Here is a 65,360-nt window from a genome sequence, read left to right on the forward strand (position 1 = left end):
GGATCCATGGTCAATCCACCGGGCGGAGATGATATAGCCCCGGAAAGGCAAGAACTCCTGCTCAAGCACACACTTCTCCAACTTGGCATAGAGGGAGTTTGCCCGCAGGCGATAGAAAACTTTGCAAACATCTCTCCGGTGGGAGTCAATATCTGGAGAGTAGATGAGAATATCATCCAGATAGACTACAACCGAGGTGGTAAGCATATCCCGGAAGATATCGTTCACAAAGTCTTGGAAGACGGCCGGGGCATTACAGAGGCCGAAGGGCATCACCAGGTATTCATAGTGCCCATCCCTGGTGTTAAATGCCGTCTTCCATTCGTCCCCATCACGGATGCGAATCAGGTTGTAAGCCCCCCGCAGATCAAGTTTGGAAAACACCCTCGCTCCCCGTAGCCTATCAAACAGCTCTGATATCAAGGGCAGAGGATACTTATTCTTAACGGTGATGGCGTTAAGACCCCTGTAATCAAGGCAAGGACGTAGTTCCCCACTCCTCTTCTGGACGAAGAAGAATCCCTCCCCGCTGGTGACACTGACTTACTAATGATTCTTGCCAGATTCTCCTTGATGTATTGAGACATGGCCTCTGTCTCCGGGAGAGATAGGGGATAGACTCGACCCCGGGGAGGCTCAGCACCAGGCAAGAGGTCAATAGGACAGTCATAGGGGCGATGCGTTGGAAGGGTCTCCGTCGCCTTTTTGGAGAACACGTCCGCATACTGTCGATAGTGTTTGGGGAGCGAGGAGAGATCTGCGGGAACCTCGGTGGAGGCAACCTGAACGCACTCCCTCAGACATCTACCCTCACATGATTTACTCCACCCAATAATCCTCCCTGAGGACCACTCTATATGGGGGGAGTGGTACCACAACCATGGGACCCCTAGAAGTACCTGGTCAATACCCTCGGGCATGACGAGGAGGGATATCGTCTCCTGATGAGATGGAGCCACTGAGAGTAACAAGGGGGCGGTCTGGTGGGTTATCTGTGAGGGTAGAGTGGCGCCGTTCACCACTCTGACGGTGACTGGTGTAGACATCATAACCAGGGGTGTAGCGTGCCGTTGAGCGAAGGCTGACGACATAAAATTGCCCTCTGCCCCAGAATCCACGCAAACCTCCACCGCCAGAGTGGAAGAATCAAACTCAAGTGTCCCCTTAAAGGACAGCTTGGAGGAAAATGCCGCTGATTCTAGTGCGCCACCTCCTACGGCCACTAGGCGCGAGCGTTCTCCCAGCTGCTGTGGGCACCGGTTGGCAAGGTGACCGGACTGCCGGCAAACATGACAGCTCACAGGAGCTCGAGCGGACCGGGGCCTGGATCCCTCACGGGAAGCCTCCTGACGCTCGGACGCCCGATCAGAAGATTCCAGAGGTTTAGCAAAACTAGGTGCCAACCTAAACCTCTGCCTACACTGGGCCTGCTCCAACCTTCGCTCGGCGAAGCGAAGATCAATACGGGTGGAGACAGTGATAAGCTCCTCCAGTGAAGCGGGAATCTCCCTGGTGGCCAGAGCGTCCTTCACATGGCCTGCCAAACCTCTCCAGAATGCCGGAATAAGGACCTTATCTGGCCACTCTAACTCTGAGGCCAGCGTCCGGAACTGGATGGCAAAGTGACTGACCATGGACGAGTCCTGTGATAATGCCAGCAGCCGAAGCGCGGTGTCATGGGTGACTCGTGGTCCCAGGAAGACCTGCTTCAGAGTGTACAAGAACCGCGAGACACTCTGCACCACATGATCACCACGCTCCCACAGCGGTGTGGTCCACTCCAGAGCCCTGCCCGACAAGAGGGAAATAATAAATCCCACTTTAGCCCACTCAGAGGGGAATCGTGCGGCCAGCAGCTCCAGCTGTATAAAGCACTGGCTTACGAAACCCCTACAAGAAGCACTATCACCCGAGAACTTCTCGGGCAGCGGGAGGCGGGACAAAGTCGGGGCAGGGATGGCTGTGGTCACACGGGAGACAGCCTCTGTGGCTGCCTGAACAGCGACCGCAGTAACATCTGCAGCTGAGGTTGAACACTTGAGAGCCGCCAACCTGCCCTGCAGCTGCCGGATGTACTGCAGCAGTCGCTGTTCATCCGCCATTACTAGCCAGACCCTGGCACTAGGATACTGTTAGGGCTGGCGGAACGCACCAAATAATAAAGATGGCAATAAGGTGCGTTCGCAGCCCGGGGGTCCACCGTGCAGGTAACCTGCTGCTCAGTAATGGCGGATGCTATATGGCGGTATACTATAAAAACACACGTGGGTTATCGTCACCCGGTGTGTACGGGGGCGGACTCTGTTGCTTCACAGAGCCGCACTACCGCTGAACATAAACGCCGGAGCCTGTTTGTGCTCACAGAGTTCGGCTAAAGAGCGCACAGTGTATGGCCACAGAATGCTACCCCAAGGACACGGGGTTAGAGTCCCTCTAGGCCCACTGAGCGTGCGGCGTCGCTGCCACGAGTGCCACTAAAGACGCTGGCAGTTGAGTGTGGAGCACGTGCACTGAGGCGTGCTGGATCACTGGTGGGGACCAATGTCTGACTCAAACCCTGAGCTACCTACACCTAAGCCTGGGCGCTAGCAGGCTAGGCTGCACAACAAATGCGTACCAAGGGTAGGGGTTTCATAATGAGTCAGTCACCAGAGACATTCATACGTGCATATATCTCTCACACCTTATAGTCTGTAAATACAGTCTATCCTAGCACATGGGCAAGCGGCCATGCGAACCTTTTATAGCCACGGGCGTCCGGGACCTTCCTGGCTTCTTGGATGGGCCAATCCGAACACGAGCAGGACCTGAGCACGTGACCTTCGATCTCCAATGGGAGATCACTCCACGGGCATGCTCAGTGGCCCGACATGAGGACTTAGTCCCTGGAGAATCTCGCTGCTGAGCAGCCTGCATTGTCATAGCTGTGCCAGAGGTGGCAGCAGCAAGCAAACCCATGGAGTTGACCTGGGCAGAGCGCCGGAACCGACGAATCTGCTGAGCAGGCTCCAATGCAGCCGAAAGAGAATGGGAAACCGCTGGGTGCAAGGCTCTGGATTCCAGCTGTGCAGTGGCAGGAACCCGACGCCTAACAGATATATGGCTCCTACACTACATGGGGCTGCTACTGAGGCAGAGATATATGGCTCCTATGTGACGCCCCTGAGGATTCAGTTGCCACAGAGGTACTGCACCTCCTCCTGAGGTGTGGTACCCCACCATCCAGGTAGGTTGGAGGCTCCTGACCAAGCTCCAACACCTGCATCCCACACAACTCAGTAGTTCAGCAAAGCCACATTGTGGCTCCCTTCTTGGAGTGTAGCAGAGCACCTTTGGTGGCTCCCTGCTTGGAACACGAAACGTGCTGGGAGGTGGGTGGTGTTAGAATACTTAAAAGAGCGGGAAGGTTTAGGATTTCAGGTCAGTCATTCAGTCGGTGATTGGAGAGGAGTGAGGAGAGAAGATCCCTGGGAGAGTGATGGAGGAAAGAGGTGCTGCAGCAGACCTCAGTGACCTGGATCTGCTGGCACGGGAAAGAAAAGAAGGAGAAAGACATTGACCAGAAACCTGATCTTCCATAAGAAGGAGAGATTAGTACGGAACGAAGGAGTAAAAGGGAACCCTGCCTAGAAGTTCTAAGCGCAAGGCCGGGGCCCGGTCCCCAACGTTGTATGGATACTAATGGTCAAACAGCAGACACCGGTGGAATAGTGAGCTGTAAATGCACTACTCCCATCTAAGACTTGGGGGCACAACAGCAACTTGGATAGTGAGCTGGGACTCAGGAGTAAAGAGTCCGCGAAGCAGGCTACAGCTGTCTGCCGTACAAGTATGGTTCTTGGGAACATCTGTCAGGAGGAACTCCAGTGTAACTCAGTACTAGGAGTACTTCACACCAAAGGTGCTATAAGAGGAGATGTTCAGAAAGGCACATGTTGGCGGAGTGTTGGAAGGGAGCATTCCATCTGACCTGGAGGTTGACTGAGTCCCTGACCCGGAGGACACGGCACGGAGGCAGGCAACTGTGTGTACTACAGACTGTGAGTAAAGCTTTGGAACTACATGCCCTGGTGTCCTCCACTTATTCCTGCGCTAACATACCCTATACCACTACATCGGGGTACCAGCTTCTACACCGCCTGTGCCTCTTCTCTACCCTTACATCTACACTGACCTGGGACTACAGCTCCATCTGTGGGGAGCTACACCATCTTGGCTGCAACACACCACCAGTCCCAGAGGATCTGCATGCAGCGTCGGCTCAACACCTCACTTGCCGAACACCACAGGTGGTGTCACGAACTATTTCATTAACTACATTCCACCATTCAATCTCCCCTAATACTTGGGTGCCCAGGGCCACGGACCGGGTCACCGCTGCTGTGACACATCCCGCTGACACCGGCCCGGTAGCGAGCACCCCACAGCCCTGGGAGGGCGACCCACCTACACCACATGGGGCTGCTACTGAGGCAGAGATATAAGGCTCCTACACTACATGGGGCTGCTACTGAGGCAGGATATATGGCCCCTACATTACATGGGGCTGTTACTGAGGAAGAGATATATGGCTCCTACACTACATGGGGCTGCTACTGAGGCAGAGATATATGGCTCCTACATTACATGGGGCTGTTACTGAGGAAGAGATATATGGCTCCTACACTACATGGGGCTGCTACTGAGGAGGTATATATGGCCCATACACTATATGGGGCTGCTACTGAGGCAGGATATATGGCCCATACACTACATGGGGCTGCTATTGAGGCAGAGATATATGGCCCCTACACTACATGGGGCTGCTACTGAGGCAGAGATATATGGCTCCTACACTACATGGGGCTGCTACTGAGGCAGAGATATATGGCTCCTACATTACATGGGGCTGTTACTGAGGCAGAGATATATGGCCCCTACACTACATGGGGTTGCTACTGAGGCAGAGATATATGGCTCCTACACTACATGGGGCTGCTACTGAGGCAGAGATATGGTCTTACTCTGGATAAATCTGTTATTTCACAGTTGACTCCGCTCAAAAAAAAGTGAGATCGTGAACTTTTATCTTGAATTTCCTCGGGTTATCGTCATCCTGCTGATTTTTATAAGAAATGCGAGTGGTTTTGCTTAGGAAACCGATGACATGACTTCCTGTCTAAACTGCACCTTCCTGTTAATGATGCTTTGATAATAAGCATCAGATAGCAATTAATTATTTTAGTCCTCGTAGAAGTCTATAATGTGTGATAGTTGGCTATGTATAACTCTGTATAAAATAGAATAGTTGTGGATTTGACCATATGATCTGACATAATTCTGAAAGAGAATGGCAAGAGACAGTGTACTGGATGTCGGTGAGAGTGCTAAGCAAGTGGGAAAAGGAAAAACTTATCACACAGAAAACTCCGCAGCAGGACCGGGCGACCTGTGGTCATTTATCTAACCAGCCTGGGTCCCGGCATAGTTTGTTGTATAATTACGCATTTGTTGGGAAGTTTATTGCTTAATGTAATGTCAGATTGAATTGTTCAGATGTTGCGCAGGCCTGTACTTTGGCCAACTTTTCTATCAAGTCCTCTAGTGCAACTGTATTATTCAACATCTTTATCAACGATTTAGATGAAGGAATTGAGGGTAAACTGATTAAATTTGCTGATGACACAAAGCTAGGTGGGATAGCTAATACTAGAGAAGAGAGAGAGAGGATTCAAAAAGATATAAATAAACTGGAGCAGTGGGCAGCAACTAACAGAATGGTTTTAAACAGGGAAAAATGCAAAGTACTACATCTGGGCAATAAAAATGAAAAAAGCATATACAGAATGGGAGGAATAGGGCTAAGCAACAGCACATGTGAAAAAGACTTGGGTATACTAATAGATCACAGACTGAATAGGAGTCAACAGTGTGATGCAGCAGCAAAAAAGGCAAATGCAATTCTAGGATGTATTAACAGAAGCATATAGTCTAGATCACGTGAAGTCATTATTGCCCTCTACTCCTCTTTGGTCAGACCTCATCTGGAATATTGTGTCCAGTTTTGGGCACCACATTTTAAAAAATACATCAACAAACTGGAGCAAGTTCAGAAAAGAGCGACCAGAACGGTGACCGGTCTGCAAACCCTGTCTTATGAGGAAAGGTTGCAGGATTTGGGAATGTTTAGTTTGCAAAAGAGAAGACTGAGAGGAGACTTAATAGCTGTCTACAAATATCTAAAGGGATGTCACATTGTAGAAGGATCATCGTTATTCTCATTTGCACAAGGAAAGACTAGAAGCAATGGGATGAAACTGAATGGGAGGAGACACAGATTAGATATTAGAAAAAACTTTTTGACAGAGTGATCAATGAGTGGAACAGGCTGCCAAGAGAAGTTGAGTTCTCCTTCAATGGAAGTCTTCAAACAGAGGCTGGACAGACTTCTGACTGGGATGATTTAGCGAATCCTGCTTTGAGCAGGGGGTTGGACCAGATGGCCCAGGAGGTCCCTTCCAACTCTATGATTCTAACTAATTCTAACTAATACACTACATGGGGCTGCTATTGAGGCAGAGCTATATGGCTCCTACACTACATGGGGCTGCTATTGAGGCAGAGCCATATGGCCCCTACACTACAATGGGCTGCTACTGAGGCAGGATACGTATATGGCCCCTACACTACATGGGGCTGCTACTGAGGCAGACCTATATGGCCCCTACACTACATGGGCTGTTACTGAGGCAGACATATATGGCTCCTACACTACATGGGGCTGCTACTGAGGCAGGATATATGGCTCCTACACTACATGGGGCTGTTACTGAGGCAGAGATATACGGCTCCTACACAACATGGGGCTGCTACTGAGGTAGAGCCATATGGCCCCCACACTACATGGGGCTGCTAGTGAGGCAGGATATATGGCTCCTACACTACATGGGGCTGCTACTAAGGCAGGATATATGGCTCTACACTACATGGGGCTGCTACTGAGGCAGGATATATGGTCCCTACACTACATGGGGCTGCTACTGAGGCACAGTCATATGGCCTCTACTCTACATGGGGCTGCTATTGATGCAGGATATATGGCTCCTACACTACATGGGGCAGCTACTGAGGCAGGATGTATGGCTCCTACACTAAATGGGGCTGCTACTGAGGCAGGATATATGGCCCCTACTCTACTTGGGGCTGCTACTGAGACAGAGATATATGGCCCCTACACTACATGGGGCTGCTACTGAGGCAGAGATATATGGCCCCTACACTACATGGGGCTGCTACTGAGGCAGAGATATATGGCTCCTACACTACATGGGGCTGCTACTGAGGAGGTATATATGGCCCATACACTATATGGGGCTGCTACTGAGGCAGGATATATGGCCCATACACTACATGGGGCTGCTATTGAGGCAGAGATATATGGCCCCTACACTACATGGGGCTGCTACTGAGGCAGAGATATATGGCTCCTACACTACATGGGGCTGCTACTGAGGCAGAGATATGTGGCTCCTACACTACATGGGGCTGCTACTGAAACAGAGATATATGGCCCCTACACTACATGGGGCTTCTACTGAGGCACAGTCATATGGCCCCTACACTACATGGGGCTGCTATTGATGCAGGATATATGGCTCCTACACTACATGGGGCTGCTACTGAGGCAGGATATATGGCCCCTACACTACATGGGGCTGCTACTGAGGAAGTATATATGGCCCATACACTACATGGGACTGCTACTGAGGCAGGATATATGGCCCCTACACTACTTGGGGCTGCTACTGAGACAGAGCCATATGGCCCCTACACTATATGGGGCTGCTACTGAGGCAGGATATATGGCCCCTACACTACATGGGGCTGCTACTGAGGCAGAGATATATGGCTCCTGCACTACACGGGGCTGCTACTGAGGCAGGATAAATGGCCCCTACACTACATGGGGCTGCTACTGAGGAAGTATATATGGCCCATACACTACATGGGACTGCTACTGAGGCAGGATATATGGCTCCTACACTACATGGGGCTGCTACTGAGGCAGAGATATGTGGCTCCTACACTACATGGGGCTGCTACTGAGGCAGAGATATATGGCCCCTACACTACATGGGGCTGCTACTGAGGCACAGTCATATGGCCCCTACACTACATGGGGCTGCTATTGATGCAGGACATATGGCTCCTACACTACATGGGGCTGCTACTGAGGCAGGATATATGGCCCCTACACTACTTGGGACTCCTACTGAGACAGAGCCATATGGCCCCTACACTGCATGGGGCTGCTACTGAGGCAGAGATATATGGCCCCTACACTACATGGGGCTGCTACTGAGGCACAGTCATATGGCCCCTACACTACATGGGGCTGCTATTGATGCAGGATATATGGCTCCTACACTACATGGGGCTGCTACTGAGGCACAGTCATATGGCCCCTACACTACATGGGGCTGCTATTGATGCAGGATATATGGCTCCTACACTACATGGGGCTGCTACTGAGGCAGGATATATGGCCCCTACACTACTTGGGGCTGCTACTGAGATAGAGCCATATGGCCCCTACACTGCATGGGGCTGCTACTGAGGCAGAGATATATGGCCCCTACACTACATGGGGCTGCTACTGAGGCAGAGATATATGGCTCCTACACTACATGGGGCTGCTACTGAGGCAGAGATATATGGCTCCTACACTACATGGGGCTGCTACTGAGGCAGAGATATATGGCCCCTACGCTACATGGGGCTGCTACTGAGGCAGGATATATGGCCCCTACACTACATGGGACTGCTACTGAGGCAGGATATATGGCTCCTACACTACATGGGGCTGCTACTGAGGCAGAGATATCTGGCTCCTACACTACATGGGGCTGCTACTGAAACAGAGATATATGGCCCCTACACTACATGGGGCTTCTACTGAGGCAGAGATATATGGCTCCTATGGGTCGCCCTCCCAGGGATGCGGGGTATTCGGTCCCGGGCCGGTGTCAGGGGAATGTGTCACAGCAGCGGTGATCCGTACCGTGGCCCTGGGCGCTCAAGTCAATGGCGATATGTGGTTAATGGAATGGCATAGTTCGTGACGCCACCTGTGGTGTTTGGCAAGCAAGATGTTAAGCCAACACTGCGTGCAGGTCCTCTGGGGCTGATGGTGTGTTGCAGCAAAGATGGTGTAGCTCCCCACAGGTGAAGCTGTAACCCCAGGGCAGTGTGAGGAATGCGGGTACCCAGATGTAGCGGTGCTGACGGTGTTAGCGCACAAATTAATGGAAGACACCAGGGCTTGCAGTTCCAAAGCTTTACTCACAGTCCGTGGCACACACTGGTGCCTGCCTCCGTGCCGTGTCCTCCGGGGCAGAGACTCAATCAACCTCCCGGGCACGTCAGGATTCTCCTCTCCAACACTCCACCAACATGTGCCTTTCCTGAACGACTCCTCTATTGCGCCTTAAGGTGTGAAGAGCTCCAGTACCGTGGTACTCTGGAGTTCCTCCTGTCAGATGCTCCTAACAACTCTACTCGTATGGCAGACAGCTTTAGCCTCTCTCGGGGACTCCCTTCTCCGGAGTCCTGGCTCTCTATTCAGTTGCACTACACTACATGGGGCTGCTAATGAGGCAGGATATATGGCTCCTACACTACATGGGGCTGCTACTGAGGCAGAGATATATGGCTCCTACACCACATGGGGCTGCTACTGAGGCAGAGATATATGGCTCCTACACTACATGGGGCTGTTACTGAGGCAGAGATATATGGCTCCTACACTACATGGGGCTGCTATTGAGGCAGGATATATGGCCCCTACACAACAATCGGCTGCTACTGAGGCAGGATACGTATATGGCCCCTACACTACATGGGGCTGCTACTGAGGCAGAGATATATGGCTCCTACACTACATGGGGCTGCTACTGAGGCAGAGCCATATGGCCCCTACACTACATGGGGCTGCTACTGAGGCAGGATATATGGCTCCTACACTACATGGAGCTGCTACGGAGGCAGAGATATATGGCTCCTACACAATGGGCTGCTACTGGGGCAGGATACGTATATGGCCCTACACTACATGGGGCTGCTACTGAGGCAGAGCCATATGGCCCCTACACTACATGGGGCTGCTACTGAGGCAGAGATATATGGCTCCTACACTACATGGGGCTGTTACTGAGGCAGAGATATATGGCTCCTACACTACATCGGGCTGTTACTGAGGCAGGATATATGGCTTCTACACTACATGGGGCTGCTACTAAGGCAGAGCCATATGGCCCCTACACTACATGGAGCTGATACTTAGGCAGGATAAATGGCCCCTACACTAAATGGGGCTGCTACTGAGGCAGGATATATGGCTCCTACACTACATGGGGCTGCTACTGAGGCAGAGATATATGGCTCCTACACTACATGGGGCTGTTACTGAGGCAGAGATATATGGCTCCTACACTACATGGGGCTGCTATTGAGGCAGGATATATGGCCCCTACACAACAATCGGCTGCTACTGAGGCAGGATACGTATATGGCCCCTACACTACATGGGGCTGCTACTGAGGCAGAGATATATGGCTCCTACACTACATGGGGCTGCTACTGAGGCAGAGCCATATGGCCCCTACACTACATGGGGCTGCTACTGAGGCAGGATATATGGCTCCTACACTACATGGAGCTGCTACGGAGGCAGAGATATATGGCTCCTACACAATGGGCTGCTACTGGGGCAGGATACGTATATGGCCCTACACTACATGGGGCTGCTACTGAGGCAGAGCCATATGGCCCCTACACTACATGGGGCTGCTACTGAGGCAGAGATATATGGCTCCTACACTACATGGGGCTGTTACTGAGGCAGAGATATATGGCTCCTACACTACATCGGGCTGTTACTGAGGCAGGATATATGGCTCCTACACTACATGGGGCTGCTACTAAGGCAGAGCCATATGGCCCCTACACTACATGGAGCTGATACTTAGGCAGGATAAATGGCCCCTACACTACATGGGGCTGCTACTGAGGCAGGATATATGGCTCCTACACTACATGGGGCTGCTACTGAGGCAGGATATATGGTCCCTACACTACATGGGGCTGCTACTGAGGCACAGTCATATGGCCCCTACACTACATGGGGCTGCTATTGATGCAGGATATATGGCTCCTACACTACATGGGGCTGCTACTGAGGCAGGATGTATGGCTCCTACACTAAATGGGTCTGCTACTGAGGCAGGATATATGGCCCCTACACTACTTGGGGCTGCTACTGAGACAGAGCCATATGGCCCCTACACTACATGGGGCTGCTACTGAGGCAGAGATATATGGCCCCTACACTACATGGGGCTGCTACTGAGGCAGAGATATATGGCTCCTACACTACATGAGGCTGCTACTGAGGAAGTATATATGGCCCATACACTACATGGGGCTGCTACTGAGGCAGTATATATGGCCCCTACACTACATGGGGCTGCTACTGAGGCAGAGATATATGGCTCCTACACTACATGGGGATGCTACTGAGGCAGAGATATATGGCTCCTACACTACATGGGGCTGCTACTAAGGCAGAGCAATATGGCCCCTACACCACATGGGGCTGCTACTGAGGCAGGATATATGGCCCCTACACTACATGGGGCTGCTACTGAGGCAGAGCCATATGGCCCCTACACTACATGTGGCTGCTACTGAGGCAGAGATATATGGCCCCTACACTACATGGGGCTGCTACTGAGGCAGAGATATATGGCTCCTACACTACATGGGGCTGCTTCTGAGGCAGAGATATATGGCCCCTACGCTACATGGGGCTGCTAAGGAGGCAGGATATATGGCCCCTACACTACATGGGACTGCTACTGAGGCAGGATGTACGGCCCCTACACTACATTGGGCTACAACTGAGGCAGAGACATATGGCCCCTACACTTCATGGGGCTGCTACTGAGGCAGGATATATGGCCCCTATACTACATGGGGCTGCTACTGAGGCAGAGATATGTGGCTCCTACACTACATGGGGCTGCTACTGAAACAGAGATATATGGCCCCTACACTACATGGGGCTGCTACTCCCTCCCAGGGATGCGGGGTATTCGGTCCCGGGCCAGTGTCAGGGGAATGTGTCACAGCAGCGGTGATCCATACCGTGGCCCTGGGCGCCCAAGTCAATGGCGATATATGGTTAATGGAATGGCATAGTTCGTGTCGCCACCTGTGGTGTTTGGCAAGCAAGATGTTAAGCCAACGCTGCGTGCAGATCCTCTGGGGCTGATGGTGTGTTGCAGCAAAGATGGTGTAGCTCCCCACAGATGAAGCTGTAACCTCTGGGCAGTGTGAGGAATGCGGGTACCCAGATGTAGGGGTGCTGACGGTGTTAGCGCACAAATGAATGGAAGACACCAGGGCTTGCAGTTCCAAAGCTTTACTCACAGTCCGTGGTACACACTGGTGCCTGCCTCCGTGCCGTGTCCTCCGGGGCAGAGACTCAATCAACGTCCCGGGCAAGTCAGGATTCTCCTCTCCAACACTCCGCCAACATGTGCCTTTCCTGAATGACTCCTCTATTGCGCCTTAAGGTGTGAAGAGCTCCAGTACCGTGGTACTCTGGAGTTCCTCCTGTCAGATGCTCCTAACAACTCTACTCGTATGGCAGACAGCTTTAGCCTCTCTCGGGGATTCCCTTCTCTGGAGTCCTGGCTCTCTATTCAGTTGCTGTTGTGCCCCAAGTCTTAGATGGGAGTAGTGCATTTACAGCCAACTACTCCACCGGTGTCTGCTGCAGAACCATAAGTGTCCATACAACCTCGGGGACCGGGCCCTAGCCTTGCGCTGAGAACCTATAGGCAGGGTTCCTCTTCCAACCCACGTCTCCTCTCTGTTCTCCTACTCCTTCATTCCGCACTGATCCTTCTCTCTCTTATGGAAGCTTAGGTTGCAGTTCTACATCTTTCTCCTTCTGTTCCTTTCCCGTGCCAACTGGCTCAGATCACTGAGGCAGCTGCAGTACTCCTTCTCCTCAGACCCGTCCTCAGACTCTCCGGACTGTCCTTCTCCTGCCTGACCTCCTGTCAGACTCCACTCCTCAGACTGATCTGATCTCTAATTCTAAACCTTCCCACTCTTTTATATGGATCTCAACTCCACCCACTTCCCAGCACATCCAGTGTTCCAAGCAGGGAACCACCAAAGGTACTCTGCTACTCTCTAAGCACTGAGGCGCAATGTGGTTGTGCAGAACTACCCTGTCGTGTGGGATGCGAGTGTTGGAGTGTGGAAAGGAGCTTTACCTAGGTGGTGGGGCACTACACCTTAGGAGAAGGTGCAGTACCTCTGTGGTGACTGTGGTGACTTAAACACAGCATGTCAGCGGGCTGCAAGACAACAAAGTTGACAGTATAGGAACATACAAAATTTTATGATGCTGACACAGCATGTCAGCGGGCTGCAAGACAACAAAGTTGACAGTATAGGAACATACAAAATTTTATGATGCTGCATAACAATTCTTATACTAAACTTCCTAGTATAGGAGGTACTTATTCTTGAACGTTACAAACAATTCTTATTTAACTATCTAAACTTCAAGTGAAAAAGTGCAATTTTTTTTCTAAGTGCCATTATCTGTGACTCACTATCACTTATCCTTTTTCTACTTTCACTGTCTCTTCTAGACGCAAGACGCTGACCGTAAGTACCTGGTCCGTCACCTGTCTACTTTCAATTCTTTATTCTTAATTCTATATCAAGACATTTCTCACTCTATCTAAAGCCATTTCTCAATTATTAATACTAAAACACATTATCAACAATAAAACATTTCAAAGATTCTTTTAAGTGCTGGACACCGCTCCCAGCCGGGATCTCTTGCAGTGTCCTTTGAGGTAACCATCATCTTCGAAAAGTGTCCATGCAAACATTATCTTCGCAAAGTGTCTTTATGTAAATCATTATCTTCGCAAAGTGTCATATATATTGGGACAGAGACAACATTTTTCTAATTTTGGTTCTAGATATTACCACAATGAATTTTAAACAAAACAATTCAGATGCAGTTGAAGTTCAGACTTTCAGCTTTCATTTGAGGGTATCCACATTAAAACTGGATGAAGGGTTTAGGAGTTTCAGCTCCTTAACATGTGTCACCCTGTTTTTAAAGGGACCATCCCTTCGTTACGTCATTCTCAATTAAGCAGATAAAAGGCCTAGAGTTGATTTGAGGTGTGGTGCTTGTATTTGGATGGTTTTGCTGTGAAGGAAACATGTGGTCAAAGGAGCTCTCCATGCAGGTGAAACAAGCCATCTTTAAGATGCAAAAACAGAAAAAACCCATCCGAGAAATTGCTACAACATTAGGAGTGGCAAAATCTACAGTTTGGTACATCCTGAGAAAGAAAGAAAGCACTGGTGAATTCATCAATGCAAAAAGACCTGGGCGCCCACGGAAGACAACAGTGGTGGATGATCGCAGAATAATCTCTATGGTGAAGAGAAACCCCTTCACAACAGCCAACCAAGTGAACAACACTCTCCAGGAGGTAGGCGTATCAATACCCAAATCTACCATGAAGAGAAGACTGCATGAAAGTAAATACAGAGGGTTCACTGCACGGTGCAAGCCACTCATAAGCATCAAGAATCAAAAGGCTAGACTGGACTTTGCTAAAAAAACATCTAAAGAAGCCAGCACAGTTCTGGAAGAACATTCTTTGGACAGATGAAACCAAGATCAATCTCTACCAGAATGATAGAAAGAGAAAAGTATGGCGAAGGCGTGGTACAGCTCATGATCCAAAGCATACCACACCATCTGCAGAGGCAGTGTGATGGCTTGGGCATGCATGGCTGCCAGTGGCACTGGGTCACTAGTGTTTATTGATGATGTGACACAGGACAGAAGCAGCCGAATGAATTCTGAGGTATTCAGAGCCATACTGTGTGCTCAGATCCAGCCGAATGCAGCCAAACTGATTGGTCGTCGTTTCATACTACAGATGGACAATGACCCAAAACATAAAGCCAAAGCAACCCAGGAGTTTATTAAAGCAAAGAAGTGGAATATTCTTGAATGGCCAAGTCATTCACCTGATCTCAATTTGAGCATGCATTTCACTTGTTAAAGACTAAACTTTAGACAGAAAGGCCCACAAACAAACAGCAATTGAAAACCACCGCAGTGAAGGCCTGGCAGAGCATAAAAAAAGGAGGAAACACATTGTCTGGTGATGTCCATGAGTTCAAGACTTCAGGCAGTCCTTGCCAACAAAGGGTTTTCAACCAAGAACTAGAAATAAACATTTAATTTACAATTATTTAATCTGTCCAATTACTTTTGGTCCCTTTAAAAATTGGGTGGCACATGTTAAGTTGCTGAAACTCCTAAACCCTTCATCCAATTTTAATGTGGATACCCTCAAATGAAAGCTGAAAGTCTGAACTTCAACTGCATCTGAATTGCTTTGTTTAAAATTCATTGTGGTAATGTCTGGAACCAAAATTAGAAAAATGTTGTCTCTCTCCAAATATATATGGACCTAACTGTATATCGCTTATACATTACATGGGGCTGCTACTGAGGCAGAGATATATGGCTCCTACATTACATGGGGTTGCTACTGAGGGCAGGCAGAGATATATGGCTCATACATTACATGGGGCTGCTACTGAGGCAGAGATATTTGGCTCCAACACTACATGGGGCTGCTACTGAGGCAGAGATTTATAGCTCATACATTACATGGGGCTGCTACTGAGGTAGAGATATATGGCTCTTACATTACATGGGGCTGCTACTGAGGGCAGGCAGGATATATGGCTCCTACATTACATGGGGCTGCTACTCAGAGCAGGCAGAGCTATATGGCTCCTACATTACATGGGGCTGTTACTGTGGCAGAGCTATATGGCTCCTACATTACATGGGGCTGTTACTGAGGCAGAGATATATGGCTCATACATTACATGGGGCTGCTATTGAGGCAGAGATATATGGCTCCTACACTACATGGGGCTGCTACTGAGGCAGGATATATGGCTCCTACACTACATGGCGCTGCTACTGAGGCAGAGATATATGGCTCCTACACCACATGGGGCTGCTACTGAGGCAGAGATATATGGCCCCTACACTGCATGGGGCTGCTACTGAGGCAGAGATATATGGCTCCTACACTACATGGGGCTGCTACTGAGGCAGCGATAATGGCCCCTACACTGCATGGGGCTGCTACTGAGGCAGAGATATATGGCTCCTACATTACATGGGGCTGCTACTCAGGGCAGGCAGAGCTATATAGCCCCTACATTACATGGGGTTGCTACTGAGGCAGAGATATATGGCTCATACTTTACATAGGGCTGCTACCGAGGCAGAGATATATAGCTCCTACACTACATGGGGCTGCTATTGAGGCAGAGATATATGGCTCCTACACTACATGGGGCTGCTACTGAGGCAGAGCCATATGGCCCCTACACTGCATGGGGCTGCTACTGAGGCAGGATATATGGCTCCTACACTACATGGGGCTGCTACTGAGGCAGAGATATATGGCTCCTACACTACATGGGGCTGCTACTGAGGGCAGGCAGAGATATATGGCTCATACATTACATGGGGCTGTTACTGAGGGCAGAGATATATGGCTCCTACACTACATGGGGCTGCTACTGAGGCAGAGATATATGGCTCCTACACTACATGGGGCTGCTACTGAGGCAGAGATATATGGCTCCTACACCACATGGGGCTGTTACTGAGGCAGAGATATATGGCCCCTACACTACATGGGGCTGCTACTGAGGCAGAGATATATGGCTCCTACACTACATGGGGCTGCTACTGAGGCAGAGATATATGGCCCCTACACTACATGGGGCTGCTACTGAGGCAGAGATATATGGCTCCTACATTACATGGGGCTGCTACTCAGGGCAGGCAGAGCTATATAGCCCCTACATTACATGGGGCTGCTACTGAGGCAGAGATATATGGCCCCTACACTACATGGGGCTGCTACTGAGGCAGAGATATATGGCTCCTACATTACATGGGGCTGCTACTCAGGGCAGGCAGAGCTATATAGCCCCTACATTACATGGGGTTGCTACTGAGGCAGAGATATATGGCTCATACTTTACATAGGGCTGCTACCGAGGCAGAGATATATAGCTCCTACACTACATGGGGCTGCTATTGAGGCAGAGCTATATATGGCTCCTACACTACATGGGGCTGCTACTGAGGCAGAGCCATATGGCCCCTACACTGCATGGGGCTGCTACTGAGGCAGGATATATGGCTCCTACACTACATGGGGCTGCTACTGAGGCAGAGATATATGGCTCCTACACTACATGGGGCTGCTACTAAGGGCAGGCAGAGATATATGGCTCATACATTACATGGGGCTGTTACTGAGGGCAGAGATATATGGCTCCTACACTACATGGGGCTGCTACTGAGGCAGAGATATATGGCCCCTACACTACATGGGGCTGCTACTGAGGCAGAGATATATGGCTCCTACACTACATGGGGCTGCTACTGAGGCAGGATATATGGCCCCTACACTACATGGGGCTGCTACTGAGGCAGAGCTATATGGCTCCTACACTACATGGGGATGCTACTGAGGCAGAGATATCTGGCTCCTACAGTACATGGGGCTGCTACTGAGGCAGAGATATATGGCTCCTACACTACATGGGGCTGCTACTGAGGCAGAGCTATATGGCTCCTACACTACATGGGGCTGCTACTGAGGCAGAGATACATAGCTCCCACACTACATGGGGCTGCTACTGAGGCAGGATATATGGCTCCTACACTACATGGGGCTGCTACTGAGGCAGGATATATGGCTCCTACACTACATGGGGCTGCTACTGAGGGCAGGCAGAGATATATGGCTCATACATTACATGGGGCTGTTACTGAGGGCAGAGATATATGGCTCCTACACTACATGGGGCTGCTACTGAGGCAGAGATATATGGCCCCTACACTACATGGGGCTGCTACTGAGGCAGAGATATATGGCTCCTACACTACATGGGGCTGCTACTGAGGCAGAGATATATGGCCCCTACACTACATGGGGCTGCTACTGAGGCAGAGATATATGGCCCCTACACTACATGGGGCTGCTACTGAGGCAGAGATATATGGCCCCTACACTACATGGGGCTGCTACTGAGGCAGAGCTATATGGCTCCTACACTACATGGGGCTGCTACTGAGGCAGAGATATCTGGCTCCTACACTACATGGGGCTGCTACTGAGGCAGAGATATATGGCTCCTACACTACATGGGGCTGCTACTGAGGCAGAGATATATGGCTCCTGCACTACATGGGGCTGCTACTGAGGCAGGATACATGGCCCCTACACTACATGGGGCTGCTACTGAGGCAGGATACATGACTCCTACACTACATGGGGCTGCTACTGAGGCAGAGATATGTGGCTCCTACACTACATGGGGCTGCTACTGAGGCAGGATACATGACTCCTACACTACATGGGGCTGCTACTGAGGAAGAGATATATGGCCCCTACACTACATGCGGCGGCTAATAAAACAGAGCGCCTGTTCCCGAATCCTGATACAACTGGCAGCCTCAAGTAACAGACACTGTGCTGACAGCCGTGCCACTAGGGGGCGAGTACGAGCACCGGGCAGCACAGCGCTCTGTGCAGCAGGAAGTGATGGCCGCTGGGCTTCCTGCTTAGAACCCTCCTCCAGGAAGTCATGAGTCTGCCTCAGTGGCTGACAAGCTGACTAAATGGGACCGTGAGCACCGCTGTGCAGCCTGCCGTGCGCTGTCCCGGGCTCTCGCTGAGCAGCTGACAGGACTCCTCTGCGCTCGGTCCTTAGTGTGACCGCCCTGCTGGACCCCGTGTCCATGAGACCTGTGCAGGTACCGTCCTGTGTGCTGTTCACTCCACGTCTCTCCACATACATGTACGGGGCTTATAAATACTGCAGTCGAGAAATGTGGGCCGTGCACCACACCGAACAAGCAGCTGCTGCCATTTTTATTCATGTCTAATGGCTTTTAAAGTGGTTTGCCATTTATTTCCATAGGTTTATTTAACTGTAAAAATATCAAATTAAGCCTCACTCCCCATTTGTGACCGCTGCAGACAATCGCTGGATCCTACATCGGCATCACTGCTGAGGCAGGAGCTGTTTAGGCCTCTTTCACACTTCAGTTTTTGTGTCAGTTAAAATCCGCCAAAAGGACGGATAGCGGATCCGTGTTAGTACTGATGACAACGGATGCCTCCCGTCCGTTTTTTTGACGGATCCGCCAAATGAAGAATGTTAAAGGAATCGCAGCCTGGAGAGAGAGAGAATTTTTTTTGTCCACCCAGACAGAATTTCGGGTTAAATGAGTGTCTGGAGAATCCGCCGGCCAAAAAACGTTGCAAGCTCCGTTTGGAAGTCTTTGAGGATGTTGAAGAACAGCAACATTTTGGCGGATCCGCACAAAAACGGATGCAACGGATGGCAATCCGTCAAGATCCGCCAATAATGGAATTCAATGGGGAAAAAACGGATCCGCAAAGAAAAATGCCGGATCCGTTTTTTTTTCCAAATCGGCGGATCTTGACTGATTGTCAAAAACGGAAGTGTGAAAGAGGCCTTAAACTTAATTACTAGTAATGACTGAACCTTCTTAGATAAGGTGTTATTGGCGTGCTTGAGTCCTCATGGCTGTCGTAACACACGCAGGGGTTGCCTGTTTGTTATGCAATCCCTGCATGTGATGTGACTTCGAACAGCCACGAGACATGCAGCCACGGGGACTCGAACATAGTATTCGAGCACGCCGAAGACACTCGGTTAGCACTCAAGCATGATCAGAAAACATCTTGTATAAGCACGATCGCTCATGACTGCTAACTAGTAACCTTCGTTTTAAATCTGTTAATAAATCAATAGTAAATAGGAAAGTAAGAAACTTGGTAATATATTTTATCAGTGAAATCTGCTTTTTTCCCCATTTCCTGAGAGATGACAGTTGGTGCTTTAATAATTCTATGGAGAGGGAATGTGGAAGGTGGATCTAGAAGGAGAGAGACAGTCTGAAAGTTCTATTGAAATGGCAGTTAACGTCCTCCACTGAAATTTGAGCCCCAACACTGTCAGGCAGCTGCTGCCGAGGCATATAAAATAATGGATGCATAAGAGGCATAGATGCTCATGAGGAGAACATAATTTTACCTCTATATAAGTCACTAGTGCGACCACACTTAGAATACTGTGTACAGTTCTGGTCTCCGGTGTATAAGAAAGACATAGCTGAACTGGAGCGGGTGCAGAGAAGAGCGACCAAGATTATTAGGGAACTGGGGGGTCTGTAATACCAAGACAGGTTATTACACTTGGGGTTATTTTATTTTTAATGATACCATTTATGTGCAGATTCGATCTTTTGATCGTCCGTTATTGCATTTTAATTCAATGTCACAGCGAGCAAAAAAACGTAATTCTGGCGTTTTGATTTTTTTTTATTGCTACGCTGTTTAGCGATCGGGTTTTTTTATTGATCGGGCTGTTCTGAATGTGGCAATACCAAATAAGTGTGTGATTTTTTTTTTTTTTTTTTTCTTTTTCTTTTTTTTTTTTTTTTTAAAAGGTTTTATTGAGCAGATCACCTATATGTAGCAGAATTACTGCATTGCTGCATTGCTATGAGCGCCGACCACCGGGTGGCGCTCAAAGCAATGCGGCATCAACAACCATAGAAGTCTCCAGGAGACCTCTGGATGTTATGCCAACGCATCGCTGATCCCTGATCACATGACGGGAGTCAGCAATGCGCGCATTTTCGGCCGTGCAGCCGGAAGTGCCGGTTAAATACCGCTGTCAGCGTTTGATAGCGGCGTTTAACGTGTTAATAGGTGCAGGTGGATCGCGATTCCACCTGCGCTTATTACGGGCACGTCAGCTGTTCAAAACGCCGGAGCCCTCATCAAAGCAAGGGAGATGTCCAATGACGGGCGTTAGGGGGTTAAGCATACTCACATACGTGGATTCTTTATTGTAAGAGCAGTGAGACTATGGAACTCTCTGCCATATGATGTTGTAATGAGTGATTCCCTACTAAAATTTAAGAAGGGACTGGATGCCTTTCCTGAAAAGTATAATATTACAGGGTATATACACTAGTCTCCTTAATATTGCGTTGATCCAGGGAGCTAGTCTGATTGCCGTATGTGGAGTTTTTCTCCTAATATGGAGCTATTAATGCCTGCCCCGTGCGGTTTTTGCTTTCCTCTGAATCAGCATGTTATAGATTGAACTCGATGGCCTTACAGTGGCTTTCCAAAGTATTCACCCAATTGTCTTTCTATTTTCTTACATTACAATCTGTGTTTAAATATTTTTGTAATAAGATTTGTGAGATGCATCAGCACTAAATAGTCAGTGTTGATGAAGTGAGAAAAATATAGGAAGAAATTAAATTTATGGGATAAAATAACTAAAAATTGTCATGTGCATATGTATTCTCCCCTTTTGAGATGAAGTCCCTAAAAAAAATTTCTGATGCAAGCAATTACCTTCATAAGTCACATGATTAGTGAAAGGAAGTCCGCCTGGAAGTGTCACATGGTCTGTCAGTATATAACCTTTAACTTTTCGGAAAGGCACAGAGGTTTCAGCACCATTAAGCAAGAGGCACTACTAACCAAATACTATGAAGACCAAGGAGATCTCCGAAGGAGTCAGGGACAAAGTTGTTGTGAAGTAGAAGTCAGGGTTGGGTAAAAATAATAATATCCCAATCTCAGATGACCCCCTCGCACCCAGGGCACCATCAAATTCATGATGATCAAAAGGAAAGAACATGGTACCACAACAAACCTGCGAAAGACAGTTGTGGAATTACACTTTTTTTGCAATTTCACAGCACTTAAAAGTTTTGTTCCCATTTTCCACTATACAATATGGTAAAACCAATGGTGTCGTTCAAAAGTACAACTCATCCTGCAAAAAAACAAGCCCTCACATGGCCATATTGACAGAAAAATAAAAAAGTTGTGGCTCTGGGAAGAAGGGGAGCAAAAAAGCAAACGTGAAAATGGGCTGCGGCGTGAATTAGTTGAGCGTTATGCAGTGATCTTTCACTGAGCGACCTATATCGCACCCATAGTCGCTGTATAGCTCCAGCCTAAACCTTTATGGTTTTATGTTTGACAAAGTCTAACCATCGACGCTGAGCCCGAGGCAGGAGCTGGTCATGCTGATGTATTCCTGTGTTGTGAACAAAGTTGCTGTGCAGCCCCAGCCTATAGCAAGTAACCATGCTCAGTGACAACCTTAAGGCTATATGCGCATGTTGCGGATTTGCTTGCAGAAATTTTTGCAAGGTTTCTGCATCTCTTGGCAGAAAACCCAGTGGAAAATCACTGCGTTTTTTATGTGTTTGATGTGTTTTTGTTGCATTTGTGATGTGGTTTTTGTATGCGTTTTTGTAAGCTAAATAAAGATATATTAATAAAAAGAAAAAAAAAAAACAATTTACCAGCTCAATTAAACGGGAGACATCGATCCCCATAAAATGATAGGACTCTATTGTTGATGTGCTTCGTCCAAGATGGGCACTATTCTATATTCTACGCCCACACACTCTTCCTCCTTCTGACATCATTTCAATTGACAAATCTGCAACCTTTTTGGCACCAAATCCACAAACCTTTTTACACCTGCATTTTTGCTGCAGATTTGACTAACTCAATGGAAGTCAAGGGGTGAAAAACGCTGCAGATCCGCAAAAAGAATTGAGATGCTGTGGAAAATGCTGCAAATAAGGATGGAAATTTCCGCATCATGTGCACAACACTTCAGGAATGTCATTGATTAACCTTGCATTAGTGATCCATTGCGTTTTTGGAGCATTTCCGTGGAAAAACGCTGCGGAAACACAACAAATCTGCATTGTGTGCACATCTCCTACTATTGAGTAGTTCTCTTACCCAGAGTAGATGGAGAACATCATGTGGTAGTAACTCTGTAATGCTGTCAGGGAGAAAGCCTCAGAAATGCGCGTCGGGGTAGATGCGCTGACCCGAGCCTCCTTGACACGTGTCTTGTATACAAGGTAACATCACGAAACAATCACTGACCTCAGGGAGACCAGTCAAAGAAAACACTGCGGCAGCCGGCAAAGGCGCTCAATCAGTGAAATCCTAGGTGCATTGCTCCCTGGGAAATACGAATATGCAAAGAGAATCCTACTCCACACTGATGAGGGGCAACACCCCGAAACAGCTGTCTGTGGATGGATACCTGGCCTTGGTATTTCCCTTGTCATATCTGTAAACTCGTAAAGAGCTGGATATTGACTTAAAGGGCCACTTAATATGGTGGTAATGGTGGTTTCTGAAAGGAGCCACTCCTTGGCTGGGTCCTTCCCTGGAGGAAGATCTGGCTAGTCCCGTGTTTGAGACTCTTAAATGAGGCTCCACGGACTTTATTTGCATATTTGTATACAAGGTAATGATACTTTGGGCTTTGCTTATATGACCTGTGAGCATGATGTCTTCCTATGGAATGGGTTAGTCTCAGACTAATTATGGGGATTAAGGGTACTTTTAGGCTATGTGCACACGTACCGGAACTCTCGCGGAAATTACCGCGAGAATTCCGGAATTCCATTCCGCGGGAAAATCTCATTTTAAATTCCCTCGATTTTCCCGCGGAAAAACTTGCATTTTGCAAGCGTAATTAGCTTGCAAAATGCTAGCGTTTTCCAAGAGATCTGTAGCATCGCTTGGAGAACTGATTGACAGGTTGGTCACACTCGTCAAACATAGTGTTTGACGAGTGTGACCAACTTTTTACTACTGAGGCTGCCTAATAGGTGAGTTAGAATGATACTGAAAAGTAATGAAAACCTTTGTGACAAGTATGAATAAAAGTAAGATTTATCCAAACTAAACGTTGTTTATTTAAACAAAGTTTTTTTGTTTTTTTTTAAACACTTTAACTATTTGGTCATTCCATTAAAAATCATTCAGAATAGCTTCCTTTTTTTCTTATTTCAAATCTGTTGAAAATATGGAATAAACCTGTTATTTGTGCATTTATTTTAACAAACTTTTTTTGAAATTTCTTGTCTTTCAGAAACTTAATGTCTGTGTTTTGGGATGGCTGAAAACCAACAAGATATTTTACACCCTTTATCAGATGATGGGTCATTTATCGAAGGTGTAAGCAACCAAGTGGTTGTTGCAGTACTCATCAGTTTAATCTTTATCGCTGCTCTCACATATTTAATGTTACGGTATGTCAGGTATCTATGCATATAGCCCAAAAAAGTTCTTATTTTTACTTTGAATATGGAAAAATCTACTACATTTGCAGAGAGAATAGTGTGTGTTTAATTTTCTGCTCTCAACATGCAAACTTAGATGTTTGTGATGTGGTTGAACAGTTTACTAGTCTGGTGATGCCATTATAGAAAGGGCCATCACTCAAAGTGGGCCATGCAATTTAGATAGCTGATCATTTAGGCAATAGCAGTTCTTCCCAATCTCTCAAAAACATTCATGCCACTGTTTGTGGCTTTTCTATATTGAGAAGTAAACATCTGTCATGTTGAAATCCAACATGTTAAACCCATCTTCTAACATATGGAGCTAGAGTTATGGCACCCCATCTACCTTGGATGGTTGACCAGTTCTGCCAAAATCAGAGTGCAGCAGACATTCATCTTAGGGCCCGTCACACATAGCGACTTACCAGCGATCCCGACAACGATGTCAACGTGTCAGGATCGCTGGTGAGTCGCTACATGATCGCTGGTGAGCTTCCAAACAGGCAGCTTCACCAGCGATCAGCACCAGCGACGCCGAGCGCGCGGTGTCGCTGTGTACTTTAGTTACCAGCGCGCTGATGCAGGGAGCTGGTAACTAGGGTACTCATTGGGTTTCTAAGGGGCGCGCGTCACTTAGAAACCCGATGTGTACCTTGGTTACCAGCTCCCTGCATCAGCGCGCTTGTAACTAAGATACACATCGGGTTTCTAAGCACCGCCCGGTGCTTAGAAACCCTGCGTTTACCTTAGTTACCAGCGCGCTGATCACTGGTCTCCCACCTGTCACACGCAGCGATGCGTGCTGGCCCGCAGGACACCAGCGATCAAAAAAATGTCCTGGCTATTCCAGGACGATCAGCGATAACCGGCAGGGGGGTCGGTCGCTGGTCAGTGTCACACACAGCGATCTCACTGGTGAGATCGCTGTTGCATCACAAAACTTGTGACTCCGCATCGATCTCGCTAGCGAGATCGCTATGTGTGACTGGGGCTTTAGGTGTATGCCCATTTTGAGGCTAGTCATATCCATAAGATAGGTGTTGGCTGCTTGAATGTGCATGGTTAATCACGAGTGATAATTCAAACAAACTGCTTTCAGACAGTCCTGGAATTTACCAACTTCATGGCAAAGCAAATTTTATACCATAACAATGGAATGGAAATGTTTTATTCTAGTGTTGCAAACGTAATGATATCTTTTCATTAAAAAAACAGAAGTGAGCAGCAAAACATTCACCCTGAAAATCAAGAACGAGTACAGGCCATTAGAGAGCAGCTACAAAATGAACAGGTATGTTATGTTTTGTATATTGTTATTCCTGTACAGTCTAAAATTAGTCAGAATGTAAACTGAAACGCAAATGTGCTGTTTTTCTTTTCTGTATTGCACCAATTTACTACTGGATGGATCTGACAGCTGTTGTGGCAGACATACCTGTTGTCTAATCGAGTAGAATGATTAGAAACCAGACAGAAATCGACAGCTTATTTTTAATTTGTATACTAGTGTAGGGTCGGTGGGCCGAGCTGGGGGGTGGTCCCTCGATATACCACGCAGTGACGTACAGACACACGATGAGGCAAGTTTCGGGTACAACAGGTCCAAGTTTATTTTCTTGCCGTCCACCTGACGGCCTCCGGAGTACACCGCACTTGAGTTCACTTTGCTTCACTTCACCTTGCTTCACTTCACCTATCTACCCCCCTGTTTCCAGGGCCGCTTCCCGCACACCGTACTTTACACCGGGGACGTACATTTACGCACCGTCCCCTCTTCCCTTTTTGACGCTCCTGTCAGATCCGTCACTGTGGCCGCCCTAGGCCCGTAAACCAACAGCACTTTTACTGAACAGTCGTCTCTCTCTCAATACAGTATGCGTTACCTCAGTGCCTCGTCTATACTGCGGTACTCTGGTGTCAGGACCATCCCCCTGACTTTCTCTCTCCTCAGTCCCCCTTGTTCGGTTTTCCTCTCAGTGCACAAACTGTCGTAGTCCTCCTGTCACTGGAGCTCCCTCTGGGGACTGGAACTTTCTGGAACCCTCCTGTCAAATTTATATAATTCCCGGTTCCCTGTAACTCCGCCCCCCATGACCAACGGTTCCCTAAGCTGATGTCAAGTCCATTGCTCACACTCCTCCCCAACCCAAGGTACTGCACGTCCACTACACTTTCTCAGCTGTTTCCCCACTGTAATAACTGACACCTGTCTAAACTGTGCAAACCTTCCTTTCTCTATTCTGACAAGTCTGTCCGTCCGTCAGGTCACCTTCCCTACACTAGTATGGGGTATAGATTGTTTTCTTGTTTATTTTGATTACTATAGAGGAGTAGCTGTAAATGACTTATCTCAAAAAGTGCATTGAATCTTGGAAAAAGAGGCATCACAATGTACAGATTTATAAACTGTAGTTTTTTGCTCCATTTACATACATTGTGTATTTACAGGAAACAACTGTACAACCTCGACATCAATTCTACTCAGATATGTCTTGCCCAGTATGCTTGCAGCAAGCTACTTTTCCAGTGGAAACGAACTGTGGACACCTTTTTTGTGGTAATTAAGTGTTATATTTTTACATTATTATTATTATTTTTTTTTGCAGTGTAATGTATTTCTTGTTGGTTAGTATACAAATAAAACATATACTAATTGTTATCACTGCATAGGTCCATGCATTGTGGCGTACTGGAGATACGGATCATGGCTTGGTGCTATCAGCTGCCCTATTTGCCGACAGACAGTAAGAACCAATGTTTTCATAGTTTAGTTTTTTTCTGCTATAATTGCTTTTGAATTCAGATCAAGATTTATAGTTTGGCCTCTTAGGAAATGTTTCCTTTACTGCTTCCAGATCAGCAAGCTAAACACCTATTCACTAAAAGTCCAATATGTTAAAGAAAAACAACTCAAAGGAGTTGTCCAGCCTTATGCTACAAGTCTGCAGTCACTCTGTGACTGCGTGCTGTGAGGGTTCTCCGGTGATAGGAATGGTGGGCCCGTGACTGCAAGTATACCAACAAGATAGGCGCAGCCTCGCTCAGTGTATGTTTATTGAGCAAGGGCGGACAAAGTCTAGTTGGAATGTGGCCGAAAGTAAGCAAATCACATACCGCATATACTCGAGTATAAGCAGAGGCACCAAATTTTGCCGTGAAAAACTGGGTCATCTTATTGACTCGAGTATAAGCCGGGTATGCATCGTCCCCTCATCCCTGTCCTGGTATGCGTGGCACCCCCGTTGCCGTCCTGGTATGCGTGGCACCCCCGTTGCCGTCCTGGTATGCGTGGCACCCCCGTTGCCGTCCTGGTATGCGTGGCTCTGCCGTTGCCGTCCTGGTATGCGTGGCTCTGCCGTTGCCGTCCTGGTATGCGTGGCTCTGCCGTTGCCGTCCTGGTATGCGTGGCTCTGCCGTTGCCGTCCTGGTATGCGTGGCTCTGCCGTTGCCGTCCTGGTATGCGTGGCTCTGCCGTTGCCGTCCTGGTGTCCGTGACTACAAAACCCCCCCCACCCGTTGCTGTCCTTGGTTTGCGTGGCTTCCCCCCTCCCGTCTTTGTATGCATGCTTCCTATTAAAAAAAAACAAACATCCTACTCACCCACCTGTGCGCCCTGCATCTCGGTGATCCCGGCGCCCTCGCAGCACCTCATTCCGGCTTCCGACAGTGCTTCCTGTGCCAAGCGATCACATGCTCCCGCTCATTAAGGTAATGAATGTTCCATCCATGCCTATGGGAGTGGAGACGCGTGCATATTCATTACCTTAATGAGCGGCGCCATGTGATTGCTCGGCACAGGAAGAGCTGCTGCGAGGGCACCAGGACCAACGAGATGCAGGGCGCTCTGGAAGGTGAGTAGGATGTCTTCTGGAAGCCGGCGGCTGCAGCTGTCACTGTGTGCGCTATAAGGCTACGTGCACACGCTGCGGTTCCGCTGCGGTTTTGGCCGCAGCAGAACTGCAGACAGTGTACATGTTATCCTATGGGATTTACATTCTGCTGTGCACATGCTGCAGATTTTTAACTGCGGAAAAGCTGCGGGTTTTGAATCCGCAGAAAGAAATGACATGTCAATTCTTTTCTGTGGATTCTGCTGCGGTTTACCATCTCCTCCGTTGTAGAGATGATAAACCGCAGGCCAATCCGCAGGTAAAACCGCAGGTCATTTTACCTGCGGTTTTATCTGCGGTTCCGCAGATAAAAAATCCACAAACCAATCCGCAGCGTGTGCACTTAGCCTAAGAGAAATGAATATTAATTTCTCTTTAGCAGTGGCATAGGTTTTAACCACACCCGAAGGCTCCTGCCTCTGTCACCCGCTGCTCCGCCGCACCCCCTCCCCCGACGGCTTTCTGGGACAACTGACTCGTGTATAAGCCTAGGGAGGGCGTTTTCATCACAAAAACTATGCTGAAAAACTGCTTATACACGAGTATATACGGTACTTCTGGTCACATGACCACCCAGCACTGGAGAATCCTCACATTACCCAATGTGAGGATTCACAAGTTTGCAGTCACATACAGTGATTACAGTCTTGTAGCCTAAGGCAAGACAAGCTCTTTAAGTTTTTGTAAAGCTGTGGTCAACATTATTGGCAACCCTGATTGCTGTGTATCATTAGAATATTTTGATACATTTAGCAAAAAAAGTTTACATGTATTCATTTAAATAAAGATGAAACAGTATATGACATGGACAAGATTAAAAGCCATTTCATACTGCCATTCTCTCAAGCTCTTAAATGTTTGCAGGGCTTCTGTTTCAAATTGCAGATTTCACCTCTCCCAAATTATTCTTACTTGGATTGGTCTCGGGACTCTTTCTGGCCAGTTTAACCCCCTATGTGACAGAGCAAATTTGATACTTAATGACACCCCTAGCCCCAAAACCCAGCCCAACCCTAACTCAGAAGAGAGCACCGTTTGACTTTTTGAGTGCAAAATTGGCTGGAATCAATTGTGGGCACCATGTCGCGTTTGGAGGGACCCCCTGTTGTACCTAAACAGTGCCCCCCCAATTCTAATTGCAACCCTAACTCCAACACCAGCCCTAACCCCAACTCTAATGGAAAAACGGAAATATATATATATTTTTTAATTTTATTATTTTTACCTAACTAAGGGGTTGATAAATGGGGGGGTTGATTTATTATTTTTTTATTTTGATCACTGTGGTAGGATCTTTCACAGTGATCAAAATTAACAAATAGGGAAAAATCTCCCATTGTTCCCGGGTGCCGGCCGGCAGATCTCGGCGGGCGCACTGTGCATGTGCCCGCCATTTTCTTCCCAGAAGAAGACGCCGAAAGCTGGGGGCATCACTGGAAGATGCAGGAGGTACCGGGGGACCCCATTTCTCTCTCCTCTGATGTGCTAGTTCATATCAGAGGTGAGAGAAATAAATAGGAAATCTGACTTTAGTTATTTTTTTGCGGTCGCTGTTATTCCATGAATAACAGTGATCGTAACACTGGGGTCGTTAAAAACCGACCCGAATCATGTTCTCCAGGGGTAGCCGAGACCCAGGAGAATTTACGACGCTGGGGGTTGCGATAACCTTATTTCTCAGCACCGTTAAGAAGCGGCACTGAAGAATAAGTACCCTTTAACTGCTGCCGTTAAAAGGCGTATCGGCGGTCGTTAAGAAGTTAAAGCTATCCCATTTTTTTTGTCCTTTTAACCATTCTAGTGTACTATTGGATCTGTGCTTTGGGTTTTTATCCTGTGGTAGAACTAATTTTGTTCTACTAAAACTTATTTTTTTTAAGATTTGAGAGCACATTTCTCTCTAACATGGTCTGAGGGTGTGGTCTGAGGATCTTCTGATTTCATTGTTCCTGTTACACGTTCAAGTCCTCAAGAAGCGGAAAATTATTCCCACAACATTATCCTTCACAATGTTTTTAACTGTAGGGAGGTGCATTTTTCTTTGTAGGCTTTATTTCATCACCCCTAAACCTAATTCTGGTATGCTTTTCTAATGAGTTTTTCTTCTTTCCATAGAACATCTTCCTACAATTATTTTTTGCATTTCTTTAAGTAGTGAGTGGAGTCCTCCTTGGCCTTTGCCCCTGGTTTGTCCAGCATTAATATGGGTTGAAACAATCACTCCAGGAATGTCTAGCTCACTAAGAAGTTCTTTTAGATGTAGTATGTGTGTTTGTCACATTTGGAACAAACGCTTGTGTCGTTCTCTTTAATTTCTTCTTCACTCAATGTCCTGGATGGTTTTGATTGATTGCTATTCATAAAACAAACATTACATTACGAACTGTTAAAGCCGTGATGTCACGGCCTTGGAATTTTTTTTTTTTTTTTTATCTTTTAGACTGCTTGTATATGGTTATAATTAAATTTGTAGTCTGCTTAGACAGCTCTCAAGTCATTGCTGTTGTGAATAACGAACATGTTACTCGACTCTACTGGCACAAGTACCAGACCTGGTTCCCTTCTTCTGTAGATACTTTATTTTGCACACTCGGGTTCTCAGACCAGCAAATCCTATGACATCATGACCTTGAGTCTTTAAGGTTGGCTTTTGCAGAGGCCAGGTGCTTGCATATAATGTAGTGTTGCTTCAGTTGCATCAAGTTGATAGGAGGCTTCGTCTACTTCAATTAGCTGAGCTTCAGCCTGGGGTCTTATTATCCATTTCTTCTACTCCTGACTTCCGCGCTACAATCAGATATTTCCAAGCTCAGTCCAGGCTACTTGGGTATTGTCCACACCAACCTCTCAGCAAGTTACCAACTTCTTGCCACTGTTCACTTCTGGTCAATGCAGTCAAGATAATCCATTTCCTCAAGAAAATCTCCAGCTTGTAATGACTTCATTGCATTTACTTTTTTGTTACCTTGCTGACAGTAACCATTGTCCTGCTGGGAAATACCAGACTGAATTCATGTTATTAACTTCCCTGCCGAAAGATTACAGTTTCCTAAACTGCTGCTGTTCCACACATCTGGCTCTTCTCATTTCTACTATCTGCTCCGCTTGTTTGCCAGCCTCATACTTTGCTGTCCTGGTTCTCGCTGATCCACATGTCATCTGTCAAGACCCGCTCCTCTGCACTGTCATCTCCTGTTCACATTGCCCACCCAGGCCTACAGCTTTGATAATCCACTCACCCCCAAAAAAGCCGATAAGATTGACTAAAACTTTCTCTTTTAATCATCAAAGCAACCTTTCATAGTAGGTTAAGGAAAGTCTTTTGACCACTGACAAGGAGGGGGGCAGGTGAGTCTAATTTCTCATTAATTACAGGTTCAGCTCTTGCCCTTTGCTCATATTCTGCAAAATCATTGTATGATTTTTACCTAATTTACATTTTATTGCATGAAATAAAGTTCTATTCTACTTTATAAAATACTTATGTGATACAATATTTGTTTGCAATTACAGAGGTAGGTCCGAAGTTTCCTGTAGTTCATGACCAGGTTTGCACACAATACAGCAGGGATTTTGGCCCACTCATCCATACAGATCTTCATTAGATCTTTTTGCATTTTGGGACTGTCTGGGCAACATTGAGTTTCAGCTCCCTCCAAAGATGTTCTGTTAGGTTCAGGCCTGGAGACTGGCCTGGTCTGGTTGTGTTTTTCAGGTTAATGTCATGCTGTAAGACAGCAACCCATCTTCAATGCTCTTACTGAGGGAAGGAGGTTGTTGGTGAAAATTCAGTGATACATGACCCCATCCATTTCCCCTCAATACGGTGCAGTTGTCGTGTCCCCTTTGCAGAAAAGCACCCAAAAAGTATAATGCTTCATGATTGGGACGGTATTCTTGGGGTTGTACTTATCCTTCTTTCTCCAAACACAGCGAGTGTAGTTGATACCAAAGTTCTATTATGGTCTCATTTGATCACGACCTTAAAATAATAATAAAAATCTTTATTTTTTTTTTTTATATAGAGCTAACCTATTCCGCAGCCCTTTACAGTTTGCACACATTATTGTCTCTGTCGCCAATGGCGCTCACAATCTAGATTCCCTATCAGAGTGTTTTTGGAGTGTGCGAGGAAACCAGAGTACCCGATGGAAACGCACGCAAACATTGGGAGACCATACAAACTCCTTGCAGATGTGGTCCTTGATGGGATTTGAACCCAGGACTCCAGCGCTGCAAGGCTGCAGTGCTAACCACTGTGGTCCCAGCTCTGTTCAGGTCATTGACCAGGTCCTCCCGTGTATTTCTGGGCTGATTCCAGACCTTTCTCAGAATCTTGCATGGAGCCCCAGACCAAGGAAGATTGACAGTCATCTTGTGTTTCTTCCATTTTTTAATAATTGTACCAACAGTTGTTGCCTTCTCACCAAGCTGCGTGCTTATTGTCTTGTAGTCGATCCCATCCTTGGGCAGGTCTACATTTTTGTGCTTGGCCTCCTTAGACAGCTCTTTGTCTCTTTGGTCTTGGCCATGATGGAGAGGTTGGTGTGTGATGTGTGTGTGGACAGGTGTCTTTTATACAGGTAACAAGTTCAAACAGGTGCAATTAATACAGGAAATGAGTGCATGCAGAGTAGGAGGGCTTCTTAAAGAAAAACAGGTCTGTGAGAGACAGAATTCTTGATGGTTGGTCGGTGATCAAATACTTATTTCATGCAATAAAATATAATTTATCTATTTAAAAATCATTCAATGTGATTTTCTCGTTCTTTATTTTTAAATTCTCACAGTTGAAGTGTACCTACGATAAAAAATTACAGAACTCTCCATTCTTTGTCGATTTTGCAAGTTTTCCCACCTACAGTGTATCAAATACCTATTTTCCCCACTATTTGTGTGTATGTATATATTTATTGTAACAATGCTACTCACTTGGGAGTGGTCTGAGGTATCACAGGAATCGTTTCCATTTAAAGTCCAATTGGTTTATTAAGTCATCAAACTGCTTCACAGGAAAACTCAAATACAGTCTTTGTCCACACAAGGTGAAACGTAAAGTAAACTGTTCATACAATAGCGCGGGTTCGCCTGCTTGGCTTAGAGTCCAGCTGTTTAGTCCTTTTGCAAAACTACACAATCCAGGAGGTCTTTTCTGTTACCAAGATGAGAATGCAGTGTTAAGTTTAAACTACTGCTTCTCTGTGATGTGGAATAGGAAAGGCAAGGGGGAGGTATGGTTTAGATTTACCTCTACACTTCACATGTCATTGTGGTTGCCATCTTGGAAGTAGAAGGAAAGGAATGTTGATCTGAGCAGAAGATAAGTTAAAAAAAGAGAAAATTTCAGCTCACCCCTGAGATGTAATTCCAGGCATGAGAACGAGCACGGCTTCCTCACTGCTGCACAGTGTCCAAGGCAATAGGAAAAATAGAAGTGGATCCAGCTCACTCACAGGGCTTATTTAAAAATTGGAAAACTTTTATTGGATAATCCTTTAAAAGTTTAAGATTACAAACAGACATCTTAGATGGCACAGCAATGACAGGGGGTGGTGTGTAATGAGACCATACACGTTTTGAACAACACTGTTTAAAGAGCCGTGTTGCTCGAAACGTGTATGGTCTCATTACACACCACCCCCTGTCATTGCTGTGCCGTCAAAGATGTCTGTTTTGTAATCTTTAATTTTTAAAGGATTATCCAATAAAAGTTTTCTACTTTTTAAATAAGCCCTGTGAGTGAGCTGGATCCACTTCTATTTTTCCTCTAAGCAGAAGATGCATTGGAAGACATATGGAAGATCACCAGGTAGGGTAGGTGACTATAGATGAGAAATGAATATTCACTTTTTACTTCAGGGGTAGAGGGTTCTTGTGATGCTTTGTTTCAGGACATCTTTTACATGTTGCGTGTGTGTGTATGTGTGTGTATATATATATATATATATATATATACACATAATATTATTTAGGAATAACAATAATGTTGACCACAATTGAATTTAGCAAAACTTCAAATATATATTCTCTTTAATACCCTGACGACAATGTATCTGTATTGCCATATGTGGAAGCCCTGTGAAACTTGGCAGGTAAATATCCTGCCATTTGTTCTGATAAAGATGTTTAAAAAATGATGACATAATGTAGGAATAGGAAAGAATTGTATCCGCTCACCAGAAATGCCAAATGTGCACGATACTAGCGATGCACGAAAACTCTAGGCTGGAGTCCTTGAGCAACAATTGAAAGACAAGGTCTGAAATTCAGCACCTCAAAAGTTATTAAAAAGATATCTTTAATACACAAGTGTCTTCATAGAACAGAATAAAAAAATCCAATGGAAAGGTATATAATGTCTTTCGCGTTTCGGACTGCTGGAAGTCCTTAGTCATGTGTATCAAATTCAAATGGTCTCAAAGCTGAGAGAATGTCTAATAGATCAGAAGGTCAAAGTTTGCCTAATTAGGTTACACCTGCAAGTTATTGTTAATGAAATTTTAATCTTTAGGTGAATATTACATTAAATTACTAAAGTGTAAAAGTGAAGATGAATAAAACATGAAAAACTATTAATTCAATGAAATGTCCAAATAGACAGTTGTTTTTTTTTTTTTTTTTTAGTTCTACATTAATAAAGATACTTTAATCTTACATCTGTACGCCTATTTAACCCAAGAAGAGCACAAGCATTTAGTTTAAATATCTAATAAGTTTCTCTTGCCAATAAAAATTTAGCCCAATCACCACCTCTTTTGGGCTTGTTCACACTTTCATTACCTGTAACTACTAAATGTGAGACATCACCATGATACGTGCCCAGAAAATGTGAAGGAAGAAAGATCCAGCTCCTAATGCGGCAAACTTTGTAAAACATACAATTCTTTATTCAAAAAATATTAAAACCAAATAGGTATCAAAAATATGCATAGCAACAATCCATAGTATTTTCTTTAAAAAAAAAAAAAAAGGGGAAACATGGGGACAAATGCTATTAGACTCGTTTCGGACTCTTTATTCATGCCAAGTTTAAGAATGCATTTAGCGTTCGAAACGCGTCTAATAGCATTTTCCCCCATTCCCACACCCCCCTCCTCTTTTTTTCAAAATACTATGAACTATTTACATAGTCCTTTTATTGTAACCTCGTCAAGATAAGGCCTCTTTCACACTTCAGTTTTTTGTGTCAGTTAAAATCCGCCAAAAAGGCGGAAAAGCGGATCCGTTCCTAACTGATGCCACAGGATCCGTTTTGTGACGGATGCGCAGAATGAAGAATTTTAACGGAACCGCTGGCCGAGAGAATTTTTTTCGTCCTCCAGAAAGGATTTCAGGGTTAATTTTCTCCTTGACTTCCTTTCTCCGGGCATGCGCAATGGAAAATGCGGATCCAACAACAAAAAAAAAACGTTGCAAGGTCCGTCCAAGCATGCCGGCGGACGAAAAAAATTTGGCGGATCCTCAATAACGGATCCAACGGATGGCCATCCATCAAGATCCGCCAGTAATGCAACTCTATGGGGAAAAAAACGGATCCGCAAAAAAAAAATAGCGGATCCGTTTTTTTCAAAACCTGTCGGATTTTGACTGATGGTCAAAAACGGAAGTGTGAAAGAGGCCTAAACGGTTTTTGATGTTTAAACATTCCTGCTTAAAATCTTGATCAGTACTCAAAAGGGTGCAGTATGAGAAGATTATCCACCGTAAACCGCCAAATTACATTGTTGTTGTCAAGGTATTTCTTGACTCCTTAACGACCGCAGATACGCATTAAAACGGCGGCCGCTACGGTGGTAGCCAAGACCCCGGAGAACATGATCAGGGCTGGATTTTCTGGTGTCCAGTCATGTGATCGCCATTGTTCACTGAATAACAGTGATCACAAAAAAGTGTGCAGTCTGTTTCAATAAGTTTTCTCTCTTCTGACATGGTATACATCGTACCGGTACCTCCGCCATCCTCCAGTCCCTCTTATCAGTCCCTCAGCGTCATCTTCCTGGGAGAAAAAAATGGCAGGCACATTCACAGTGATCTGCTGGCCGGTACTCGGCAACTGTAGGACATTTTTCCTCTTGCTTCCTTTTGATCATTGTGATAAGACTATTTCAGTGATCAAAATAAAAAATTAGTAAATCAATAATTTATGTTTTATTCCATTCTTTGCAGTTGGGGTTAGGGGTCTGTTAGGGTTGGGGTTAGAATTAGGTTTTTCAAAACTTAAAAAAAAACCAAAAAAACAAACTACTATTACGGGTAGTGTTGAGTGCAAGTGCTCGCTACTCAAGTATGCATCGGGTGCTCGGCTATACACAGAGTATTGCAGATCCCAGCGTGTTTTTTTGGGGTGTCCTTAACAGCCGCGGAACGTGTGGCAGGGACTCAAGCACCCCGATATTCGGTGTATACCTGAGCACCAAACTGGAGTAGCGAGCACTTACGCTCAATATTAACAATGACTTATTCCATATGACAACCTAATGTTCTGTGTTGCACCTAATGGATTCAAGATACTCGCTATACCCCTGGATAAAATTCTTGAGGGGAGTGGCATCCAAACTGGGGTCATTTGTGAAGGGTTTCCACTGTTTAGGCACAATGTGGCATCCGCTAATTATTCCAGCAAATTTTACATTCAAGAAGTCAAATGCTGCTCCTTCCCTTCCGAGCCCTGCCGTGTGCCCAAACTTTAGATTTCCCCCCTGCATATTTAGGAGAAAATGGATTCCAAAACTTGTTGTACAATTTCTCACGTTACCCCTGTGAAAATAAAAAGTTTGAATCTAAAGAAAATTTTATGAAAAAAATTAAATGTTAATTTTTTCCTTCCACATTGCTTCAGTTCCTGTGAAGCACTTGAAGGGTTAATAAACTTCTTGAATGTGGTTTTGGGCACCTTGAGGGGTGCAGTTTTAGAATGGTTTCACTTTTGGGTATTTTCTGTCATATATGCCCCTCAGTCACGTCAAATGTGATGTTGTCTCTCTCCCCCCCCCCCCCCCCCCACAAAAAAATTTTTGTAAATTTTGTTGGAAAAATGAGAGAGCCCTGGTCAACTTTTGACCCTTAACAAAAAACGTACGTTTCCAAAATTATGCTGATGAAAAGTGGACATGTGGGAAATGTTATTTTTAACTATTTTGTGTGATATAACTCTGATTTAAGGGCATAAAAATTAAAAATTGTAAAAATAAACTTCACATATAAACACAAGTCATATTAAAGAAATTTTACCACTATCATGATGTACAACGTCACAAAAAAACAATCTCCGAATCGGTGAGATCTATTAAAGGTTTCCAGAGTTATAAACTCATAAAGTGACACTGGTCAAAATTGTAAAGATTGGCTTGGTCATTAAGGGTTAAAACAAGGATAAACTGTCATCGGAATAAAATATTTCTCGTTCGCCTTATTGGGGGACACAGAGACCTTGGGTGTATGCTGCTGCCACTAGGAGGCTGACACTATGCACAAAAAAAGATAGCTCCTCCTCCGCAGTGTACACCCCACCGACCGGCAGAGAATTCCTCAGTTTTAGCTTAGTGTCAGTAGGAGGTGGACACGGGTCTTTTATTAGACCCATATCTACCTCGTCGTGCGTCGTTCCTTTTCAGGTTCTACGGAGGGATACAGAGTGAAAAGTCACATCTGTACTCCCACATGGAGTCTGCAAGTACGGCGTGTACTGCCACCCCGTATCCTTGCAGTTCTCCGCGGCAGGACCAGCCAGACGGACGCCGACACCAAGACGTGCCAGCGACTCCAGGGGTCCTTGTCGCCAGTCTCCCTCCCACTCGCCTACCAGAGCCTGTCGGTTGGATGAGACGCAAGACTTCTTCAGACAGGTAACGGATCGTGGATGGGTGAGTATTAGGCCCCGGCTTCATATTTATTTACCTGGCTGCCCATTCCCGACGGTCACCTCTTCAATGGTCACAGGGGTAGGCGCTGCGGTCGCTCGCAGTCGCCACAAGGCTATAGGCAGCTCAATGTTGCTGGGCATCCCCCCCTTCCCTCCCCCCTTTCTGGGTACAGGGAGCACAGGGTTTTTTTCCCATTGGGAGCGACTTGCGACTGCGGCGTCCCACTTTTTCGGACCTCCGCGCCGACCCCCTGCTGACAGGCGGCCGCCGCAACTAATTTAGGCCCCAGCTTCAGTTCGGGCCTACCGCTGCGTCGCGGCCACGCCTCCCGCCCCTTTCTTCTAAGCGGGCTTCTCTCCCGCTCTTCCCAGGCCCTCCCACCGCCTGTCCTTCACCTGCCCAGCCTGTTATTGGCTAGAGGGCGGTGAATCGTTAACCCTGCTTGGTGCTCCGCCCTCCCTCCTCTCCTAAGGCGCGCTTTTTCTCAGGACGGCGCCATTTTCCCAGCCTGTTAGCCGGGCACCAGCTCCTCACTGGACAGCATCTTCTCCAGCTGGTTTTTTCAGGAGGTCTGTTGGCCGGATTTCGCTCTGACCTGCATCCACTGACAGGTCGCAGAGCATCGCTTCTGGGGACACCGGACCGTGAGTAGCTCTGCACTGCAGACTGACCCTTCTCCGCCCTCTGTCCCCCAACCTTCCGGCATTACCTCAGCTTTTCACTATGTCTAAGTCTGATCGTACCCGCTCTACCGCCCCCCCCTGCACTTTAGTCAAGTACTTTGCATGTTCTTCGTGCAATCGCAAACTTCCCTCAGGCCAGTCCACTCCCCTCTGCTTGGATTGTAGCAATCCAATTCAGCCTGACGCCGTCCAGGAGCCATCTGCGGCCCCAGGTGAGAGTGAGCCCCCCATGCCTGGCTGGGCCTCCTCGCTATCTCAATCAGTGGCAGACCTCACCAGGGTGTCTCAGTCCCTGGTGGCCGTTCTTGATAAGTTGCCCCTGGACTCTTCAGCAGGGCCAAGCAGGTCCCAAATTGTTCCATCTGAATCAGCCAGCAGTAGTCGCAAAAGACCCAGGCAAGATTCCCAGCCGGAATCCTCTCCTAGTCCCATCTCACCGCATAGCCCTTCTCACCAGTCTCCCTCTCGGGCCTCCTCTCCCGAGTCAGGGGAAGCGCTTTCGGACAGGTCATCTGAGGGGATTTTAGAGCTGGATTCAGACCAGGATGCAAGCATGAAGGTCACAGTGCAGGACCTCATTGCTGCGATCCATCATACCTTCGATATTGCTGACTCCCCTGCGAAATCCTCAGATCAGGAGGTTTCGTTCAGACGGGCAGAAACTCCCTCCAGGGTTTTTCCTTTCCATTCCCAGTTTGGGAACATTTTTACCAAGGAAAGAGAGGATCCGACCAGACGCTTTCAAAGAGGAAAACGTCTCTGCATACTCTACCCATTTGCTAAGGAGCTCACGGACAACTGGTCGGCCTCTCCCTCGGTCGATCCGCCCGTGTCCAGGCTATCCAATAACACGGTTCTCCCGCTTTCAGGCGTGGCGTCCCTAAAGGATTCTAATGACAGGATTATAGAATCCCTGGCGAAGTCTGCCTTTGAAGCGGCTTCAGCGGCGGTGTGTCCAATCTTTGCTTCATCCTGGACAGCAAAGACCATAGCCACGTGGGCAGACGACCTTCGGCAGGGCATCTTAGATAAGGCGCAACCGGAGCATTTGGCCAATCTCGCCAATCAGATCTCCCATGCTGGGGACTATCTTCTCTCCGCTTCCTTGGATGCTGCATCCTGTGCAGTTCAGGCGTCAAGCAACGTTATTGCAATTCGACGTACACTTTGGCTAAAGACATGGCAAGCGGACTTGTCTTCTAAAAAGTCCCTCACTAACCTGCCTTTTCAGGGGGTGCGCCTCTTTGGGTCCCAATTGGACCAGATTATTAAGGACGCCACCGGAGGCACGAGTTCACTCCTCCCTCAGTCCAAGCCTCGCAGACCCCCACTAAGGCGTCAGTTTCGACCCTTTCGGACTTTCCGCCGTTTCAATACGGCGGACAACTCCTCCAGCCAACAGAGACCGCAGGCTCGCCAGGAGAGAAGGAAAGTTTCCTTCAGACCCACTCCTTCCTGGCGACCCCACTCCTCCCAGGGCAGACCGTCCAGATCTAGATCTGGACGGTCTACTTCAGCATGACTATCATCGGGCACGCGAAGGGCCTTTCCAATTGGGAGGTCGACTTCTTTCCTTCAGGGACGTTTGGCTGGCCGCCGTGGAGGACGCCTGGGTCAGGGAGGTCGTATCCTCAGGATACAAGATAGAGTTTGTCTCTCTCCCACGGGATCGTTTCTTCGAATCCCGGCCTCCAAAGGATCCAGCCTTGATCCCGGGGTTCTCTACAGCTATCGCCGCTCTCCTCAGTTCCGGGGTGATTGTGCCCGTTCCCGAATCGGAGCGCTTCACGGGGTTCTACTCGAACCTGTTTGTAGTGCCGAAAAAAGACGGCGCAGTTCGACCCATCTTGGATCTCAAGCTGCTCAACAAGAGGGTCCGCCTTCGCCACTTCCGCATGGAGTCGCTTCGCTCGGTCATCGCCTCCATGGAGGAGCAGGAATTCATGTGCTCAATAGACATCCAAGATGCCTATTTACATGTTCCAATTTTCTCCAGACATCAGAAGTTCCTGCGCTTTGCGATTCGACAGCACCACTACCAGTTTGTCGCACTGCCCTTCGGTCTTGCCACCGCTCCCAGAGTCTTCACGAAGATCATGGCTGCGTTGATGGCTTTGTTGAGAGTCAGAGGCCTCGTTCTTTTCCCGTACCTAGACGATATTCTGATCAAGGCTCCCTCATTCCAACAGGCTCACCAAAGTTTGTCAATCGTCCTGGACACTCTTTCCAATTTCGGGTGGATCGTCAACAGGAAAAAGTCCTGTCTGGTTCCTACCCAACGCCTGGTCTTTCTAGGTCTTCTGTTCGACACTCGTCGGTCAAGGGTCTTTCTCCCACAAGAAAAGATTCTCTCTCTGCAGCAGGAAGTACGATCGCTGCAGACCTCGCGATTCCCATCCCTCCGTACAGCCATGAGGGTCCTGGGAAAGATGGTCGCGGCGATAGAGGCAGTTCCCTTTGCCCAATTTCACGCCAGGCCTCTCCAGCAGGCCATTCTGTCGAAATGGAACAGGTCGCCTCGGTCCCTGGATCGCCCTGTCCATCTTTCTTACCGGATCAAGCGGTCTCTCAACTGGTGGTTGTCGTCACCTCTCATTCTATCGGGTCGATCCTTCCTTCCCATTCACTGGCAGATAGTAACCACAGATGCCAGTCTCCTCGGTTGGGGTGCTGTGTTCCGCAACCACACTGTTCAGGGTCGATGGTCGGATCGGGAATCAGCGCTACCGATCAACTTTCTGGAGATTCGAGCGATCCATCTTGCTCTGGTCCACTGGGAAAGGCTCCTCAAGGGACTGCCGGTACGGATTCAGACAGACAACGCCACAGCGGTGGCATATGTCAACCGCCAAGGGGGAACACGGAGTGTTTCAGCCCTGGCGGAGGTGTCCAAGATTCTTCGTTGGGCGGAGATTTCCGTCCCGACAATTTCCGCGGTTCACATTCCCGGCGTAGACAACTGGGCCGCCGATTTTCTCAGCCGCGAGGGTCTCGCGGCGGGAGAATGGTCCCTACATCCGGAAGTGTTTCATCTGCTCTGCCTTCGGTGGGGAACCCCGGATGTAGACCTCATGGCGTCTCGCCTCAACAGGAAAGTCCCACAATTCGTGTCCAGGTCTCGGGACCCTCTGGCAGTGGGCGCCGACGCCCTGGCCGTTCCTTGGTCCCAGTTCGAACTTCCCTACCTGTTCCCTCCTCTGCCTCTTCTTCCCAAGCTGTTGAAGAAGATCAAGGCAGAAGGACTTCCGGTCATTCTCATCGCCCCGAACTGGCCCAGAAGGTCTTGGTTCGCGGACATTGTCAACCTTCTCGCGGACGCCCCCTGGAAGCTTCCAGACAGAACAGATCTGCTGTCTCAGGGTCCGATTTGCCACCCCAATTCTCGGCCGCTCAATTTAACGGCGTGGCTGTTGAGACCGAGGTTCTGAAACGAGCAGGATTTTCCGACCACGTAATTCAGACCATGATCCGAGCCAGAAAGCCATCATCTTCCAAGATTTACTACCGTACTTGGAAGGCCTATTTCACTTGGTGTGAGACCAATGACGTCGCGCCCATGTCCTTTTCGCTCCCTTAAGTCCTAGCGTTTCTTCAGGCAGGATTGGATGCGGGGCTTGCCCTCAGTTCCCTGAAGGGTCAAGTTTCGGCGCTGTCCATTCTGTTTCAGAAAACGTTGGCTTCCCGTCCTCAGGTTAAGACCTTTCTTCAGGGCGTGGCTCACACGGTCCCGCCGTACCGGGCGCCCGTGGATCCATGGGATCTTAATCTGGTTCTTGAGGTTCTGCAAGGTCCGCCCTTTGAACCCCTCAGGGATATTTCCCTTTCTCTCCTTTCTTGGAAGGTAGCCTTTCTGGTGGCCATCACCTCCGTCCGGCGCGTGTCGGAATTGGCAGCTCTTTCGTGCCGCTCTCCCTTTCTGGTTCTCCACCAGGATAAGGTGGTTCTGCGGCCTCCGCCCTCGTTCCTTCCGAAGGTGGTGTCCTCGTTTCACCTCAACGAGGATATCGTGCTCCCGTCCTTTTGTCCGAATCCAACTCATCCCCGAGAGCGGTCCTTGAACAAGCTGGACCTGGTTAGGGCGGTAAGAGTCTATCTGTCTAGGACGACTTCCTTGCGAAAGACAGTGTCTCTTTTCATTATCCCTGATGGAGCGCGGAAAGGTCACCCGGCGTCAAAAGCCACCATTGCTCGCTGGATCAGATCGGCTATCCTGGAAGCCTACCGTGTTAAGCGTCGCGGAGCCCCTCCGGGTATCAGGGCCCACTCTACTCGAGCAGTGGGTGCCTCCTGGGCGGTGCGCCACAGAGCTTCCGCACTGCAGCTTTGCAAAGCTGCAACATGGTCATCGGTTCACACGTTTGTGAAATTCTACAGAGTCCACACCTACGCTTCGGCGGACGCCAGCCTAGGTAGACGGATTCTGCAGGCCGTGGTGGTGAGTCCGCTGGCCTGATGGAAGTTTGTTTCCCACCCCAGGGACTGCTTTGGGACGTCCCAAGGTCTCTGTGTCCCCCAATAAGGCGAACGAGAAAACAGGATTTTTGGGTTGCTTACCGTAAAATCTGTTTCTCGGAGCCTTCATTGGGGGACACAGCACCCTCCCATGTTTTACAGCTCCTGTTCTTACTTTGGTTGAATGGTTACAGTTGAGTTGTTTATGTTGTCAACCTATTCTGTTACTTCTCCTACTGCTTTCTCACTAACTGAGGAATTCTCTGCCGGTCGGTGGGGTGTACACTGCGGAGGAGGAGCTATCTTTTTTTGTGCATAGTGTCAGCCTCCTAGTGGCAGCAGCATACACCCAAGGTCTCTGTGTCCCCCAATGAAGGCTCCGAGAAACAGATTTTACGGTAAGCAACCCAAAAATCCTGTTATTAGGGTGCTGCTGCCAAATAAATCCAGGATCAAATCCCACCAAGGAAAAACTTCTGCAAGGAGTCTGTATGTTCTCCCCGTGTTTGTGTGGGTTTCCTCCGGGTACTCCGGTTTCCTCCCACTTTCCAAAGACATACTGATAGGGAATTTAGATTGTGAGGTCTGTAAAGCGCTGCGGAATATTGCTATATAAGTAAAGCATAATATATAATGAAATTATCTATGTAGCTCCCTTACCATTTTATAAATGTTAATAAAAGAATTGGACAAGGTGTGTAAATATTTTTCCTCTCGCTAAGAGAGATAAGTTTGCAAGGGAGGGTGAAAATTATGCTCCCATAGGACATCCACAAATTTGAAGAAAATCTAAGCCATGAAATGAGTTATTCACTGTATTTAGATAAATGGTAAGAAAAGAGCACATAGATAATTCATGAGTAATTGCAGAATATAGTGAAGAAACTAGTAACTCAAATGTAATTAGAGGACCATTTAACCTTGTGGACATTGAGAAGCATATGTTTAGTGTACTGAATATATCCAGTAGTGCGTCGTACCAGTGATTGCAACAGACAATCCAACCAGGCAGAAAGCCGGTCACAAGGGAGGGGGAAAACATTCCTGTATTTCTTGGGTAATTCATGTAAAATTGGACATATTGGAAAGTCAATTAAAAGATATTCTAACAACTTATTGTCTATTCAACTCAAATGAACCCCTTCCTGCAATAAAAGGCGAAGTTTATTTTTAACTGAAAAAGCAAGATTACTATGTAAAGAAAGATAGCATAGATAACACTCTTAAGGTAGCATTTTGTTTGCAATGACCACTAATCCACCTTTCTCCAATGGATGTATAATGTTATTGTTTTTTAGTTCAATAGGTATTTTTCTGTTCTGCTGAGATTGTGGGAATTGATTGAGTTTATAAAGATTAGCTTCCCGCTCCATAATATCTTGGCACATATCCATAATGGGGACTCTAGAAGAAAATAGCTAATAGTGTGGTAAACCATTTAAATTTGATGTAGCGTGCAATATGTTCGCAGTGTTATTTGATTCTGATTTCAAATCCATCATGGTCATGGCCGAAATTGGCTCCAAAAAGTCCATATACAGAGGTACAGCAGGTTTACTATGAGAAGATTCGGAAGCAGATGAATGAGTTATGTTGATCCTCTTCTAAAAAGTGTCTTTACAGTTAGGACGCACAAATATGTTTGATGGTTTTTAACCCCTTAATGTCCAATGACGGACACAGTCCGTCATCAGACATCTCCCCTGCTTTGATGAGGGCTCCGGCGCTGAGCCCGCATCAAAGCCGGGACATGTCAGCTGCTATGAACAGCTGACATGTGCCCGCAATAGGCGCGAGCGGAATCGCCGTCCACCCGCTCCTATTAACTAGTTAAATCCCGCTGTCAAAGCTGACAGCGGGCATTTAAATAGCATTTCCGGCCCCCGGGCCAGAAATGACGTCATCGCCGACCCCCGTCACGTGATCGGGGGTCGGCGTCATGTTGCCTGGACAACCAGAGGTCTCTGAGACTTCTATGGTTGTTCCAGGCATATGCCTTTCAGCGCCACCCGGTGTTCGGCACTGAAAGCACAGCAGTAAATCTGCTACATATGGGCGATCTGCTCATCACCCATATGTAGCAGGGCCGATCGGGTTGCGCATGCTTCTAGCCTCCTATGGAGGCTATTGAAGCATGCCAAAAGTAAAAAAAGTTTAAAAATAAAAAAAAATTTAAACCTAAAAGTTCAAATCACCCCCCTTTCGCCCCAATCAAAATAAAACAGTAAAAAAAAATCCCACATACACATGTTAGGTATCGCCGCGTTCAGAATCGCCCGATCTATCAATAAAAAAAAAAGCATTAACCCCATCGAGAAAAAAGTTCAAAACGCCAGAATTACGTTTTTTGGTCGCCAAGACATTGCATTAAAATGCAATAACGGGCGATCAAAAGAACGTATCTGCACAAAAGTGGTATCATTAAAAACATCAGCCGGGCACGGAAAAAATAAGCCCTCACCCGACCTCAGATCATGAAAAATGGAGACGCTACTGGTCTCGGAAAATTGCGCAAATTTTTTTTTTTTTTTTTAAGCAAACTTTGGAATTTTTTTTCACCACTTAGATAAGAGGACATAGACAGGTTTGGTGTCTATGAACTTGTAGTGACCTGGAGAATCATAGTGGCAGGTCAGATTTAGCATCTAGTGAACCTAGCAAAAAAGCCAAGCAGAAAACAAGTGTGGGATTGCACTTTTTTGGCAATTTCTCCGTACTTGGAATTTTTTCCCCGTTTTCGTGTATAAGACATGGTAAAACCAATGGTGTCATGTAAAAGTACAACTCGTCCCGCAAAAACTAAGCCCTCACATGGCCATATAGATGGAAAAATAAAAAAGTTATGGCTCTGGAAAGAAGGGGAGGGAAAAATGAAAATACAAAACCAAAAATACCCCTGGTCGTTAAGGGGTTAATTGTTGAAACAATCCCCTCTTGCAGTAGGTACAAAATGTAATCCTTTTCTTAACACTCTATTTTGAACAGTAGAAATAATGTTAGCAGATTAGTTCACCAGTGAAGAATCGTAGACAAAAATCTTCATGGTTCACTATTTGTGATATCGAGTAGGATATCTGCGACTTATGCTTTCTGCCCACTCTATTTCTTTGCTGGTTTTTGACATTTTCTTGGTGCTGGTAAGATTAAATTGATATCTGGTAGAATGTTTGCCTAAGCTACTGGAATCAGTATTATCTTCTGTGGTGTCCAGGTCTGAGGAAGAAAAATTGCATGTCTGTTTTGGCATCTATGGCTGTATAATTACACAGGTCAACGAAAAAAAATTTTTTTTCTGGTGTCCAAAATATTTTAATGAATTTGGGGTATTTTTGGGGTGCTGATTCTGAATATGTCATCAGTTTTGCCAGATTGGCTCAAGTTTTTGAGATTTTTGGTATCTTATTTATAGCACTTGTTGGTAAATGCGACGCATCATCTCATTAATTTCTTTGGATTAGTACTTGAACTGAGCAGTTCTCAATATAGTTTTGTGTTAATTAGTGTTCTAAAAGTTTGTTCATAGCTTGATTTTTGCACTAACTTTATGTTGTTGTCTGTTTTCCAGTGAAAAGCATGAACTCATCATGAAGAAGTTGTCTTAACGATCCAGACTCATTCTGTTACATTTGTGGTGAATATACACTGCCAAAACATAGAAGAAACATAACACACTTCGTAAAAAAAGTGTATTTTGCCTATTTTGGGGTTATGCTTGGGGACCAAGACAAGTTTTGGGCACCACACATAGTGTGCAAAGCATGTATCGAATTATTACGAAAATGGAGCAAAGGACAAAGAAAAAGCTTCAAATTTGGTGTTCCAATGGTGTGGAGAGAGCCAAAAAATCATCATGATGACTGTTATTTCTGTGCAGTGCAAGTGCAAGGATTCAATAAGCATAAGAAACGAAAATGGGAGTAACATGGAATCTGCAAGAAGGCCTGTCCCTCATTGTGAAGATGTGCCTGTACCTGTGTTTACCATAAATAACAGTCATCATGATGATTTTTTGGCTCTCTCCACACCATTGGAACACCAAATTTGAAGCTTTTTCTTTGTCCTTTGCTCCATTTTCGTAATAATTCGATACATGCTTTGCACACTATGTGTGGTGCCCAAAACTTGTCTTGGTCCCCAAGCATAACCCCAAAATAGGCAAAATACACTTTTTTTACGAAGTCTGTTATGTTTCTTCTATGTTTTGGCAGTGTGTATTCACCACAAATGTAACAGAATGAGTCTGGATCGTTAAGACAACTTCTTCTTGATGAGTTCATGCTTTTCACTGGAAAACAGACAACAACATAAAGTTAGTGCAAAAATCAAGCTATGAACAAACTTTTAGAACACTAATTAACACAAAACTATATTGAGAACTGCTCAGTTCAAGTACTAATCCAAAGAAATTAATGAGATGATGCGTCGCATTTACCAACAAGTGCTATAAATAAGATACCAAAAATCTCAAAAACTTGAGCCAATCTGGCAAAACTGATGACATATTCAGAATCAGCACCCCAAAAATACCCTAAATTCGATGAAATATCTTTGGCACCAAAAATGCTGTTGACCAGTGTTATTTACCGTAAAAATAGATTTTGGTCTTGTCAATTTTTCATGGATATACCATATTTAATTTATAATCTTTACAATCCCAATCAAACTTTGCTCTCAATGGAGATTATGGATTATGGATTACGGTACTCTGTATTACTGATTTTATTATGCAGTTTAGAATTAGGTTTACCAAATTCCAAATGAGTGGCAACAGATTTTAAAGAATCATATAATTTATTAATATCCGTTTCCAATTGTAATATGTTTTTTTTTTTTTTTCCTCTCGATTAATCAGTTGCAGTTGTTTGAAGGAACAATCCGTAAGTGTAGAATGTCTCTGAGTTGGAAAGCTGTCATTATAGTTGTAGTGGCAATTTTTTTTTTAAATTCGGAAGCCTCTTGGTACCTTTTTTCTTTTTTTTTTTCTTTTTTTTTTTTTCATATACTATTGTAATGTGATAGAATCCCACCAAATTCTTAGTCTCTGAATCGCAGCAGTCCAAAATGCAGAAGAGTATGTTTCCACGGGCCGGAAACATACCGTTGATCCAATCCGCAGCGGCCAGATGTTACAGCATAGTGGATGGGATTTTATGAAATCTAGTCTAGTTAGACATGCGACGTCTAATGTATAGGATGCAGTGATTCCGCATGTGTACAATGAACACATCTGGAATCACCGCACGCACAACAAGGGGCAGCGCTTTGGGCGGAGTGAGGTATCCTCTGCGTCCAAAACGCAGGGAATCCTGGACGTGGAGACATACCCTAAGACGTGGTGTATGCCTTTCCATAGAATTTTTATTGTTCTATTTTATGAAGACATTTGTGTATTAAAGATCGTCTTGTTAATTGTTTTTGTGGTGCTAGATTTCGCACCTTCTCTGATTATAAAGTAGACATATGGTAAATGTTAGAGAGCCTGCTTACAGGGATGTGTCACTTGCTCCGTAGCTTGCTGTAGTTTCAATACAATCTGTATTTACCAGTAGGAGTTTCTCTCTACAGGACTAGATGTGGCATGCCACTTGGTCAACTTGTTCTGTGTAACTTTGCCCGCACCACTGATTGGCAGCTTCTTGTGTATACTGTACATTGTCTGCAAACTGCCCGTCAGGGTTGTGGGTGGGGTTATGCATGGCTCAATATTCATAACCCCTGCTACACCTACAGCAGAGAAAACAGGAATTTTGTCAAACTACACCAAGCAGTCGAGCAAGTGACTTATTTATTATTTATATAGCGCCATTAATTCCATGGTGCTGTACATGAGAAGGGGGGTTACATACAAAGTTATAGATATCGTTCACAGTAAACAAATTTCAATGACTGACTGGTGCAGAGGGGAGAGGACCCTGTCCTTGTGGACTTGCATTCTACGGGCTTATGGACTTACACATCAATGGAATCTGGCTCTCTGCCCCTCTCATGCTGCTCACAGATTCCATAGATTACCAGTTCAAAAACCATAAAAGTGGGAAAATGGATCAATCACAAATCCTACCAAAAAAACCTCACTTGTATGAAGTAAAATATATTTACCGTATACAGTGGGGCAAAAAAGTATTTAGTCAGTCAGCAATAGTGCAAGTTCCACCACTTAAAAAGATGAGAGGCGTCTGTAATTTACATCATAGGTAGACCTCAACTATGGGAGACAAACTGAGAAAAAAAAATCCAGAAAATCACATTGTCTGTTTTTTTTTTTTTTTCATTTTATTTGCATATTATGGTGGAAAATAAGTATTTGGTCAGAAACAAAATTTCATCTCAATACTTTGTGATATATCCTTTGTTGGCAATGACAGAGGTCAAACGTTTTCTGTGAGTCTTCACAAGGTTGCCACACACTGTTGTTGGTATGTTGGCCCATTCCTCCATGCAGATCTCCTCTAGAGCAGTGATGTTTTTGGCTTTTCGCTTGGCAACACGTACTTTCAACTCCCTCCAAAGGTTTTCTATAGGGTTGAGATCTGGAGACTGGCTAGGCCACTCCCGGACCTTGAAATGCTTCTTACAAAGCCACTCCTTCGTTTCCCTGGCGGTGTGCTTTGGATCATTGTCATGTTGAAAGACCCAGCCACGTTTCATCTTCAATGCCCTTGCTGATGGAAGGAGGTTTGCACTCAAAATCTCACGATACATGGCCCCATTCATTCTTTCATGTACCCGGATCAGTCGTCCTGGCCCCTTTGCAGAGAAACAGCCCCAAAGCATGATGTTTCCACCACCATGCTTTACAGTAGGTATGGTGTTTGATGGATGCAACTCAGTATTCTTTTTCCTCCAAACACGACAAGTTGTGTTTCTACCAAACAGTTCCAGTTTGGTTTCATCAGACCATAGGACATTCTCCCAAAACTCCTCTGGATCATCCAAATGCTCTCTAGCAAACTTCAGACGGGCCCGGACATGTACAGGCTTAAGCAGTGCGACACGTCTGGCACTGCAGGATCTGAGTCCATGGTGGCGTAGTGTGTTACTTATGGTAGGCCTTGTTACATTGGTCCCAGCTCTCTGCAGTTCATTCACTAGGTCCCCCCGCGTGGTTCTGGGATTTTTGCTCACCGTTCTTGTGATCATTCTGACCCCACGGGGTGGGATTTTGCGTGGAGCACCAGATCGAGGGAGATTATCAGTGGTCTTGTATGTCTTCCATTTTCTAATTATTGCTCCCACAGTTGATTTCTTCACTCCAAGCTGGTTGGCTATTGCAGATTCAGTCTTCCCAGCCTGGTGCAGGGCTACAATTTTGTTTCTGGTGTCCTTTGACAGCTCTTTGGTCTTCACTAGAGTTGAGCGACTTTGGTCGGATCGGGTTTCGTGAAACCCGAATGAAACAAAATAAGTTTCAGATGAAACTCGTCCGACTAGAGCAAAACAAAGTCGGAGTTTCGTCCGAAACCCCACCCCAATGCAAGTCAATGGGAAATAAAAGTCGGACGAAACTCCGACTTTTTTTGCTCTAGTCGGACGAGTTTCATCTGAAACTTATTTTGTTTCATTCGGGTTTCACGAAACCCGATCCGACCAAAGTCGCTCAACTCTAGTCTTCACCATAGTGGAGTTTGGAGTCAGACTGTTTGAGGGTGTGCACAGGTGTCTTTTTATACTGATAACAAGTTTAAACAGGTGCCATTACTACAGGTAATGAGTGGAGGAAAGAGGAGACTCTTAAAGAAGAAGTTACAGGTCTGTGAGAGCCAGAAATCTTGATTGCTTGTTTCTGACCAAATACTTATTTTCCACCATAATATGCAAATAAAATGAAAAAAAAACAGACAATGTGATTTTCTGGATTTTTTTTTTCTCAGTTTGTCTCCCATAGTTGAGGTCTACCTATGATGTAAATTACAGACGCCTCTCATCTTTTTAAGTGGTGGAACTTGCACTATTGCTGAGTGACTTAATACTTTTTTGCCCCACTGTATACTCGAATATAAGCTGAGATTTTCAGCCCGTTTTTTTGGGCTGAAAGTCCCCCTCTCTGCTTATATTCGAGTCATATACACCGGGGGGTCGGAGAGGGGGCGGGGGTGTCAGGTCATACTTACCCGTCCTGACGCTGTCTCTTGAGCCCCCAGCTTCTCCGCGCTCTCTGTTCCTGCCTTCAGCGGTCACGTGGTGCCGCTCATTAAAACTCATGAATATGCGCATATTCATGAGTTTTAATGAGCGGTATCACACGACCGCTGAACGCAGGAAGAGAGAGCACGGAGAAGCTGGGGGCTCAAGCGACAGCGTCAGGACGGGTAAGTATAGCGATACTCACCTGTCCTGCGTCCATGGCTGCTTGCTGCTGTCTGTCATCGGTCAGTGACTTCAGACAGCAGAGGGCGCGGTGACGTGGTTAGTGCGCGCCGCGCCCCCTGCAGTCTGAACGTCACTGACTGATGACGTGGCAGATAGCGGTGAGCAGCCATGGACTCAGGACAGGTGAGTATCTGACACCCAGCGACGGAGAGGTGAGTATGTCATTTTTTTTTTATTTTTACATGCAGCAGCAGCCGCAGCACATGGGGGAATAATCTTATGGAGCTTCTAATGGGGGCAGTATATGGGGGAACAATATGGAGCTTCTAATGGGGGCAGCATATGGGGGAATAATCTATGGAGCTTCTAATGGGGGCAGTATATGGGGGAACAATCTATGGAGCTTCTTCTGGGGACACCATATGGGGGAATAATCTATGGAGCATTTCCCACCCTAGGCTTATACTCGAGTCAATAAGTTTTCCCAGTTTTTTTGTGGCAAAATTAGGGGGTTGGCTTATACTCGGGTCGGCTTATACTCGAGTATATACAGTATTAAGTCGCTATAAAAACAGATATAAATAAGGTACATAAAAATACGTGAAAGATACCAGAGAAAAATCAGCACAATGACTGGGTCTCAGGGGATTGGAAACATACTACTAGTAATCATTGGGAAGTGAATTATGCAAAATTCATCACATAAATATAATCAAAAGTTATATATTGCATATAAGAAAAGTGCAAGTGCATAAGTACATATAAACATAATCCCATGAGGCTATAACCGTTGTATACGTTTAACATAATTAATAAGGTGCAATTCAAAACCCATCTAATAAATGTAAAATAACAATATCAAGTCAATTCAAAAAAAGATTATGGGTCATTCCATGTCAAGTGGACCAGTTTTAAAAATCGTCCCCACTCGACCTTCTCCGATTTTGTTGCAGTTACCATTCATTGCGTATTAATAAATAACACCAAGTTCAGTGGCATTTTTCTTTTCTTAAACTGACAGACTCCAAAAAAAAAAAAAAATGATCCTTGTAGAGAAAAATGTGCTCTTTCTAAATGATATAAGAATATATTTTAGGGGTACCCTTTTTGAGAAATTTGACCTAAAAATAGGTAAAATTCGTGTTTTTTTTTTTTTTTTTTTTTTTTTTTAAGTTTTTCATCATATGTGGGTGTGAATATTTCCACAAATACATATGCTTTGACCGTGATATTGCAGCAATGCAAAGTCATGTAGATGTTTGGTGTACAGGGCAAAGCACCAGTTACTATTGGTTTTTGGTCTTGAGTTATATATGGGCAAAGTTTGGCATAAATTTTATGCGACGCGTTTTACAAGCTATTTTGACAAAAAATTGCGGCCGAAATATTGTTTTGTCATAGCCGGTAATAATTTTATCGTCTTTAGCAGCAAAATGTGAGCTAGTATGCCAAATTTCAGCATCATAGCCAGTATAGAACTCTAATGGCTATGTGCCGAAGTTTGCAAAATCCTCTTAGCTGAAGCCGCAGGCTTGGTGGAACCTCCAGTGAAAGGTCAACAGTGCCCAATGTATTTGAGATCTGGCCCTAAAAATTTACAGAACCTCTTTTCAAACAAACATGTACATCCTTATAAATTTTCAGCAAAATCGGAGAAGGTCGAGTGGGGACCACTGGTCCACTTGACATGGAATGACCCTAATGGCAGTTTAAAGGTAATTAACCTTTGCTGACCCATACCAGTCTCCAGGAACCTGTGTGCTGACGAACGTTTCACACATAGCTTTCTCAAGGGGGAATCTATGCTTATGCACTTGCACTTTTACTTATATGCAATTTATTTTTTTTCATTACATTTGTGACTTCCCTTTGTGCAATTCACTTCCCATGGATTATTAGTAATATGTTTTCAATCCCATGAGACCTGCTCATTGTGCTGATGGTTTTCTGGAAACTTTTATGTAGTTTGATGTATCTAATCTATAAAGCTCAAGTGTGTGTGTGTGTATGGGATTGGCATCCGCACCGTCGCAGCTACAGCCACAAAATTTGGCACAGTCACACGTCTGGACCCTGAGGGTGTCCTAGGCTATGTTGAGAGGCGAAATTTTAACCCCACGCGTTCCAATTCACCAAACAATTTTGCCCCTATCTACATAATGGGGAAAACGTGTGTGTATCAAGCCCCGCCCCTCATTGTCATAATGGTTGCCATGGCGATGCTGATGTCATCATAGGTTGCAAGCCCCGCCGCTCATTATGTCGTCATAATGGTTGACTATGGGATGGAGGATGGGTATATGGGCACAGGCCTATGGGAGCGTGGATATTTATGATGGGTATATGGGCACGGGACTATGGGATGGAGGATAATTATAATTTGCTATAACTAACCACAGTTAGTTACTATGCCCGGGCAGCGCCGGGCTCTTCAGCTAGTTAACAATATATGTTGTTTTGTAGTGATTTAATAGATATTTCAACAATGCGTAAAATATTGTGTTTTATTTGTAGGATTTATTGCAGATTCCATAGCAAAATCCTGCTGAAAAATTATTTTCCATTTTTACAGCAACTGTTTTTAAAATCCTTCCTTTATATCCTGTATTCCTATAGATCTGAACAAATTCACTGAACTGCAGCTTTTCGCTTGTACAATGAACTAATGTTATATTTCATATGTTAGGTAACGTTATTGTTTCCAGTGTTTCAAGCCAGCGAGGAGCAAGATGCCCAAGAAATATTGCAGGAAGTTAATAGTTATAATAGAAGATTTTCTGGTCAGCCCCGATCAGTAAGTGAAATAAAATCGTTTTTATGCTTTTGTACTAAACTATTATACAGAACCCAAGTCTGTAGATAAAATAACAGTATTTTTATTTTTCATTATTTTAGCTCATGGATAGAATTCTGGACTTGCCAACACTTCTACGACATGCGTTTCGTGAAATGTTTTCCGTTGGTGGCTTATTTCGGATGTTTCGAATAAGGATTGTACTCTGCCTGCTTGGAGCATTGTTCTATCTGGTTTCACCCTTGGACATTATTCCCGAAGCTCTCTTTGGCATCCTTGGCTTCATGGATGACTTATTTGTCATATTTTTACTACTTATTTACATATCGATTATGTATCGGGAAGTGGTGACTCAAAGATTACATAGATGAAAGATGGTATGAGTAGTACTACATTATACGAGCCTTTAATTAACTATGCAGGTTTAAATGTACTGAACTACTATCTTCCTAACTGGAATTTCCTGTCCTGGTGTTCTCCAATGTGGTTAGAATTTTCTGTCCACCAGGATAAGAATGCTTTACCTCTTTCTAGAGCTCCAGTTGCTCTTTTTTGGTTTCCTGTTTTTTTTTTGTTTTCCTGTCATGTGAAAAATGGTAAAACGACGTCTTCTGGTCCTCCATGATGGCACCTTGGCAATTAAACATTGCCCTTCTACTTATGTGTGCATTTATTTTGAACTGACCTTGGAGATTACATTTTTGTTCTGTCGTCAATGTTAAAGATATTGCGACGGTTTCGTGATTTTAAGGCTATGTTCACACGTTGTGATTTTGCTGCTTTTTTTCTGCACGCAAGACCTGCTCTCTTAGCAGTAAAAAAAAAAGCTGCTTACAAAAAGCAGGTTTTGTTGTGTTTTTACTGTGTTTTTGTTGTTTCCTGTTCATGCTGATAAAGTTTAGTGCCCCAGAAAGAAACCATTTCCTTAAGGTTTTTGCACCAAGAATGCAGAAAAACCTGATGCCTGCATTTTTTGTGGCACTTATTGCTTTCTATGGGTGAAAAAAAACGCTGAAACAAGTGACATGCTGCAGTTTGCAAAAACCCAGCAATTTTCCAAATCGGTCAGGAAAAAAAACTGCATGAGATTTCTGAAATGTCATAGCTTTTGCTGGTACTGAAAAACGCAGCTTAAAATTTGCTTAAAAAACGCAGCAAAAACGTGTGTTGTCACAGTAAAAACAGATTCCATAATTTGAAATCCAACTAGCCTTATCCCAGGAAGTGCATCTAACCATAATGCTAATTTATCCTTTGCAATCCTTACCTGGCTTCTTTTTTTTGTTTTTTATTAATAAAAGCCAAAGCCAGGTTAAAAAAACAAAAAATTGCAGAGCTGCTCTGACAGTTGGCCTCAAATAACATGTAGACCCCTATTTATTGTTTTCATTGTTTATATTTTGGTTAAATGTTGTAGTTTACCTCATCTTTGTCCTTAATTTGACATTTTCTGACACATTTTTTCTCTATCAAATTTAAAGACAAAAGCACCAGGGGAAAAAAATAAATGCACTTTTAAAACACTGGATTTTTTAAAAAAACCTACACTTAGAATTGGCGACAGTCAATTCTGTATGATTTGACATACAAAGTTTGCTTTTTGTTGGAAATGTGAAAATTCTGGAAGATTTTGGACAGAACAGATACCAGTGTAAGATCAACATATTCTTAGTTCTTGTCAGATGATGGATACAGATACAGTCTTTGTCCTTCCCAGAGTATTGTGGGATATATTCTCAAAAGCTGGCCATACGCATGAGATGGCTGTCAACAGAACGATGCTTCTGCCAATCATTCATTGAGAGAGCCACCAACTGACAAGTTGGCCTGCTGCTCATCTCTGGGAGAACGAAGCGACAGTTAGTCGAAAATTGGACATGCTTTGATCAACATCTCCCCCGACCTTCAGTTGTCCGGTCCCCCATGCTCATTAGTTACATAGGTTGAAAAAAGACCTAGGTCTATCAAGTTCAGCCTTTCTCTACCAATTATAAATTCTATGTAACTAAATTATCTATAACTTACAATGATGTGCTGAGGAAGGCACCACCACTTTATTAAAAGTCTGTTGGCAGAACCCATTGATATTGACTGGTTAGCTGACTTTAATCTAATGGGAATGGGGGCCTTTAGACTTACAACTAGAATTGAGCGAAATTGTTTGGGTCCCTGCTTATTCGGCAACCTATGGCGCTTACCGAATAAGCTGCAGAGGGAACCCGGATACAAGGAGCACGCCGCTGATCAGCACCGCATCTGCATGTGTCGTGGCTGTCACAGCACATGCATGGAGAAGCCTGTGTGTTGGGCTGTCTATGCATGTGCTGTGACTGTCACACAACCGCGATAAATGCAGCTGCAGCGCCTGACAGCTGATCAGTCGGTGCAATCCATATATCCGGGTTCCCTCTGCAGCTTACTCGGTAAACACTATAACTTGTCGGATAAGAAGCGATCTGAACAAATTCACTGAACCCTACTTAAAACCAAATCAATCAAAGATTGGTTCCTGGCACCCTGACCATTAAATTTAAAGAGAACCTGTCAGCAGAAATGTTCTGAGTAACCTACAGACAGTGTCAGGTCGGCGCCGTTATACTGATTAACATGATACCTTGGTTGATGAAATCAGTCTTGTGGTTGTTTAATCTGTATTTTCAGTTAATGATAAGGCCCCGTCACACTAAACGATGTCCCAGCGATCCCACCAACGATCTGACATGATGGGATCGCTGGGACATTGTTAGACTGATCGCTGGTGAGCTGTCACATAGACAGCCCCAGCGATCAGGACCAGCGACGCTGGTTTCTATGTAAACGTCGGGTATCCTGGAGCCGCACGACTCCTGGATACCCGCTGTTTACCTTAGAAACCGGCATACACGCTGGCTACCAAGGTAAACATCGGGTATCTAGGAGCTGCGCGACTCCTAGATACCCGACGTTTAAATTAGAAACCAGCGTCCAGCGTCGCTGATCGCTGGTCTCTCGCTGCCACACGCAGCGATGCGTGCTGGTCAGCGGGAGACCAGCGATCGAAAAACGGCCCAGGCGGCTCGAGCACAATCAGCGATAACCGGCAGGGGGGCCGGTCGCTGATCACCGTCACACACAGCGATCTCGCTGGCGAGATCGCTGATGTGTCACAAAATCAACGATCTCGCTAGCGAGATTGCTTAGTGTGACGGGGCCTATATGCTCATGATCCAGGGTGGCCTGGTGGGGGGGGGTCTTCATGTGTTTCTCTGATTAGGTATTCACCAGTATGGCTTCTGACAGGTCACTGATCCCTCACTGACCTGCCCCCTATTTTACAGAATAAATATATACATTTAAAAAAAATAAAATAAAAATCATCACCTCCTGCGGGCAGGCGGCTGTTCTTGCGCTGCAGCATGATCGCATCTATAAGGTGTATTTTTTTTATTTTTTTTATGGTATGCATTAATTCATAAAAAAAAGTCAGTCTGAAAATGGTGCAATCCGATGGCTACTATTAAGCAGGCGCCAATGGTGCCATCTTGGTGGATCACCAATAGCTGCTACTGCGCAGGCGCCGGTGAGCCATCTTGCTAGAGAAAAGAAAAAAAATGTCTCTACTAAGATAGCACCAGCCATGCCTGCGTAGTATGATCTATTGGCGATCCGATATATGCTACTACGCAGGCTCCGGTGGCACCATCTTGGAGGAGGCAAATTTTTTCCCTCTAGCAAGAATCGTGCCTCCTTCTCAGTAGCAGCTGTCGGTTTGCTGATAGCTGCTACTGCCGAGGCTCAGCTGTCGCAAGTTTGACTTTTTTTTTTTTTTCTTTTAATGAATTAAAGTAGATCATAAAAAAGCAATTAAATACACATTATAGATGCAATCATGCTGCAGCGCAGATGCCTGCCTGCAGAAGGTGATTTTTTTTTTACATTTTTTTCACTGAGGGATCGGTGACCTGTCATAAGCCATCAGTATGAATATCTAATCAGAGCCCCACATGAAGACCCCCCCCCCCCCCCCCCCACAGGCCACCACGGAGCACGAGCATATCACTAACTGAAAACTGAAATTAAAGGCTAAGCAGCAACCACAAGATGAATTTCATCAACCCAGGTATCATTATAATCAGCATAACTGCACCGACCTGACACTGTGTAGTTACTGTGTACAGTCCTGCTGATGGGTTCACTTTAAGTACTTTGCCAGCAAAGGAGGCATTCCTATAATTGTTTATTCAGTGACTGCTATACATGGCTATGCTTGGCACTGCAGCTCCATTCTATTGACTTGCTGCAACCCCCCTTCATTCATATGATGAGTTAAGGGCCTGTCACACTAAGCGATATCGCTAGCAATATCGCTATAACGTCACTGGTTTTTGTGACGCTATAGCGATATTGCTCGCGATATCGCTATGTCTGATACTTACCTCCGACCGCTCCCCCGCTGGTTATCGCTGATCGCGCAACAACGTCCTGGACTGTTTCTCGTCGTCAGCTTCCTGTGGAGAGACGAGCGTGGACGCGGGCGGGAGGACGTCAAGATCGCCTAGTGTGACAGGTAAGTAGCGACCCCCGACCCCTGCGATGTCGCTGGTGAGATCTGCCTGTGTGGCAGCTCACTAGCGACCACCTAGCGATGCACCAGCGATCCTGACCGCGTCATATCGTTGGTCGGGATCGCTGGTGCATCGCTAAGTGTGACAGTACCTTTAGGTTAGGTTCACATTGCGTTAACACAGCCCGTTCAACGCATAGCGTTGACGGGCTGCGTTAACGCGATATGCGTTAATGCTATACCGCTAGTGCAGATGCTTCATCAGCGCTAGCGGTGACGAAGCCTCAGACGCTTCAGCCCACGTTCGAGGCTCCGTCACTGAATGACGGCACATCGCGAACGCGTGCCGCTTTACGGCATACGTCGCAATGCCCTCGACATTGGGGCTGAATGGCAGCGTTAACGGTCTGCGTTACACCGCATTTTACCGCAGTGTAAAGCAGTCCATCTAACGGACTGCTATAACGTAATGTGAACCCAGCCTTAGGGTACCGTTACACTTAGCGATACATCAGCGATCCCGACAACGATATGGATCGCTGGTGCATGGCTAAGTGGTCGCTAGTGAGCTGCCACACAGGCAGATCTCACCAGCAACATCGCAGGGGTCGGGGGTCGCTACTTACCTGTCAGACGCGGCGATCCAGACGTCCTCCGCTCGTCGCCACAGCAGGAAGCCCAGCAGGAAGCTGATGACGAGAAATGATCCAGGACATTCTCGCGCGATCAGCGATGAGCAGCGGGGGAGCCGGTCGGAGGTAAGTATCACATGTAGTGATATCGCCAGCAATATCGCTATAACGTCACAAAATCGGTGATGTTACAGCAATATTGCTAGCGATATCGCTTGTGTTTAACGGGGGGCTTTAGGGTGCTGAAATGTGGACCTCAACTCAAATATCAATTGCTTATCTTATCTTAAGTGTAAGTAAGGGTGTAGAAACCCATTTAAGAAGCTAGATGAAAGAATAATAAAACATTTTACCTAAGTTGCTACAAAATAGTTTTCTTTCCAGATTACAAAATCAAGATAATGTAGGATTTGTTCATTAAAGGGACATTATACTGAAGTATTAATACAGTTTTCCTGTCTGAGCCTCTTAAGTGCAGTCTAATGCTCAGACAAGGAATGTCCTTTAGGCCGGGGTCACACTTGCGAGTGTGATTGCGAGCACACGAGTATTTTGCTTCAATATCCGGCACTGCCGCCGGCACTTGGGACTGGAGTGTGCAGCTGCATGAACGCTTCGGTTCGAACCGTTAGGGAGTTATGGATGCAAAATAAGATAATGAAGTCTGTTGCAGAAAAGCATAACTTTGCAATACCAAAAGGATAATTCGAAAAATTAAAAAGTTTAGTTACTTTTTAAGTAATCTGGAACCTAATATTTGCCAGTAAGTACATGTCTGATTGCACTATTCAAAAAACCAAAAAACAAACTCTAGTTGTTGGTAGATTATAGATAAATTGACTGCTGACCCTTGAAACACTTTTTTTTTTCGTGCATGGGAAAATTTCTATTTGAAAATATCAACATACTTGGTCCTTCATACACCTTGAGGGTGTGTGCACACGCTGCGGATTCTGCTGCGGTTCCGCAGTGGATTTGCCCGCTGTGGGTCCGCAGCAGTTTTTGCTGCGGTGTACAGTATCATTATTCCCTATGGGAATAAAAAAAACGCAGTGCAGACGGTGCGGATTTTTCCGCTCGGTTTTCCTGCGGTTTTGAAACCGCAGAAAGAATTGACATGTCAATTCTTCTGCGGATTCCGCTGCGGTTTGCCATCTCCTCCATTGTGGAGATGAAAAACCGCAGGGCAAAACCGCAGGTCTTTTGACCTGCAGATTTACCTGCGGATTTTACAAAATCCGCGCAGCCAAATCCGCACCCCATTCCGCAGCGTGTGCACGTAGCCTAAAAAGCAATCGGTCAAACAATGGTTCAGCTGGCAGCTATCTTACCCAACTTTCCCAAACCTAGGAGCACTTGCTCTGCCAAGTGCCCCAATTAGTGAGCCTGCTGCCAGACATGTCTGTCAGTGAGGCAATTTCAGCTGTTTGAAATTGGACATGCTGTATCCTTATCTCTTACACCATCTTTCAGCCAAAGCCGTCCGTATCGGCAGGTTCAACTGATGTTATTCTAATGTGTATGGGGGCCTTAGTGTTTTCTAAAGCAATGCAATCTGATTGTAGGTGGTTGATCTGCTGCACAGTAAATGCTTGCTTTTAGTTACATTTACTACACAAGGAATAAAGCTATTTGGGCATTGAGGTAGCTCAAATGTTTTTTTTCTGTTCTTCACTGAAATATCATGCAGTGAATATTTGTGCAGTACTTGGATGTACAGTTTATAATGTCCCTTTAAGGCTATGTGCACACACTGCGGATTGGTCTGCGGATATTTATCTGCAGAACCGCAGGTAGAATACCTGCGGTTTTGCCCTGCGGTTTGCCACCTGGACAATGGAATAGGTGGCAAACCGCAGCAGAATCCGCAGAAAGAATTGACATGTCAATTGTTTCTGCGGATTCAAAACCGCAGCTTTTCCACAGTTAAATATCCGCAGCATGTGCACAGCAGAATGTAAATCCCATAGGATAACATGCTACTGTACACTGCTAGCGTGTGCACATAGCCTAATAGTTTCAGGTGTATTGTTTAAGAGTGTTAAAATATTTAACTTTCTAGTCATTAAAAAAGTATAGCTAGTTTCCCTAACATCAGCAATCTGTTTCTTGGCTGATTCTGCCAATACTATTGCAGCTTCCAAAGGAGGATGGATGTCAAACCCCTTAATAGTTTTGGCCATCACACGGATGAGTGAGTGGTAGCCTTTTACAATTAGTGCAGGTACTTGAAATGATTCCATAGTCTTCCATTTCACTGCAAGTAAATTGCTACAGTATTGTACAATAGAATCCTAAAAGCAGATGAATAAGTGAACATTGACACGGCATTTTCCGTATATTTCTGTAGTCAATCTGTGACTGCAGATTCCAAAATCCCAACGGTGTGCCATATGCACACTGTCAGGATTTTCCTCTGCTACCTTGCATCCTGATGTTCCTGTTTCTCTACATTGAAAAGTGAGGAAGAATAATGCAGGAAGATTTGCAAGTTGATATATTACAACCAGTGTGCATATTGTGGTTATGGGATGACACTCGAATAGGTAGCAAAGGGTAATCTTGACATTGTACACTGTTAGGATTCTGCAATCACAGTGACTGCAGCAATTTTATGTTTGGCTTGAAGAAACTATCTTAAGGGTATGTGCACACGTTGCGGATTCTGCTGCATTTTCACAGCGGTTTTGGCCCTGTGGAACCGCAGCAGTTCCGCAGACATGGTACAGTACCATGTTAGCCTATGGCATTTAAAAACCGCTGTGCTCACGCTGCGTTTTTTTCCTCACGGTTTTGCTGCGGTTTACAAACCGCAGCATGTCAATTGTTTGGGCAGATTCCACAGGGGTTTCACACCTTTAGCATAGTAGAGATGTGAAACCGCAGGGCAAAACCGCAGGCTAATCCGCAGGAAAACCGCAGGTCACTTTACCTGCGGATCCGCGCGGAAAAACCCGCAGGTGAGTCCGCAGCGTGTACACATAGCCGAATACCTGTAGATTTGTAACATTTTCCTTTACCGAGGCTACAAAAAATGCTTCTTACTTTTAGAGTAATAAGATCAATGCATTAGGTAGTGTAAAAAGCTGTAACGCTTGTTCTGCTATGGCTTTTTTCTGCCCTCCGTTTAATGGAAATCCTGCCTTGCTCTGCTAGATAATTTGTTGCAACCACACTGTCAAACATTTCAGACTGGTTCAGCTCAAAACCTCATTCGTGCTTACAGCAGAGAGTTGGAAACGTGGTTTTGTATTAGCCTTGCTATACTGTTCTTTATATCTGGCTATACACAAATGATGGCTGTCAGCCAAATGATGGCCGATCGCCAGCTCAGTAGACTCCCAATCACAGAAGTACTCGCTCGGCTGAGAACTCCTGTGTTCCCTATGGGAGAGCCACCAACTGACATGTCAGGCATTGGCTTATCTCAGGGAGAACATTGCGATTGACCGAAATCGGGCATGTGTGATTGACATCTCCCTTGAGCATCAGTTGGCTAGCACCCCTATACACACTAGACCTGTCCTTATCGATGGTTTCAGCCGACACGAGTAGGGAAGAGAAGGCTGCATAGTAATTATTTTTAAAGGGATTGAGCTGTGCAGTTGGATGTCTGTGTTAGGCCGGGATCACACTACAGCGAGATACGGCTGAGTCTCGCAGGTTAAAACCAAGCTCTGGCGCCGGCACTCTGGAGCGGAGCGTGCAGCCGCACAGCAATACATGGAGCTGCACGCTTCGCTCCGGAGTGCCGGTGCCAGAGCTTGGTTTTAACCTGCGAGACTCGGCCGTATCTCGCTGTAGTGTGACTCCGGCCTTAGGGGCACATTCCTGCATGCTGTAGGGCCACTTGTTGAGGTACCCTTTAACACCCAGTAACTATCATGTATAAGTCCTGTTCTGATTAGTAGGATGCATGCATGATGCTTGTTGGGTGTCAGATGGTCGCCTTGACAGCTATCATGCCCAGTATGCGGTAAATGCTACACTGAGTGGAAAGAGTGTTACTTGCGCAAATTCTTTATTCAGGTAGAGATCTGATTGCTTCTTTTTATATAAAAAAACATTTAGTAAATGTATTTTTGGCACTAAATATTTGGCAACCTATCTCTTCTGTGATAAACAGGTCTCAGTAATTTCCACATACAGAAACTTGTTGCACATACTGACAATCTAATAACTGACCCATGTACTAGATAAGAGGAATGAGCAAAGTGACTGAAATTTTCATTTTGGGAGGTAATGCTCTTTAAGTTTTCTAAATTCGTACTAAATTGAGAGCATTTCCCTCTAGCTTTTATAACTCCTGAGTTTTTCTAATCCAGCTGTCACATTAAATGTCCCACTACGTGGACAACCCCTGCTTAATCACTTCAGGGCCTTTAAATTAATAACCATAGGTACTCTTCTCCAGCAGCAGTAGTGTCAGCTCTTGTGTTCCAAGCTGATCACGGTACATTGTTGTGACCTGATTGCTGCAACCAATAATCGCTTTGACAAAATGGTAAACGCTGCACCATCCAGTGGCCACCGTTTGTCTGCAGCAGTCCTATGACACGACAACGTCCTGTCACCTGCCAGGAGTAGCATCTCCGACATTACTGGAACAGAGCCTCTGTGCGTTTAGAGTATACATTATTTTTTATTTTAAATGGGGTCTGAAGTAATTTAGCATATTATACGAATTCTAAAATTAATGAGCTCCTCTATAGTTAATATTTAGTTGGACTTAGGAAAACTCTAAAGAAGGCATTTTAGTGGGGAGTCTATCCAAGGGGTTGTCCATTCTAGCTAATATTTACAATAAATTAGCTATTTCAGCAGAGAGCTAGTATCTCTAGTGGACTGGGTACTACTGCAGTGTGGCACTGCTGCTAGCATGCAATAACACTAATGTCTTGGTAAAGATAAGCACAAAACAGTTTCACATAATCCCCCGCAGTTTTGTTTCTTCAAACACTCCTTATAGAATTGGTGATGGGTTCAGACTTGTGTAATTACCTTTTCAGTGTTTAAAAACAGAAGTACACGCTTACATACAAGTATTTTATAACATGGCAATTGAGATACAGTATCTCTGAGGTTATAATTATTGGAAAGGGGAAACTATGTTCTATACTTGGAAATAAAATCTGATATTTGATATATGCCAAAAAATGTTTGTGGAATGTACTTTTGATATTGTTACTGTTCTCATTTCCACAGTAAAAGCATTGACTTTATATGGGCTTCCAGTTATGTTCTTGACCTGTGTTGTGCTGTGTTTTGCATGTAACGGATATTCATTTAGGACAATCTTGTCATCTCATAGTAGTTGTATTTGTTGACCTGCATAAATCTTCCATGTCCTGCTTTCTGATAAAGGGAATCAACAAATGAATGTTTACTCATGCAAACCATGTACTGACAGGAATGTACATTTGACTCCATGTAACATCTGAGTGGACAGCCTTGTAATAATTTTGTGTATTACTCTTTAACTAGACTGTATAAAGGGCTATTTTAGTGAATGATATCTTGTCAGTCTGTTTTTGTTTTATAATGCTAATATTAATTTTCTTATTTTTGGCTACTTCGTTGATTTATAAAGAAAATTAAAATCTCATTTTTTCTGTACTAAACATTAAATGGGAAACTAACTTTGCCATACAGGTCTAAAATATTTGGCTTCTGGACCAAGATATCAGGAACTGGGACAGCATGAGCAGTAACTATTTGCTATACACACTTACAGCTTAGGTGAGCCACAAAGCTCTCTAGTATTTTATAGCTGTAGAGAAAATATTATACCTAAGGGAGCACCTGGATAAACTGGTTTAAATGGTC

The 65,360-nt window shown here is 45.6% G+C and overlaps 1 protein-coding gene across 1 annotated transcript; it reads left to right on the forward strand.

Annotated features, from left to right (window-relative positions):
* The first annotated feature begins 18,662 nt into the window (after positions 1 to 18,662).
* Positions 18,663 to 55,016, forward strand: RNF170 (ring finger protein 170). The gene is made up of 7 exons (XM_073551343.1): positions 18,663 to 18,958; positions 24,175 to 24,334; positions 25,583 to 25,658; positions 26,816 to 26,924; positions 27,038 to 27,111; positions 54,252 to 54,359; positions 54,461 to 55,016. Exons 2-7 carry the CDS (start codon positions 24,198 to 24,200, stop codon positions 54,728 to 54,730), a joined length of 774 nt encoding a protein of 257 aa, XP_073407444.1. The 5' UTR covers positions 18,663 to 18,958; positions 24,175 to 24,197; the 3' UTR covers positions 54,731 to 55,016.
* The last annotated feature ends 10,344 nt before the right edge of the window (positions 55,017 to 65,360 follow it).

This window comes from Dendrobates tinctorius, unplaced genomic scaffold (assembly GCF_039654945.1).
Source record: "Dendrobates tinctorius isolate UK_male_01 unplaced genomic scaffold, ASM3965494v1 ptg000175l, whole genome shotgun sequence".
Taxonomy (NCBI): Eukaryota; Metazoa; Chordata; class Amphibia; order Anura; family Dendrobatidae; genus Dendrobates; species Dendrobates tinctorius.

Coding starts and splice junctions, on each gene's coding strand:
- RNF170 (XM_073551343.1), top strand. CDS start 24,198: ATGGCTGAAAACCAACAAGATATTTTACACCCTTTATCAGATGATGGG. Junction 26,925..27,037: donor CTGTGGACACCTTTTTTGTG/GTAATTAAGTGT, acceptor ATCACTGCATAG/GTCCATGCATTGTGGCGTAC. Junction 27,112..54,251: donor GCCCTATTTGCCGACAGACA/GTAAGAACCAAT, acceptor TTCATATGTTAG/GTAACGTTATTGTTTCCAGT.